Source organism: Pipra filicauda, unplaced genomic scaffold (genome assembly GCF_003945595.2).
Source record: "Pipra filicauda isolate LSUMZ 115617 unplaced genomic scaffold, ASM394559v2 scaffold12_size5214236_pilon, whole genome shotgun sequence".
Taxonomy (NCBI): Eukaryota; Metazoa; Chordata; class Aves; order Passeriformes; family Pipridae; genus Pipra; species Pipra filicauda.
In genome coordinates, this window is record NW_024103763.1 from 4,896,185 (window position 1) to 4,968,273 (window position 72,089).

At 39.7% G+C, this 72,089-nt stretch overlaps 2 protein-coding genes across 2 annotated transcripts in view; both read left to right on the forward strand.

Moving 5' to 3' along the window:
- Positions 1-25,437: 25,437 nt before the first annotated feature.
- VEGFD (vascular endothelial growth factor D) lies at positions 25,438-55,772 on the forward strand. The gene is made up of 7 exons (XM_027738182.2): positions 25,438-26,017; positions 42,823-43,033; positions 47,022-47,212; positions 49,587-49,735; positions 50,986-51,083; positions 53,458-53,653; positions 55,104-55,772. Exons 1-7 carry the CDS (start codon positions 25,928-25,930, stop codon positions 55,228-55,230), a joined length of 1,062 nt encoding a protein of 353 aa, XP_027593983.1. The 5' UTR covers positions 25,438-25,927; the 3' UTR covers positions 55,231-55,772.
- A 10,905-nt stretch (positions 55,773-66,677) lies between these two features.
- PIGA (phosphatidylinositol glycan anchor biosynthesis class A) overlaps positions 66,678-72,089 on the forward strand; it is an 8,765-nt gene continuing 3,353 nt past the window's right edge. Inside the window, exons 1-5 of the mRNA XM_027738171.2 lie at positions 66,678-67,258; positions 67,480-68,138; positions 68,674-68,806; positions 69,858-69,990; positions 71,177-71,383. Coding sequence (XP_027593972.1) covers positions 67,218-67,258; positions 67,480-68,138; positions 68,674-68,806; positions 69,858-69,990; positions 71,177-71,383 — 1,173 coding nt within the window. The 5' untranslated portion in view covers positions 66,678-67,217. The remainder of the gene's footprint in view (positions 67,259-67,479; positions 68,139-68,673; positions 68,807-69,857; positions 69,991-71,176; positions 71,384-72,089) is intronic.

Here is a 72,089-nt window from a genome sequence, read left to right on the forward strand (position 1 = left end):
AATGTTTGATTTGCAGAAAAACTCATGAGTTCTTCACTAGCTTTCTCTTTTCAAGTTAATATTTAATATGCCCTTTGTGTAAAATGCCTTGCAAAAATACTGTCTAAAGTTGACAAAGATATGATGAGACTGGTCTTACTGTCTTTTTCAGAAAAGGATTGGCTGACGAATAAGCAGGAATATTTGTATTTGTTGTTAAAACTAGTAAAACTAATACAGCTCTAGGTATATTCACTGTTCTTTTGAAGACAGTTCTCCTTAATCCTACTGTCCTTTAGTCAGCTTGCACTAGTGACATTAACAGGTTATTTTTCCACAATTAATTTACTAATAACATCACAAATTGTTCCCTTTTCAGGTTATAGATGTTCATACATTTGTTCACATACATGTAAAAATCAGAAACAATATTTTCAAAGATGGATTAATCTAACTTTAACTTTGGAGATTTTATGATAAGTAAGTCTCAAGTCAATTGTGCGTTCACCAGCTAGATTTACTGCACACTTCTGTCAATAGCTAAGAGTAGTTATATGTATATACAGCACATGATTCTATGAACTATAGTTCTATAGGAAACTGCATATAAACCATAGTAAACTACACATAAACTGACAGAGCATATATAAACTATAGGATACTATAGTATATATAGTAAAGTGTATATAAGCTATAGCAAACTACAGTGTTTGGAGATTACTTGGAAGAAACGTGTGTGTGTGTGTTCATCATAAAATGAAATGGTTGCACTTTCTACACATGGAATTTTTGTCTCGGTCCTCTTAATACTGGTCAAGTAACCTAATCTCAACAGTCACATACTTTTTGGACATCTTAGCAGGGAAACTATTAGTTGATTTGGCATGGAGACTAACCTTTCACCCCTTGGGGTGGTCCCTTCAGGACATAAGAGAAGGCACATAAGTGGATTAGTGTGTGGAGGCTTATGCTGCTGACAGTGATTTCTATGAGCATCACATTCTTACTGTTCTATCAGCAGTACAGCCCTGCATAAGTTAAACTATCCATCTATTTCACTCCTATTTTTGTTCTGTCCTGTTGCCTATTAAAATTAAGGGTTTCTTCTGCCTTTATATCCTTAGTGAATAGTAACATCACGTGAATATAACTAATGAAGAGCAGTACCCTAATGGTGTTTTAAGCACTAATGGCCAATGACTTGACTATTTCCTGGCAGTTAATGGCCATCTGGAGGAGATCTGGTCATTAACTGCCAGGAAATTATTGACTTGGAGGTTGCTATTGCTCTTAAAAATGAAGTCAATTTTTTTCTTTCTCACTCTCCTTACCATCATGCTTGCATTCCTTAAATACTGTCTTCAATGAGGATTTTTTTCTTGATTACAGAAGTTTTTTAAGCTGTCCAAAGTGTTTTCTGCACTTCAGAGAATCCCACAAATGTAATCCCTGCCTGAAACAGTCTATAATGTAAAGCTACTATTTTGCATTTGTATCTACATAGGAATAATCTTGAGCTGCTGTGAAATTATGTTTAGCTGAAGGGAGTTCTATGTGTTAAAAGAGGTTTTGATCTTCCAGATGCAACTGATAGATACCTGATAGACACCAAGATAGAACTGGGCAGAAAGAATATCTGTTGCAAGACAGAAACCAGAAAGCAACAGGAGAATGATAACAAAAAATACTCTTCTTAAGACAAAGAGCTCTCTTAAGAAAAGTAAAAATTAGCATCACTAAAACTAAGAGTGGCCTTGGCCATTTTTGCCTTCAACCCACATTACTTTCCGTATTTGTTGTATGTTTGGATACAATCCAGTGCACCATTTAAAAATTTATTTTTGTTTATTATGGTAGTCTTTTAGTGAAATCTGCATTTCTGAATTTCTCCATAAGAACTAGCTTTTCCAGGTTGTCTACAGCAAGCCTGAGTTTGTGCTGAGCCCACTGCCTATCATCACCCTTACTGGTTCTCTTACTCCCCCATTTGTCTGTGCTGACTTTTGTCCTAATGATCATACTTAAGTTCTCTGGGACTTGAAGTCTTTTGTTTTGTATTTGTACAGGTCATGGCAAAGCGGCATGAGGTTGATGCCCGAGGTACCTAGATGGTAAACTACTGCAAAACTGCTTGAGTAAAGTTAGGCCTGAGACTCAAAGGATTTAGGGAGAGAGCAGAGAGGAATTAGAAAGAGAGGATGGTTATAGAATGGCACCTTGGGGTTATGGTTCATTGATGCTGAGGGAAGGAGAAGAGGAGAAAGGGAAAGACTGAATGGATGAGACATACAACAGAAAAACAAAGGTAGGTGAAGGAAGGTGTTGGGTAAAATAAAGTTGATGCTGCAATATATGAATCAAAACAAAACAGATAATTATCAATGTATAGTTTACTAACAAACAGCAATTATTCTAGGAGGTGCATTGTATAGTTTACTAACAAACAGTAATTATTCTAGGAGGTGCATTGACTAAATCTGAGTGAGTCCTATAGAAGCAGATGTTTACAGAGTGGGTATGTCCAATATATGGTATTTTAAGAAGTAAAATTTGAGAAAATTTTGGCTGATCCCCATGCAAAGCACAGCTTATAGTGTTCCTGGAATTATGAATAACTGATTCTTCCAAACCAAACCATTATATGATTCTATGATTGTAATACAGATTCTGCATGCGAACTATTTGGTTTCTTTATTCTGTTAGGAAACTACTAGTAGAATAATAAAAAAAAAATATCCAAGGAAGAAGACTAATTCATTTTTTATAATGCCTTAAGACATGGTGTTTCATACCTTTGTTGCAAATTATACTTGGGTCAGGAAATTAAACACAGTACACTGTAGAAAATTTAAAAATGGAGTAAGCTTGAAGAAAAACATTAAATAAAAATACCTTTAAAATATAATTGTAAAATAGTTACAGATACATTTGAAGCCACATGTTGAAAAACTTATGACTGCTCTGTTATGCAGACCCCACTCTGTTTCAGTCTCTCCTTTATTTCACTTTTTTATATTTTAGTTCAGTTTGGCAATAAAATGGACATATTAAAAAAGGTTCATAAATCATTTCTAATTTGCAAAAGGGGAATTTGGTGTGGACATACATACTCTTGCCTTTCATACTTGTGCTAGAAACTCCAGTGTCTCCCTGTTGGAGCAGCTGTGATTTCAATAGGCTGCGTAGCTTATGTGTGGCAATGGTTTTTTTTTCTTATAATTAAAAACACATTTACAAATAAAACCCAGGAAAGGAAGGAAAGAATGTTAGAGGTGATAAAATTAAACTTTTGAATGGAAACTCTTTGAAGGGCACACAATATAGGAAATTCTTCATTTCAGAAAGGGAATTTATAACTTTAGTTCAGTCCTGATTTGCATGTTTTCTGTACTCAGAGTGCATTTGGTTACAATGTGAGACTGCTTGCTAAGGGCCAGTTCTTCAAATGGTTAGGTCCTTAATTAAGGAACTATCTAGTGGTGGTGACAGAGATTGTGTTGGTAAAATTACAGGAAGGAAAAGAACATCAAAGAGCTTCAATTTTTAACATTATTTAACATTTGCTTAGGAGGTGGACAGCTCACCATCTGCCTGGACCCAGCGTGCTCTGTGGCCTCTTCTGTTCTTCAGCAGACTCTCCAGTTTTGAAGGGTACTCCAAGACCAAGACAGCAAGACAAGCAATGGAAAGTCCATCTATCATCTCCATTCCAAAATAAATATTCTGAGAAGTCTGTATAAATTACAGGAGAAGGAAACAAACCTCTTTGTATGAAAGGGGACCTATAAGACTGCAGCCTAATCTGGTATTTTCACTCTTAAAAATATAAATCTGTCTTTTCTTGGTCTGTGCATAAAATTAAGTCTTAGGGTGTGTAATAAAATGTGGTAACTACAGGCCAGTCAATCTCACCTTAGTTCCTGGCAAGATCATAGAGTAGATTCTCGTGGAAGCTGTGATAAGACACATGGAAAAGGAGGTGACTGGTGACAGCCAACATGGCTTCACTAATGGCAAATCATGCCTGACAAACTTGATGACCTTCTATGCCAAGGCTACAGAAGTGGATACAGGGAAGAGCAACTGACATGATCTACCTGGAGCATTTGAGACTGCCCCACATGACATCCTTATCTCAAAACTGGAGACATGGATTTAATGGGTGGACCACTCAGTGGATAAGGAATTGGCTGGATGGCCGCATCCAACGAGAGCTGAGGTCAATGGCTTGATGTCCAAGTGAAAAGCGGTGATGATTGGTGTTCCTTAGGGACTGGTACTATTCAACATCTGTGCTGGAGACATGGACAGTGGGATTGGCCATTGTATGAACTGGAACAGGTTACCCAGAGATGTGCTGGAGTCTCCATCCTTGGAGATACTCAAAACCTGGCTGGATGTGGCCTTGAGCAGTGCTGTAGCTGCCCCTGTTTAGGCAGTCTTCAGAGATCCCTTCCAACCTCAAAGACTCTGTGTTCTATTCTGTCCTGTAAAGCAGATGTTCAATCTCATTCCTCTTCAGTTTTATTCATGGTTTCTTTGATGTTTTCCATTGTGAAACTTCCACTTAAATGTGTGTAGACTATGCTCAGATGTAAAATGCCCAGTAAAACTAAGATGGTATTTATGTGCCCAAATTTTAGAAGCCCATATCAGAGCATCTGTTGCAGAGTTGGTTTCCACAGATGCTCCTCACAATATGTTGAGAGCTTTTTAGGATTATTAGGTGTATTTTTGTTGTTTAAGAAAAGACGAATAAGCTTTGAAGTGTCTCTTTCTCTCCATCAGTTGGAAAGGCAGCCAAAGGTGACTATTTCAGATCATTCAAGCTATTGCAATACTTTGTATTGTTTCATTGAGTTTTTTTATCCAGAGCCTTCTTCCAAAGTTTCAACTATTATTTCTCCTTGTCATCAGCATCTGAACTTCATGGACTGAAAAAGCCAGGTGAGTGTAATATAATGTGCCATTTTGTTATTTCAGTGATGTACTAGCCCTGTATTACTTTTTAGTAATATCTTTTGAGGCTTTGGCACCCAGAACCTTTCTGAAATCTCTGGGTTTTGTGGGTACCTTTTTTTTTTTTTTTCCGTGGAAAAAGTAGACAGGCATTAAAGAGTTGTGTACATATTTTGAAATATAACAAACCCTACCTAAGAGCACTGGAATGCACTGCATACATTTATTGTATGACTGCAGTATTGGATTAAGTTTCACAGAGCATTACCACTGTTAATTTTAAACTCTATTTTCTTCACTTTCATCCAATGTATATTAATAAAGAGTGTGCTGCAGGCAAGGTCTACAAGCAGTTATCTACAATAAGTATGCTGTTATTTTGTTTTTGTGATTTCAGTAAAATTATCACTCCAGTATTTTGATGAAATATTTGATGAAAAAGACAATTCAAAGCAACTGTGGGATGATCAATCACATAACTTAGCTCTGGAATTTCTCACTGCCTGGTTAAAACATCTAGGCTGTCCTGTCCAGGCAGAACACACATGCTGAAAGACGATTTTTTTAACATGTCCTGTAACTGCTGTGCAGCCTGGCACCCACAGAGCTCCAGTTGGTTTGCTTATGGACATAAGTAGCTGAAGTCAGTCAGCAGAGACCTGGAAAAGTCATGTCTATAACCATGACATATGTATTTGAATAGTCTCTGTGAGCACAGAGGAAGACCGTACCCCTGCTTTACTGTTGTCCAGGTATTTCTGGTGAGTTCGAAATCTGTTTTTCATTGTTGCTGTGTATGGACAGAATACCATCTTGTGAAGCCTCCTGCAGTCTATGAGGAGTCCTATGAGGAAAATATATCGCAGAATAGCATGGGCATGAAATAACAATGCTTTGGGGGCTCCCTGAAAAGCTGCATGAGCTTTGAACAGTTTTTAGCCTTCTTCTATAACTCTTAAGAAGAAATTTGATTCTCTCTTAAGATAGTTCAACTTGTCTCAAGGATTTGTTCTTGCTTTTCCTTTGCATATTAGATTCAATAGGCCTTCAGAAAAGAACATGAGCTCAGCAGCAACCTTTCCAGGAATAATCCCTAAATTGTTAACTTTGAAGAGAAGAAAGCTCTACCAGAATTAGAAAGTGATCAAATGCAGCAGCATCAGCATTCCACTGAGGAAAAGGTGATAGAGAAATGTCTGTCAGCACTTAAACCTAGGCAGTCTTCTGCTGACCTCCCAACCCTGTTCATTACAGCCAAGTGGCCAAATAATGGGACGGTCCCTCCCAGTAACTACCTGGGCTTCTTTCATTCAGCTGCAGAGATGAAGGCAGCAGAGCCTTGGGGTTGTTATACAATACTGCAGGAAGTTCCAAAGAATTCTCATTGCTTTTCTTTTGGGGAGGGCTGATGTATACTTTGGAAAACATCAATGTCTAACTTAAACATGCTTACACTGTCTTTTTATTTGGTGGAGGGAAGGAAATAAAAGGCTTTTCTTATGTACATCTGGAATTGTCTCTTAACTAGAAGTATTTCCAAATAAGGGTAAGCCAAGTAAACACCCACTGGAAAAATTATTTTACTTTGTTGCTTTTCCTGGTGGATATTTTAATTGGTTTATTTATTCAAGTTCTAGTCATATCACTTGCATGGATGAGATTTCATAATCGGTATTGATTCCTATAAGGAATTTTTTTTTGTTATAAAACTGTGTCATGTAACACTTTGAGCAGTATTTGCCAGTGAATATCAGTCCAAGGGTGGTGATTCTTCTTGTTTTCCAGTAATCTCTAAAGACAAGCCTACCATTTTCAGTGAAGTGTAATATTGGTTAAAATTTTAATTTTTCTAAGTTTTCCTTAATTTGCTTTGCTGTCTGAATGGTGATAGCAACAAGTCATTTCCTCATACACACTATTACTTTGTCTCTTGTTTCAAATTCTCTGTTTTCTTCTGCAGATTTCATAGGTACATAAATACTTAGAGAATACAGAGAAAAATTTGTAGTGCGGGAGCTGTCAAACAGAAAGAAGATGCAACTTCTGCCCATGACTTCATTCCTTCATAACGGGCCTTAAATACTTCTACTCAGTGTACCTGAGGAAGTGTATTGATTATTAAGCTCAAACTGCTCTCCTCGGCCAGATTTCCCAGTTGTTTTGCTGTTTTTTCCTCTTTGCTACCTTGCCTTTCACAATTATTTTTTCTGTTTCCAGATTATGTTTGTACAGCTGCCATTATTACTTCAGCCAGAATGTTACAAATGTAGAAATCTTCCTCAACTACTACTCTATTTACCTAGGATATTCCCACTAACTTCAAAAGAACAAAGGAAACTGGTTTAGAATAGTGGTCCTAGACATCTTACAAACTAGACCCTAGCTTCTAAGTATGTAAACAACATTTTTCTTCCCTACTTGCTTCATCCTTAGCCACATGCTACCTGGGCTTCAAGCTGGACAAAGAAGTCAAGCAAACACCACTTTCTTACAGGTAAAAAGATTATTAGTTTTGTGGGAGGAAGAAAGTGGTAGAAGAGGAATGTACTGAACTGGGTGTGATACATAACATGGTAAAGTATTTCACCTTTATAGGTGAAAAACATGTTAATTTTGCAATGTTCTACATTCTCAGTGTTTGGTAACATATTGAAAAAGGCATTTACTTGTTCCCAAATTCTGCATTCAGGACAGAGCAGCACAGTGTTTGATGGGATCTGGGCTTCTGTTTTATGGGATTAGAATATCTCTACTGACCTAAAACACTCAAGAGCAGACCAAATTCCACTGATTTGAAATCAAAAGGAATTGGGAGACGTAATACCAACCTTGTAAGTGTGACTTTGAGGTGTTGGACTGGAGCATGGGAGGACACTTGTAATAATCTAAAGGTGACTTATTTGAAAAGAATTTGTTTCCTTGAAAGGGCAACCATGGATTAACTCTGGAGCTGACTTGAAAGGGCTTCATTGCTTTCTGCATAACGAAAGGTCAAAGCACACCAGCAAGAGGACTGAACTTCTTTCTCTCATTTATTAATGGACTGGATGAGAGAAGAAACTTTGTCTTCTTCATAGAAAAGTGTGCACTTTTATTTCTAGGAATAACATCTGGGTTCTCTAATGATTCAAAACACCTTCAAGTAAGAGTGTGGTCTTTTGATGCCTTTGGTGAATGAAAAGTACTTTATTCATGCTGATTAATCAGTCTAGCAGTTCCATTTAGTGTGAATTAAAAAAAAAAAAAGAGTGAAGTTGTCAGTTATATAGACTGACAGTCTATATAGTGAGGAGGCATTCCAAATGCCTTCATACATACCCATTGTATTAATGTGAGAACAGATGAGTGAGTAGATATTTGGGAGAAAGATTTAAACACAGACAGTTCAAACAGCACCATTTTTCATGTGATGTTTCAAGTGTGTTGTTTCACTGTTCCTTCATTATTTGGCTTCTGTAGATTTGTTAATTGTCAGACTGCAACTGGAAGATTAACTACAGATGCTAATGCTAATCAGATGGTTTTGTGTATAAATCTGCTACAGACAGACTTTGAAAGGGAAAGAGAGTAGGATTGCAGTGTGTATTTACTTCATTCTGAATTATCTAAAATATATGCAAACAATATCTTGTCTACATTGCTTTCAGGTAGTAAGGGAATACTTTACTATATAGAATGTATATTTGGTCTCAGTCAGTTCCCAGAAGGACATTGGTCACAAATACGCAAGTGATAATCCAAACTTACTGCAAATGGGAGGGATGGAGGCTCCATTTAGAGCCCTCTACTGAGGAAGACAGCAGTATGGACTCCACTCTTATTGTCCTTGTGAGAGTGGGTGTTACAGGTGCCCTAGATCCAAAAGGAAAATGTCACTCAGAATCTGCACTTCATCAGCATCAGGGAATTACATGGAACTGAATGGAAACAATAAATAAAGGGCAATACGCATCCATAGAGATGAGATTTCACGGAACTAGTTGTTTTTAAATTGCCTGGATGATTCCTTTAAACTGGCACATCTAAGAGTTAAATAGCTGGTCAGTGATTTTGTCTCATAAAAAACAGATGTTTCAGCACAGTGCTAGAGCAGCGGAAGGCAGTCTGGGTTTTGAAAGCAGTACATTCTGCATGGCTTGGAGAGAACCCAAGGCCACATCCTGCAGCCCGCACCCATCTGATAAGCCCTCCTCTTGGGAGCAGTTCCCCACACAGCCTGTTCTAGTCGCTGCAGTCAAGGGTTGCCCTCAAGATTTACAGAATCTCAGCGTTTCATAATTCTTTCACATTTGTAATACATTTCTTCCTGCTGGCTGCATAAAAGAGAATTCATTACTATCTATGGCAGTGGGTTTGATTTGCATCAGAAATCAATCTCATTTGCAGTACAAAATATAGTTGTTAGCTGCTTTCACATAAAAAAGGGCAGATGAGGAATAAGATAATGCCAGCCTTTACAAGCATGTAACACCTCTAAAGAACTCATCTTTACCGGCATAGGTTACAAATTACTTACATATTAGACGAACAATAAAGATGAGAAGCTGGGCCTAGTGAATCACCCCAAATTACAGATTAATGAATCATGCAGGTGTGTATGAATAAGCCTGCAGTTGAGTGGTCAGGACTGTATTCAATTGCTGTAATCAGCATGCTAGATCTTGGCTTTGAATTGCTAGAAGAATGGTCATGGCATGTGAAGTAATAGGAACATAGTGAGCAAATATTTTAAACTGGCAAAGAGTGAGAGTAACAGTGATCCATGAATGACCTCACAGTCATGAATGAGTTAGAACATGGTGGCTCTGATGTAGCAGACCACTTTAATCACAAATACATTTACTTATATCTTCTTGCATGATGACAGCTCCATGCACATTTGTAAATAGAGCTTGAGTTTCTAACCCAGCCCTCTGTGAATGCACGAATTCAAAGTGGAAGTAGCTGAGTAGTACTCCAGTTACCATAAAACAGGTCACTTTTAACCTGTTGTATTTGAGGTAAGTTCAATATCATGGGGATTTTGAATTTAATAACATTTAGATACACCTCATCTTTTAAAATAGTCACTCTGTGTTGCTTCCATCCCTGCACATTACCATATCTACAAGAGATAAATGCTTTAAAAATGCTGAGTAAAAGTTGGTGGAGAGTCTTACCTTAGCAAAACCTGAAACAGGTTGGATTTGGTTGACAATTTCTTCTGAGACTCTTTTGCATATTCTAGCTAAAACTATTGTCTGAAATGTCTTAAAAAGAATTGGCATCTCAATGTTCTTTATATTGCAGCTTCACAGCAAGGTGATTGCTTTTTGCTACCTTTGGTCTAATTTTTGTTAGTTTGATGGTGGACATGACGTATTGAAGGGAAGAATTTTGCATTCCATTTGCCATAAGCACTCTTTGGTGAACCATGTAATGTAAAATTCAGTTCCAGGACTTGAGTGACTTTACAGATAATTTCTTTAAATATTTAAAAGAACTGAACATGCTCCCATAAATTTTAAAAATTATGGTGACTGGACTTACCTACCTCTTTGCAGCAAAAATACAATAGTTTGCAGATAACTTACAATGATTTAAAATTGCAGATAACAAAAACACAAATAGAAGCCGAACCAGACAGGGTTGATTTATTGTCATTGTTCAACGGGAGAGAAAAGCAAAATCATCAATCAATACCATGAAAAACAAATAGGTTTTCACTATCAACAATGCTCTTCATCTGATAGGGAAGCTGGAAGATATTTCTTTAACCTGAAGTACCTTTCTAAGAATAAATCCTCTGGGAGGATGTGGTACTGTTCTGTAGGGTAATACCCTGACTTCAGTCACTCTGGAGAATGGGATCAGCCAACTATATTGAGCCAAAACCAACAGTCTGCAGTTTGGCTTCAGGTGCAGATTGTGTGGCATGTAAAGTCAATTTGTAAGGTAAGCATGAAAGAAGTTAGACCTACCATAAATAGATGTCCACAAATGAGGGACTGGATGAGGGATTTAGAGTCTGTAGTGCCATTTAGGAATCAGGCTTTGATTTAGGAGTTAACTGCAGAGGGAGATAAGTTATTTTGAAAGGTTAATTGAAAGGTTTCCCTATGTATTCCTAACCTTAAAAGTATGTGAGATAGGAAAAAAAAATTACTGAGATATATCCTTCATTTTTATTAATGATTAACTGCAGGCATAAAAAATGGATGAAAGGGGGAAAAATACGGATTTGGAAGGTATAGAATAAAAGAGATGACATTTTTGAGAATTTCAGAACTCAAGGACTACACCTCTCTCCCTACTGTCAGAGGTGATCACCAAGAACAAATGATTCCTTACACATAGCAGGAGAAAGGAATGTAGAAAATGTGGTCAAGTGTAATTTAATAGGATTTCCATCAGCTGATTAACTGTAGATATATTCCTGATACTAGCAGCTCCCAAAAGGCAGTAACTGTTGACTTGTTAAGTAGTTAATGAATGTGTGTGCATTATTAACATATGAATGGTTATTACTATGTTATTCATTGAGAATTTGACACACCAAAAATCATTTTAGTGCAAAGTTATAATTTGATAGCAATATTAACTCACCTGCATTGAAGAGCAAAGAATAGAAAAATGTGCAAAGGGCACTCAACTTAAGAATTTGATTAACATTTGAAAAGAAGCTACTTCTAAAGCCTTCTAACATTAAAAAAAAATAAGTTGTGGAGTATTGGAATATTCAGAATAACATCTCCAGTGAGACTACTATACATCTCAGATAGTAAACCATATCCTCTACTGAATGTAATTATTTCTCCCATCAGTAGTGCAGCATCGTTCAATATAGAACAAAAGCTGTTTCCTTACTGTTAAGGAATCCCCACTGCTGCCTGCATGGTTAAGATGTGTGACTGTAAAAAAAATGTGGTATTAATAATGGAAGGAAGCTTCCAAAAATGAAAGCAATATGTTATGCCAAAACAAAGAGATCGAATAAAATAGGGAGTAAACTGATGTAAAAGGAAATCCTTTGCTAGAGGTGAATGATAGAGGATAGCAACTAAGGCATAAAGGGGGTTATTAGAAGTTATTTAAAAAATTGACAGAATATCTAAAAGCCTAAGGGACCTGCAGAAAATTTTGGAAGACCTTATTTCTTCTTGAGGACAGAAAGACATGAATATTTCAATTTTCATGTAGCAACAACCCCAGATGGGATACTTTTTGAATTCCGCAAGTGGTAAGTTATTGGCTCCTGGCATAATAATTTAAAATGTTTCTAGGAAATTGACATTTTCCAGGCAGTATATGAGAAGCAGAGGAAAAATGCATCTGGAAAATGCTCTGATTCTATTACATGGCTGAATGACAACTGAAGGAGTTGCCTGCAACTGTGAAGACAGAATCCATCCACACCTGAGCTAGTCACCCTGGACTCACTGTAGGGTCAGTGGAGGCAAACAGGCTCACTAGAACACAGTCCTCATTTCAAAGCATGTGCATGCACTTGGTCTGATATACGTGTATACTTGTTTGCAAAAGTCTAAAGTTAGAGGAAATAAATCCAATCATAGGTATCAATCATTCCCTTAAATACTGAGTGATTTGGCTCAGTGCAAGGCATTTCAGTGGTTAAGTTAGGCTTCAGATTTTCAATGCACAAGACTGCTAGGCTCCCACAGCCAAAGCTGGAAAGACTGCATTGACATTTACCCTGATGTGATTGTTCAGAGCACATGTGAACATTTGTGCATGGTTATATATGCACAAAACCAAGAAGCAGCACATAACAGAGCTGCAGTTCTCTGGTAGGGCTGACACACACACACTGCTTTTGAAGGAGATGCTACATTTTCCTACGGTAGTGAGTCATTGTCCAAAATTACCTCGCTCACTCCAAGCGAGCTGTAAAGCAACATTAAGAATACTCCGAGTCTGTCACGCTGCCTTTTTTGTGTCTGTGAGGTTGGAAGTGAGGAGAAAAGACACCCTTCTATATCTGTTCTTATTGTCTGTCTCTCAGATGGCAACAGTACCTAAAGCTTACAGACTTTAACCACAGACCCTTCTGTGCCTGAACAGCTCACTGAACGTTTGTGAAACCCCTCAGCCCAGTTCAGTGTGGTCCTTCCTAGTTTCGCAAAACTCTGTACATTAAACTTCAGGTTTGGGTCTTACTGTATTCCAGCTCTGATACCTTTATTCATACCCAGCCTGGCAGTGTGTATTTTGGTAAATCTGTATTCAACTCTCCTTGAAGCTTCTGTTCAGCTCTGCAAAAAAGGCACTCTGGTGCACTCCAAGATGACAAGATTTGCGGCGAACGGCAAGATGACAAGATTTGCAAGTATGTGAGATGCTGCACTTAATAAAAACAACAGAAGTCTGTGGCTGAGCAGAACAACGTGCTGCTGTTTTGACAGCTTACTGCTTTCATTTCCTCTCCAGTGTCTGAGTACTGTTGACACTGCTGTGCTTTAAAAAAAATGCCCACAGAAGAGGTTTATATTACGAGATTATTATTTACATGCTCAATGTCATCTATCAGATCTGTTTTCCCACCTGCTGGAAATGATTTAGGACCCAATGCTCTCCACTCTTTTATCTCTGTGGGGCTGCATGCCAGCACACTGTTAGGGGAGCACAGGGGCCACCCATGGAGAGCAACCTGGGGGGAAAAGCTGTGACCCTGACAGTACATGTTCCAGCAGGGTGACCTAGATGTTGTATTGCAGCATCTGACTGCTTAGCCCTCCTATAATCTCTATATAGTAAATGGGTGAATAGGATGATCAGAACACAGGAACACAGTTTTCCCATATTCATATCTGCAGTCCTAATTCTCTTGCTAAGAAGTTTAGGGCAATCTTTAAGTTTGCCCAATACTTCCAACCAAAAGAACCTCACTATTTGTGCTACAGTTTAATTGGTGTGGTCTGTATGTCTCAGGATGGTGAGAATTATTGCTTAATCCTTAGTACTAGAAGAAGGGAAGCAGACTCAATGGAGATTAAATGTGGTAGCCAATAAAAGTCATACCCTATGAAAATATTACAATTAGAAATGAAAGACAGTCTTTCCAGATAGCTTTTCTTGATCTTTTACAAATGTTTAGACAGCCTAATCTAACGACATATTTAGAATAGCTATTTTCAGTGAGACCCTTGTGAACTGTGCTGTTAGTTAGCATTCTTGGCCCAGGTTAGCAATGGAAAACATTTCTTATCTGATTTGGCTGTATAAGTGAAAGACATGTAAAATGTATTTTGTCTTTTGAAACTTTTTTGATTTACAAAAATAACAGTGTTCGTAATGTATCAGAAAAATGGCCTGTGAACATTTACATAATTGTCTTTGATGCTACTCTGCAACTCTTTTGTAAGCATTTTATGTATAAATAACAATGTATTTTACATATATAATCTAGGTTTATATAGCTATTTTTCTCCATTGTTATAAACAGACTTCAGTAATGTCTGGGACTATAGACAAAGCTCTGCCATTTAACCATGAAACCAGAAACTGACAGTCCAGTAATAGATGATAGGAGATACATTTGTGTGTATTTTGCAATGATCTTTGATATCACAATATTGCTGTTTTCATCCATCCCTTTGAAAAGTGAGGAAAGGTAAAATGATCTCATATAAAGTCAGAAGTTCAATATTTTGGCAAACTGGTACTAGTGGTGTGTAACGTAGAATTCTTAGAAAGGATATGAGAAAACACATTCTCCAGTGAGTATATATATCCTTTATTAAAAGGACACTGTCGATATATCCAAATTGCAGATTACTTCATAAAAATTCTATATGTTGCTCGAAAAATGGTATTTAAGGCTTAAATGGAGACAGAGTGACAGAGAAGATCTTATGGGACAGTCGTGTGCAGACAATGAAATGTAAGTCAGAAGATTATTTGAATGACACTATCCACTTTTTGAAGAGGACTCCTCTCCTTTGTATCATCTTTTGAATTTAAAATATGTACGAGCCATTTCTTACACATAGTCCATGCAACAACAAAAGATTTTGGGCCTCTATATGTTTTGAGAAAAGTCTGGCTGCAGACATCTAGTTTTAAAGAAGAGGGAAAAGCGCTTTCTTTTTTGGTAGAAACACTGAGAAAGTGTGACTCAATGTATTCAAGAAAAAAAATTCTTGTAGGGATTTTGCACTGATTTTAAGAGAACATAAATATTTCTGAGCAAAAAAAAATTTTCAGAAGTGTTTAAAAAGAACATACAGCTCAGTTCCCATCATTTATTTTCTTATTTAAATGTCTGTTTTATTCAAAGATCCTGATGATGCCAAACAGAAACTTGAACTTCACCATAGTGTATTGACTGACAGTGACTGCTCAGTTTGAGAACAAAGTACCTCTGCCCTAAATGATTACAGTCTGAAAAACACCTACTGACAATATTTAACATGAGATTTGTTGACATTGTTACCATAAGCCATAACTGTGGGTTCATCACCTTTATGACACCTCCTTGCAGCCTTCAAAGTATAAATTTACAAACATACTCTCAGAATTTTAGATCAAAAAGCTCCTATATATTTCATAATGCTTGTGTTTTTTATTAATTGGTCAATTTTTTCTTGATTTTCATGATACATACCAATCCTTCAACCTCTGCGTTAATTGTGAAGTTGGAGCTATAAAGGGGACCTTTCTGTTGACATCAGCAGGATCAGTTTCACCTGGACTGATCATTCCTTTTAAATTTCTTTTGCAATTTTAAAAATTCAACTAGACCAGAAAAAAGTTCTTTTTCCTAAAAATCGGACAAAAGGACAACAATAATAGGCCAGTAGAAACACTTAGCATGCTAACTATTCTCCAGATGAGTTTGTCTCGTGTGTTGCCTATTTTTCCAGCCTTGGGGATCATCTGTGAGATTGAATTAAGGAGATAGTGTCTCTTTGGGGAAGCAGACATGCTCAGTCACTATGATTCTTCATGAATCTACATCCTGGTGGGATCTTCTTGTCCTCTGTCTCATCTGAGTTTTTGCTCTGTTCTACTTCCTCTAACGCTGAGTGCTCTTTATTGTAGCAACAATAAGGGTGGGTGGGGTGTTATGCATGCCAGAGAAATTTTCTGCCTGTGAAGTCCAGCTTGGCAGAAAGATTCCTAAGTAATTATCTATTGAAATGTGTTTACTGTATTTGCTTTTGTCCCTCAATAGCAAAAGGCAATTAAAAGGCCCTAGAAGATTCAGAACATTCCTAATTCCATACATTTTCTAAGCCTGGGTAGTCCCTTGGACTATTCATATAGTGCTGGATAAGAGAAGAACAGGCCTTCTCCCTGAGGTCAAGATACTTTTGACCAGATTGCTTCTGTGAGCAGGTTGTGAATCTGGGCTATGTGGCATTTGGCCAGACATCTCCTCTAAGCTCCATGTGATGGTCCTGTGGCTTTAAGTTGTAATTATCCCTTTCTTATGAACTTTTAAACATTATTATCCTTAATTACTTAATTATTAGATCATAATTATGTATGTACCATGCCTTAAGGCACGGCAGGAAGACACTTCTGCATGTTTGAAGATGCAAAGCTTGCTTGAAGACTATCGTAAAGCTCTGTGTGAGGGTAATCAGGGAATCCCCTTGCTACAGCCTTCGAAAGAGATCTGTGGAATGATCTATTGCCAGGGCCATATTTGGGTGTTGCTTTGGAGTGAGATAACTAGAGTGGTCCAAAACAGGACCATGGAGCAAAGTAACTGTGAGAGAAGTAACTGCGGAGAAGCAGAGATCCAATACTTACAACTCTGTCACTGTCTCTTTTATATTTAACAATCTAGAGGTGTCCTTAGTTTCCGGTCAATTATGAAAAAAATGATTAAAATCTGCTTATTGGATTAAAATCTGATTTTCAGTGTCTTTTATGGAGCCTGAAAAGAATTTACATCTCCAGCTCTTTAAAATCTTGCACCTGTCAGACAAGAACTGATCTTTTTACTGAAGAATTCTGTCAAAGTGAAACATTAGAACAGCAAGAGTTGAAGATTTAGGCACAAAGCATGTTTCGCAGGTTTTTTTCAGTGTTTTAAAACTTGTTAAAATTTTTATATTAACTACTACTGTTTTCTAACTTGTTACAGCAGTGCTCCACTCCCAGAGGGCTTTTAGCAAACTAAGGTTTAATTTCCTTTGGACTCATGTATACTTGTTTTCTTTGTGGGTTGTTTGTTGTGGTTTTGTTTTTTTGGGGTTTTTTTTGTTTTTTTTTTAATTTTTATTTCTTGCTTTAATAAGTAACTCCTATTTTGGTATCTAAATAGTATTCACTTCTTATATTGGATTTTTTTTCTATAAAATTTCTCCACTGCATTTAAAGAATAATGTATAATTGATATGAACTTAATAGTATCTCATTATTTTACTTGGTTGTTGTCTTTCTCCTCTTTTTTTAAACAGCACAGATTGGTTTGCTACTCTCTCACTGCCCTCCTGAACTAGAGGATTTTGTTATGAATACCCTGGTCAAAAGGTAGTGCTAGAGGCTTAAGTTCATGGTATATTCATCAAATACCAACAACACAGTAATTCCCAGATGGATAAGGAGGTCTCTCCAAGCTGTTCTGATGCTATAGAATAGTCTGGTTAAAACCTCATGGTTTATAAGGCCAAGCAAACTCTTCTACCCAACACCATCATGAGTGGTGGGTGATCCATCAGGTTTTCTGTGTTATCTGAACACAATTGTAGAATCTTACACTTGGGAGCAGATGTGGGGAACAGCAGGCAGTGGTCTCATCCATAAAAAAGTAACTTTGCATTGGGTGTGAGACCAGCAGGCTCAGAGATGAATGAATACCACGGCACTCTTTGAGCTGCTTCAGGATTTCTCCCATCCTTTGAGAAGCTTTGATGGCACCTGGTCTTGTGAACCCTGACATCAGCAATGGATGGGCATCAGAGATAAACAGATCCTTTCACGTAGGTGACTGATCAGATGATGACGGATCTGAAGTGTTGCTTTGATCTTGCATGCAGGCAGTCAGAGCTGGAGCAGCAATAACAACTGGGGGATGAAATCTCTGTAGAAGAGTCAGTTAGCCAAGCCATCTTTTATTTTGTCTTCAGGAGGAAATAGATGGTGAGGTTGACAAACTCTGTTTATGCTTATACATTATTGATAGCAACAGGATGTAATAAAAATAGGAAATGGGGGTTTTCTTGTGAAAACACAGAAATGCTTTTGTGATTTGTGTCAAAAAATCATCCTATTAGAGCTAGAGATGAACTTTATGATATACATTCTTTACAGTGTACATTTACTTCTCTAAACATTTGAGAGAGATCATTAATTCTCCCCTGCCGATGTCAGGGACCTGATTTATCCTTTTATTGGCCTAGTGTTTATGAATGTTAAAGCAGCGAAACCAAATGTAAATAATAAACATTTCATCTTCAAACTTTAATTTGCACCAGATGGATTTTATTTTTGTATTATTGAGCTGTTGTCACTCTAAAGTGACCTCAAATAGGTATAAGTTCTGAAATTAAGTTTCAAGGCTTTGCTGTGATTGTAAACTAGCGTGTGCACACTCTTGGGTTGTTCCGTGCAAGGATAATTATACCAAACCCTATATTTGTTCTCTGATCACCTGCTATATATGGATATATTGCTCCAAAGGATGTTGCTTCAGGGTGCTACAGAAGTAAGGAAATTACCTGTTGAAAATAAATGTATAAATCCTTCTATTACCATCCTCTTGCTGTCCTACCTCCTACAATGTGGTTTCAGCTTTTCTCACACTTGTAGCAAAATTTTCTCCCTCTGAACCTTTTAGCTTCTACTTCTCTGCCTGTTTTCTCTGATCTGTTAGTTGTCTTTATTTGTGAAAATGTCTATATGGGGAGTGGGAGTCTCAGTTTGGGAGAAATGCTGGGTGAAGGCAGTTGTTCCAAAGACTGCTGAAAGTTCCTCCAAAAAGCTGCTTTGTTTTCAGCAAAGACAGCAAGAGGCAGGGAGGGTGAAAACAGGTATCTTTAAGCTATCTTGTGTTTCTGGCTTGGCCTTGGAGTTCCTTGCTGTCTTTGAGGGGCAAGATGTTTTCACAATATACTCTTCTGGTCATACACACTGAGTCAAGAATCTGAGACTCAGGCACAGAAATTTTTTCCAGGCGGTTGTTTCTTTGTATTTCAAGGCCTCATCTCCCTGACAGGACAACAGAACTAGGAAGCAAGAAAGATCTGAGCCCTGGAACTTGGCCAGGCACTTGATCTTGAGGTATTCTGTATTGCTTTTAAGCAAGAACTTTTTAAAATCAGATTGGATATATTAAAATGTCCAGAAAAAGGCCAAAAGCTAATTCACAATTTAGGTAAATACATTTGACTGTGAGACTAGGTATTCGTATTTCCTGTTCTGATAGACTAAGTTATGCCTACAGTTCCACTAGTTGCTTATGTTGGCAAATTCTAGCCTGGTGTCCAAAGTGCAAAGATGAAACTAATCTTGCATTTTCTACTTCTGTCATGAAGTCTGCCTACCTCAAAGAAGTGTCATGATGACTTGGGTGAAACTCTCCAGGAGCACCTGAAGGTGATGCTATGGTAATGACTGCTTCAGAAAATATTTTTGCACAAATTCAGCTTTAACTGACCAGGCCTGTAACGTATATTGGTTTCTTGACCTTTGTGAGTGCAACAGTCACTAGAATAAATGAGTGTTTTCTCACGTAACAGATGCTATTTTCATCATTATAAGGCTGTGTCAGATCTCCCTGATGTCTTGTAGCTGCTCTTGTACCACCTTCCACCCTACAGTCACTTGGATTATGCTGCTGCAAGACTCTACTGGATGAGAAGAATATAAATATTTGAAGTACAACAATAGTTGTACTATTGCTGTTCCACATGGAACTTGCCCGAGACATTACCAGACACTGCAAGGTTAAGGAGGCTGATGTTACCTGCAGTCACATCTTTCTGTTAAGAAATTCTGGGCTTGATGTGCATAATGCAACAAGTGTCTATTCAGTTACACAAGTTGGTGCAAGTTGCAGATACCCTTAAGTCCCAGGATAATTTAGCAACAGTGCCACGTGTGCTGGAGAAAATGAGAACGTATTATTATTTTCTTCTTTACAAGAATCCATGAGTTCATCTGTTTTGCTCTCAACACATTCAGGATTCAGCCATTGAATGTTCATGTTGAATTCATCCTCTTGGTAACCGCTTCTTTCCTTGGCTTTGTGAACTGTGTCAGACACCTGACTTGAACAGGTAGTGATCCTCAGACATACCTAAACACCAGCCAGTGTTCCACAGTCAGTCTGGAGGCAAGGGCCTGGCTACTGTCAATGAGATAGGTGTGAAGGATAGCACCTGGTCAGAGCTCCCCCTTGCCCTCCTCCCCTTTCTTCCTTTTCTCCTATCCCCTTCCTCTGCACTTTTTTCTTTCCCTTTCTTCTCCTTAACTGTGAGACCTCTTTTATCCTTCTGTTCAGCTCGCCTCACTTCTCTGTAGAAAGAAGTGAGAACTTATAAAAGTCACAAGTGAAATAAAGGCTTGTAAATGCTATTACATGCCTCTGTAATTAAATTTTGATTATTGTTTCAGTTGTGCCCTCATTAGTAGTTTTGTAAACACAGATGGATGTGAAGACAAGCAGACACAGAGCTCCCATTATTGTAGATAAGTATGAATTACAGGAATCCAGAGGGAGGTCTTGCTCTCTGGATCAGAGGCCCTGTAGGTTAGACTTCTAAGAAGTTGGAGTTACACAAACAGACACAATGGAAGCACAGAAACAAAAGAAACATAAATTTCTTCGTACTTGGGCTAGCTAAAGCTGTTGCTCAGCACAGTAGCCATCCCTAGACTGATTTTCCATCTTTCCACGCATTAGACATTACAAATGTGAACTAGAGAAGAGTAACAAGGCAGCTGTGCTTTTCATGAGGTTGGGGTAGAACCTATTCAAAAATAGAGCAATTCAAAGGCGTTTTCATCTCTCAGAAGTTCAACCAGCAATGTTCGTTTGTGATTTTTATCTGCCTTTTGCTGACAGCGCTCCTCCATGAACAGCAATGTCCCTCCTCCGAGCGTGGCCACAGCATGGGCTGGCACAGAACTGAGCCGGTGGACGGACGCTGTGGTTCGTATTAGCTAAAGCTAAGAGTATGCCGGCCCAAGGGCGTCCTTGCAGCTTGTATAGACATTCCCTAGTGAACTTTCAGCCAGCTAGATGAAGGTATGGATAGCAGTTTAGCCACGGCAGCCTGGAGCGCAGTAGAGCCACAGCAACCAGCGGCATTTACCCGCTTCTCCGGCAGATTTTGCAGACTGCTCTGAGCTCTAGGTTTGCTGCAGCAAGTAGACAATTAAGTGATCTAATTTAAGGGTAGTTAAAGTGTAACCTGAGGAGATGAAGCAGCTTTCTGGCTGGCGTGAGGGCTGCCTCTGGAGCTGGCTGGGTGGAGCTGCCCACATTGTTCCTCCAGCCCAGCTACGGCAGTTTTCTTGTGCTCTGAATCTGAGATTCTGTAGATGGGATTTTGCATTTTTTTTCTAAACTTTATCAATCCAGTTTAGCTTTAGTGTGACATACAAGCATTTTGCTATTTGACAGAAATTTCTAATGCCAGTAGTCATTATATTAAACATTGCTTTATTTCAAAAAATGTTTAATAATTACTTGATAATTAAATTAAAATGTGTACTGAGTGACTTTAAATTGCCATATAACTGCAAGGTCATGAGTGTCTTATTAAATCTAAGTTAGATTCTTGTTTGCAATATTGGATAAACTGTCCCAATTTTTTTTTTCTAGGTAGCTTTCAAGAACTACAAAAGTTCCTCTGTGTGTGGATTACTTAGAGGGAATGTACAGATCTGCTTATAGAATCATCTCACAAGTACTTAATGACTTTGTTGGGAATAATGTTATTATCCTGAACATTGTGCCATGTTTAAACTTCTAATGGTGTGGAGTTTTCAAGTGTGATGAAAAAATACTTTATTTGAAGTAAAGCCAATGAAATGCCTTTATTGATCTCTAATTTTAACTTTGCGGTCTGAGACCGATCAATTTAACTGGAGTTTATTTAGGGCATATTGTCACAAACCTTCCGTGATCCAAGTAGTCTTATTGATTCATGGCTTAATCTTGTGTTAAAAGCATGAAACATCCTCCTTTCATGTTTTGTTACACTTTTCCAGACGAAGATGATTTTTGTTGGAGGTGTTCCCTTTCAGATTTGTCTGGCAAATATTGACGCTAGTCTGCCCCTATCTGCAGGTGCAGTTTGTTTTCAGATTATGGAAGGCATTTACCTGAAAGAATTTCAGCTTGAAGAATATGAGTTTCAGCATTGTCAAGAAATTCTGTTCCTTGGGTGTGTACACATCCAAGAAATGCATGAGTTAAATATGGTGCTGTTGTTTGAGTTGTAATCATCTGTACTGGCCTTTTTTCTCTTTTTATGCTGTGAAGTCCAAGTATAGAACTTGAAATGCACCATGGTAAGTAGTTCTGGTAGATAAGGTGCACTTGGTCTGCATATAATACTTTAAAAATTAGTGGAAAGTACGAAGAAATTCATACATCTACCAAGTTCTGGGTCACTTCTCTTCCATCACAAAAACAGAGTATGGAAATCAGTGATTCAGGGATTCGGTGCAATGTATGTGAGACTGTTACTTTGGAAGAAAGACTCATGCTTCAAATATTATTGAATGAATTATACATAACATTTGCAGATAAGTAGACTTAAACATTTGAGACATCAATGTTGATCAATATTTGAAACAGACTTATATAAACTAAATTTTTAAGCTCTTTTTGCAAAGAACTGAGTCATTGCCACAGTGTTAATCTATTACCTGCTCACCTGAAGGTAACATAAACGTTTGAAATCTCAGTTCATTACGCAGTATTTAGCCTTGTTGACATCAATGGAAATTATTATTCCACTACAAAAGTAATGTAAATAGTCCTCCAAATTTTATTTAAGTACTCTTTTATACAGTGCTAGATTTTAAAAGAAATACAAACCCAAGCCCTGCACAGAACTGAGCAGGTGGTTCTACAACAGCTAACTGAGATAAAAGAAGAAACTAGAATGTGTGTATTGTTAACTTGTGTTCATATGTTAAATGAAAACAGAGATGTCTGGCCAGACAGCGAGTCTGTTCACTGCTGTTGCAGGCAGTCTGCAATATAATCTCAACATACTTCTGAGTTTCAAGCTCCAGTGCAAAAGCATTTAAATTCTTCTTAAGCAGTAGGCAGGAAAAATCATAAGAAAGCTGTGTGAAAGGCAGGGCTGAGGTGATGTTGAAGGGAGCACTGATTCATATTGTGAGGTGGAGGAGAGAGAAGAGCTATAGGGGATGGGATGGGCACGGTGGTACGGATGGTGAAAATGCTGTTTCATTATCAGAGTTGCTCTGCTGTCCTAAAACTTTGCCTTTGCTTTCACTAACAACTTTGAGGCAGATTTAGAGTCCTCTGCAGTTAACAAAAGGTTTTTTTCCTTCTCTGCTAGTCTTTATGTCTGAGTCCTAAGGGAAAGACTAGCTATTTTTTGTTTTCTGCCTGCAGCATCTAACTTGCTCTCGTATAAATGAGTTTGATTCAATGCCTGAGGGTCAGTTCAGTCTTCCTGCCCAAAAGCCCACTGAAGCAAGAGGTGGAGTGACCTTTTCTGATGAATGGTTAGCTTTAAGAAAGATGCAGGTTTGGTCTTTCCAAATGTATTTGTAATTCAGAGCTGAATTTGGTAAGTGACAGTGATGAACTAAAACACATACAAAATATTACTGAGATATTTCCCTCCAACATTTCCAAAACAAACAGGCTTGATTTTCTAGTGCTAGGTTTCTCAGAGTCCTGTAGTTGTGGTTCCTTGGCATTTGGCACCAGCCCTGCCAGGGCAACAGAGCAGCTCATCCTTGAACTGTGCTGGAGACTGGCTGTGTAAGTGTCCCACTCACAGGCTTTTAAGGCATGAGGACACGTACTGCTTATTGACTTTTTTGTGAGTCGATTTCTGTGTTTCAAATGATCCCATAAATGAGAGGTAAGTATGGCCAGACACTTCCTCTAGTTAACTGCAGATCGATAGAAAGTTATTTCCATGCAATCCTAAGACCATAGTGGTTATTTTCCGTTTGGTCCCTTATCCTAAATCTGTGCATCCAAGGCTACGGCACATTAATTTCTTTTATCAGGCTTTCAGCTCCTGCAAGGAGATGGATATTAGTATTGCAAGGGAAACAGAGACATTAAATGAGGTCAAGGTGACTGTGCATAAGTATTAGATAACACATTAATTTAAAATTATGAATTAAATAGTTAAAGTATTTTAATGGTAAACTACCGTACAGACACAGGATGACTCCTGTAGCGTGGGGCCTGCAAAACTGTGTGAATATTGCTGGCAGCCTGGGTGCAGGAAAGGTCTGAGGGGGAGCAGCAGGTACACAGGCAGAGCAGCTTTTCCACATCCATTTCAAAGAGGTGAAATTCCTGCTGTCTTTGTACAAACCACTGTGGGATGAGTGGAGGAGAAAGCAAAAAAAAATGAGAAATGGACTGCTTTCACAAAACAAGTGGCAAAAGACAAAGCTAAAAAGTAATACAGTTACACGTGTTTCTAAAACATAATGACAGTTAAATGATAACAGCTGGAAAGACTGGATTAAAACAATTTTTTCTCTAATGTCAATTTGTAATGAATATTTAACCTATCATTAAACTAATGATAGGTACAGAAGCGTGACTTGTATTTAAGAGAAGACTTCTTGGACATCAGAAGGAGGAAACTAGGGCTCTGAAGTATTATGTACATGCCTGTTTTATGTTAACAGCTGTAGAGTCTGATTCTGCAAACACTAAGATATGTGAGACTGGAACTATTCTACTGAACACAATATATTATACGAATACAAAAATATAGATTTAACATGCATAATTATCAGAGCCTTTGTCTATGTTATAATTTTAAATATTAGATCTCAGTTTTTAAATCTCCCTTTTTGACTGTGGAAATACACAGAGAAAATGCATGCTCATCTTCAGGCAGAAATTATGATTTTGTTTTACTGCAATAAGAATAAATTTTGTCCCTTTATACCTGTAGCATCATGAGCTTTCTTTTAAAAAACGCAAAATCTTGTTTGTTGTCAAAGGTAGTTCTTAAATTTCCTTTTAAAAAATCTATTCAGAAAACTCTCTGACACATAAAACACGTTAAAAAAAAGTCTTTCTCTTTTCCTTACCTCCCTCTGTTGTTTTTTTTTTTTTTTTAAGAAGTAACTTAAAATATGTGTGTGGTGTAAGAACGTGTGCTGAAGTTTCATGTTTCAGGTAATCTTCTTTAAAATAATGGGAGTCTAGATTGCATCAGTTAGTTTAAAAGCTGCTATGCTATTGGTAGGAACAAAATGGGATTAGAGCCAAAATTTGCCTGTGTTACTGCCAAAGTCTGTATCAGATTTAAGACACATGCTTCTGCAAGCTTCCCTGAAGGTTGTGAAAAAAGTTTTAATACAGAGTTGGATTACAGCTCTCGGCTCAAAACACTGGCCATTACACACCATCTTAAAAGCCTGCCGTAACACGGAGCACAGGATCGAGCAGATTTCTTACATTTTCTGGACCACAGATGGATTTCGAATGCCTCTTTGTGTCTTAATGGAAGATATATTAACTTCATTAACTAGAATCCATACCTGATCCCTTGTGAGTGTGTATGTGTATACATACAGATATATATCTCTTTAAAACTTCATCATGATTTTATTTCAAGTGTATCTAAAATCTGCTCTAAGAAATGACATTTTCTAGATGGACTTACAATTGTTTTGAGCAATAAAGAGACAGATATTTACTCTTGGATGTTGAAATCCTTTGTGAGTTTATAAGAGAAATTCTGGAACCTTTTCTGTACTGGTGGTAGAGAAATGCATTTCGAAACAGACGCCTCTAGCTGTATGACAACGACTGCGTAGTAACCTGTGGATTTGAAACATCAGAATGTACAAACCGTGGGCAATTGTGAATATTTTCATAGTTTCTTTTCTACATCTGCTGCAAGGATCTGACTACGAGAACGGATCTGTGAAGGTAGGTGATCTTTATTTACTGTGCTTCTTAGTAATCCAGTTGTCAGAATTACCTACATTTAATGTGCAAGTGATAGATTTTTGCTCTTTTAATACCTGGTTGTTGAGGTTTTTTTGGTGATGGTTTAGTTGCAGAAATGTTTACCAGCCATAGAGGAAAATTAATCTATAAAGAAGTTAAATCCATATTCTCTGTTTAATATTTTGTTATTTTTTTAGTAGCTATTAAATACCTGTTGTAAACTTCATTCTTAAGTTAAAATTTTGATATCAGTCAGTTATGCAAAATAAAAGCAAAATCTGAAAAAAAAATAGTGAGTCAGAGCATTTAGAATACTTGTTAAATACACTTTTTTATTTTGGGTATTTATAATTGCAGGAATTGAATTTTTTTTGCATTGAAATTTTTCCTCTAAAGACACGTGTTCATCTGTTGTTCACTTGTTTCCCAGAAATCAGAGAAACATTTTTCTTTTGCTTAATTAGGAGATGTTATACAGGATTTTAAAATCAACAGCAACTAGAAATAATAGAGCACGTTGCCTGGAAATTAACCTTTCTTCTGAATATAATACATGCAACAAAATTTCAGCTGAAGCCTCACCTTGAGAGTAGGATTATTCAGATCTGACTTTCTGAGACAATGTGAGAATATCCAGGGCAATAATTTCGAAAAATCAGAACAAAAACTGGAACAAGTTCCTACATGTTCAGTCTGTCCAAAAATGATTAATTCAGTGTGTGGTCCAGAACAAATTATTTGTTTTTCACTAGCAGAGCAAAACAAGATAATATTTTTGTTTTCACTTCAGAAAACCTCCTGCTTGCAAGAGATGACCACACACTAGTCTGTGAAGTGCGCTGCATTCTGACCTGTGCTTTAGAAAAGAAATGCTAAGTTATGTGCCTAATTGCAGACTGCTGTTGCCAGCCCAGTAAGTCAGCAGTGGTGAGCTATGTGTGCCTCAGGATGACTGGTGACTAACCCCTTTGCCTGCTCACTGTTCACAAGCTTTTAATTTACAACCTCAGCAATGAGTTCTGTGAAGACATTAGGAGCAGAGTAATCAGTCTCGTACACATTACCTTTGAGAACTGCATGACAAATCACTGGTTTGTATATGTAGGAATCACTTCATTTAAACCAGAAACTGCTTTCTAATACAGAATACTAACCATTGTATAATTGGCAGAGGTGATAATTCTGTCCTCATGTGGGACACAGGTTTATTCAACATAATAGTAAACCCACTAGAAAGTCCTTTAATTAAATTTTGAAACCATATCCACTTTGCCTAGAGTAAATTCAGGAGCTTTTCTTGCTTGTTTAAACTGTTTTATAGATTATTCACTGTGATAGGACTGTCCAACCAACATATGTACATATGTGATGATTTTCACTGAAATTCGGGTACTGCTCTCAAGCAGCCAGCTTAGCCACAGGGCACTGTACTTAATAACAATTCACTGATAGTTTCCAAGACTATCCTAAAGGAATCTTGTAGATCACAATAAAGAGGGCTGTGTTTCACATGCATTGGCTGCTGATTGCCACAAGGAAAAGACTGGCTTTCTGTTTGTTCTGTCTTTTTGAGTGTAGATAGAGATATTTGGCTAAACTGTTGATTATATTTGTTTTAATGTTTTAAGAAGGATGTTTGATTTCTAGGTTGTTTTCTCATGTATGAACTATGGGCTTCTGTGTGCGTACATATGTTTATATACACCACAAAAAGTCCTTGATGTTACAGTGTTGGATGGTACACAAGGTTATGCCTATTCTTACCATTTGCACCTCAAATTGAATTTGCAGAACACAGAAATTACATATTGCATTCACCTGCCTTACCTTATTTTTGCAAAGTTCTTTAACTTCAAGAGCAGTATTGCCTGGATAAAAACCCCAAAGTCAGAGTACAGGTAATACACAACTAATGAGACCTAGGAAGGGTTAAGCACTAGCAACCTGCTCTCCCTTGTTATAGGAGTCCAAATAGCTGAGCTCAGCCCAGGATACCTGAAGTTTTAAACTTGTTGATGCTTTAAACCATATCAGGTGGTGTCAGTGTGGTATCATGCAATAGAGTTTTGGGGGGCTAAGGATTTAAATACTCTCTTATCCCCCTTCCTCAAATATCCTGATTAAAGATGTGAACGTTAAAAAACTTATGTACAAGCTGCCATGATTCAGCAAGTATCTCCATGGTGCTTGGCTTTTCCCAACCCTTCAGAAATGCCATCCTCTTCTGGGCACAGGAATTCCTTTTCCCCACCATGTGCATGAGTGTCTTGCCTGTTAGGCCCAGCTCCTCCTTCCTCTCTCCATTCCTGGCCTGTTCTACTCCAGCTTTTGACTTGTGTTCCCTCACCTCCAGGACTTAGGGTCTCAGTTTCCTCACTGGTCTTTCGTTTGTGCTCTCCAAGTGCCGCCCCCCTTCCCATTTGCAGCCTCATGGGTGAGGATGTCCTGCTTCTCGGAGAGCATCAGGAGTCCTGTCCAAGCTCCTCATAGACAGGCCTAATGGACTCTTTTGCTTTCCAGTCACGTTTGACCATGGTCCCTGCATCCCTCCTCCATCCCTAGCTTCTCACTTTGTCTCTGTGGTTGTAACTTCCTGTGTTTCCTTTTCCTGACCCATTTCTAGCTCTGGTCTCCAAGGATACTCTCAGCCTCCTTGGCCAGGTCTTGCCCTCTTACATTAGTGTTCATCTCCTTTCCCTTCCATAGGCAAATCCAGCAGCTTCCTTTCCCTAGTTGCTGGATGCCTGTGGCCTGAGGGAGAGGAAGGGCAGTTCTGTGCTCTCAGCCCCATGGGCTGGACCTCCAGCAGCCTGCAGCAATGTCCTGCTCTGCTGATGAATGGACTGGCGTCAGCACAGGACCCATATGCAGAAAAGCCCTGGCAGGCCTCTGCTGCTGCTCTTGGAGGCTTTTACATTTGGGTGAATTTTTTTCGGAGATAGCAGGAGACACTTCTGGGCCAAGAATGATACCTCAAGTGTCAAAACTTCACACCTGTGACCCACAGCAGGGAAACACCAGATGTTTGCAAAGAGGAGACTGACAGAAAATGTTTTTGAGTATATAAAAGAGGAGCTTCATCCTCAACTGTGGGCAAACTATTTTGACAGAGAAAGCAAAAAAATTTATTAAAGTCATTTTGAGGCAGGCATCTGGCATGGAAAGTTTCAGCCTGAACATTGAATGATGTGAGGCACAACTGGAGAACAGGCTCATGATGGGGAATAGTGGGCAGCCTCAAGCAGGGGCAGCACATCCATGCAGGTGTCCAGCAGGGCTCAGCTCTGGAACTGGGCTAAGGTAAAGGCTGGCAGTCATCACCCTCCCTTGCACGCAAGTGGCTTGGTTCAGTGTGCCAACCTGACATAAAAAGTCTTCATGGAACAGTTAGATTTCCACATGGGTTTTCTGAAGACTGAGCATTACTTTTTAATCTATTTTTTTTTCCATCGGGAAATGCTTTAAAAATTCTTTGTTGAAGTTTTTTCCCGAAAGTCTCTTACATTTTGGAATCCCTAGGCTAGAGAACCGCAAACTTCACTGTCTCTATTCCTGCTTCTCCACCACACATTTTTCTTCTCCTAGAGCAACGACAGACATAGGTGACTTTTTCCAGAATTTTAAAATTAGATGCAAAGAGCTATGTCCTATATTCATCAGAGCTGAGGCAAATTTTTTGCCAAGAAAAGCCAACGATCCCTCAGAGCTGCTTCTGCCTTCCAACACTAAAACCACCTCTCTAATGAGGCTTCAAGGTCTTGATCTCTGAGAATTTGAGTCTCGTTGCTCCTTGCCCTATTCTGCCCCTTTACATTATTAATGAAGTGTTGTGAGGCAGGCAAGAGCAAGGGACAACTGGTCATGCCCAAGTTAAACAGTCTCACAGTCTTTTCCTCTTTAGAGGTCTTCTCCCCATGGTGAATCCTCCTTTGGTTTGTTAGAGAGAAACCTACGGTGGATAGGCCTGAGGAGTGTCACTGAACTATAAATCTGCTTTCTGATCAAAAGACCGAGGGTTAGACAGGCTTAGCTGGGAGGTAAACATGGCTGCTCTCTGTTACGTGCACTGCTTTTTCACAGCTAAGTCTTTTTTACTTCTTCACTAAACATTGATAGAGCCTTGAGTGGTCGTTTTTGCTCAAACACATCTTCTTAGATTCAACAGTCTCATATTGTCACTGTAAGCTGGACAGAGGGGGAAGCCACTTTCCAAACACAGCTGGTACACAGTCCTTGTCCACTGGTGAGAGTGAAGCAGCACTTCCCCATCATCCTGAGGCCCTGGACCACCTAAGTGGAGGATGCTTTGCCCTTGGGAAGGCATGGAAATACTGGAGAGCCATCACACCATGAGCGGAAGGAATCAGGAAGCTCTTTACATCTCCCTTCCTAGAGCCAGCTGCAGTCTGTCTGTCTGTACAATCAAAACAGCTCTGTGAAGAAACCTGAGCAGTAGAGCTCGCTGTAAGCTTTTGTCTCTGTAATTACCACTGACAATGTTTCTCAGACAGATCGACACACCTCTCTAATAACTGCTTGCAAATGCTGCTCAGTTTCTAGAAAAGTTAGATTCTAACACATCTTCCATCTCATGGGATGTCTTCCATCAAGGCAGCTCCTGAAAGTACAGCAAACTGTTCAACTGCTAGAAAAAGCAACTGGAAATGCCATTGGAAACAATTTCTCTGTTTAAACTAGGCTTTTCATCCTCAAATCCAGCTTCCTTTCAAAGTTAGGAAACTCTTTTAAACAAATATTATGAAATTGTGGTTTTCAGAAGTGTTTTATTATCCCAGTTTTGTCACTGCTGCTTTTGATTCTCTGTGATTACCATCTCTGATAGGCATGATGAGCCAAAAATGTGTGAAAATGTACTTGCTGCATTCCTGCAGAAATGATTGTTTGTGCTTTTCCTTCAGAAATGGGAAGCTACCAGGGAGGTTGTGAGGGAAGTCACTCTGTTCTGACTTATCTGCTACTGCCTTGACAAGGTACACTGAAGGATAAGAGAACAATCCTGTATTGTTACCATGCCACACAACATCCCTCCTTGCTCTTATCAGTTTGGAAAGGGAACTACTAACACATTGCTACTTTATCAAGAGTAGTTCTTGTTCATGAGAAATAGAAAAAAAATCCCTTCCAGCTGCTGATCCAGTCCAGTCGATCTCAGCTAGGACTGTAATGTCTGAGAATTGAGCAGAGCTTGGAAAAGTACATCAGGCTGTGTAGATTAATCAGATGCAGCATTTGAGATATGAATTATAATAGTCAGATGTTTGAAATTAATACAGCAGTAATTAAAATTAGCCATCAGTTGTGGCTCTCATCTGAAAACCTTGTATAGTACTTTTTACAGTTATTGCTACAGTGGGATCTGTGTTTCTTTCTCTCAGGGCAGGTAAGTCCAGGTATAAAACTGGCCTTTGCTGTTTCTTGGGCTTGGCTTTGAGATGTAGTTCCAAAAAGACTGTATTGATCAGCTTTGCTGGGGGGAAAAAACAGCCCAAGATACTCTGCTGCAGGGAAGTAAATCTGATACAATAACTTTCCTACAGAAACCCTTATTCCTTAGAGATTTCTTATTCCTCTCACTACGTGCCATTCCCTTATCTACTTCTCTGTCTGCTTCTTACCTCCCAGCATGTTTTGCAGATCTTCATTCACCTTGTTGGGATTTGAGGAATGGAAACAAAATGCTGAGTGCCCCTACTACGGCTGCTGAGGTCTCATTTGCCCATGGGAAGAACAAGCAGAATTACTTTTTTTTTTAATGTCCCTGTGAAAAAGCAATATATGGGCTTCCATATCAATGAATAGCAGACCAATTGCGTAGGCTATTTTAGTTTGCTTACATTAGGAAAAATTCAGCTTCCTGAAGGACAGCTGCGTATTTTTTATATTTTCCTCCTAATGTGAGTTAACATGTGCAACCACTCAGCTGGTGGTAGGACGCCATCTAGGGTCCTTGCTGCTTCTGCAGAGTCCTACTGAGTACAACTGACATGCACTTGGACACGTGGGATTTGGCAATCCAATGTGGGCACCATATGGATGGGTTTGGAAAGGTGTGACTGCCTTCCTTATTATCAGGATGTCAGGATGGGTTGGTCTGAGCCATGCTTTCAGATGGGAGGCACGCTGTGTTAGTTTTGGTTGCAGCGTGATCACTATTTGAGTGCAGTTGGGGAGGGAATTCTATTTGAGTCATGTTGAATTGTGAGAAAGTTGCATCATGTTACTATATCACATGTCACTTTGCACGTAGAGAATGTGCCATACTAACAGGCAAAACTTTTCACTTTAATTAGCAGTGTGACTAAGAAACCATGTTAGGATACTTTCCTCAATTGCTAGGGAAATATTACTTAAGAAAAATTACAATTCCAGGAAAATGTGTGCATGTGATTGGGGTAACATAAGTTCATTCAGTATTGGCAATGGTTTTGCTTTGTGAAGTGACATTTTGAAACCCAGCTGTCCAATTGGCTAGTTACACTTCCAAAACTTTTACTGAAGTGTCTTGGGGCAAATCCAGAAACCAGTGAAAGAACTAACTGAAGGACCCTTCACCACATTAAAAAATATTTTCAAGTATTAAAAGAATACATAGTCATCTGATTTCATCCAGGTCTCTGTTACTGAGCCATTCCAAACTCACTGTCCAAACCACAGTGACTTCCAAAGAATGGACAAATATCAAAAGAAAGTGACTACAGCCTGGACGTGCTTTTTGTAAACACATATAATATGCTATTTTTGACATGTGTGCCCTGTCACAGTGTTAGACCAGCACTTAACCTCGTGTATAGTGAGGTGAGTGCTACATAATGTTTCTAGCTGTACTCTGTATTCAGCATCACAGCTGCCTCAACACATTGCTGCAATGCAAGACCATACAAACCAGGAAACAAGTAGAGGCTCAGAAAATGTACTGTAAGACTCCCAAGGCTGTCGGTAGCATTTAGGATGTATCAGCAAGTTGCCACACTGGATATTTATGACAAATCACCTGTGTTTTTTCACTTATCAAGCGAATCTGATTGGCGTGATCACTTTAGGAGGGACCTAAAGGTAAACTCTCAATGCAGATGATTAGGCTTGAAGAGGAAGAAACTCCATACCTTAGCACGCCTACTCTTTTCTTCCATCTACCAGTCCAGCTTTTCCATTAATGCCAACAAAATCATGCACACTGAATGTTGTTACCTTCAAAGTCACATTCAGCTGCTGTGAGGATGTTTCCCATGAGAGCCAAAAGACCTGACTGTGGGAAGAAGGATTTGTTTAATGAGATTTGTAATTGATACTCGGAATGTTTTCTGGCTGGGAAAAAACCTCCTCATTTTGGTGTAAAGATACAGCTGGCTAAAAGTATATAGTTGTAAGAAGTATTTTGATAAAATATTATCAGTTTCTGATTACTTTGGACATGAAAATTTATCTGAATTCCTTTGAGATTTATGCTTTCACAAAATCATGTACAATTTTTCAGTTACTTGTATTAAATATTTTGATTTATTCAAGACAGAATACAGCAACCAAAATGTCTCATCTCTGAGGATTTTGATAATGTAAGCATGCTACTAAAGTACAAGAACTCTGATTTGTTTGCTGTAGCACCACAAAAGATCTATTCTAGTTCAAAAGGCCATTCAAAATATAAAACAGCTGTTCTCTTGAAGCCATAGAGTAGTTAATGTGATTTATTTATGAACACATATCATCTTCAGCTAAAGTAGAAGCTGTTTTATCACACCTCGACCACGAACTTTAGGAAATGAGTAATTAAGTCTCCAGCCTTCAGTGGAAGTAGAACTGGAGCCCAGCAAGACAGACTCTCAAGAAGGGGAGTCTGGAGGAAACTTTTTACTACATTGAACATTAGAGGTGGAGCAGTGCAGAGCTTGCTTCTCTAGTTTTGGGTCTCAGTCAGATGGTGTACTGACAAGGTTTTAGCAAAAGCGGCTCTCAACCATCACATCTGTATCAGTGAGAAATGTGACAGCCCCAGGTCAATGTCTCCCTGTCAGCCGCCTGTCACCTCATACAACACCTGATCAAACTATTAGTTTTATCATTTTATGTCCTTCCCAAACCCACAAGTAACATATCTGTCAGTCTCGCTGTAAACTGTAGTGATCAAATGAATATTTAGACTGGACAAGGCAGTGCACTGAGAGAACTGAAACTTTTTTAGAAGAGATTTGAGTATTCGTTTACAACAGTCAGCATTTGAAGGTGGAATGAAGTGTTTCATGCTCCTGAAATTTCATCCATGCTTCTGATAATGATGACAAAGACTGTAATAGCCACTTAAAAATCTCATGACAAGCCCATCTGTTTCAGAGAACAATATTAGTAGGAAGTCAAAATATCTAATTGTTTTTTCTCTCTGTGGTCATGTTCACTATAATTAAAAATAGCTTATTTGTGCACTAATATTACACAATGATGCTTCCAGAGGGGATGCAGCCAGGGATGAGACTTCATATATCAGAAATTCATAGCTGACAGAGAATCAAAATTATGATTTTACTGTAGCTGTTGAAAAGTAAATGCTCTTTCTCTCCTCAGAAGTGAAATACAATGGTGATGATAAAGTTACTGGAAGCTAATATGTGTCAGACATGTGGCAGAGTTAGATGCCTCATGCTAGATGTTTATGGGGTGATGCAGTTGCTTGTTGATAAGGCAGTAAGTGACTCCTCCAAGCCTCATGTTTTCAAGCTGCAGAAGATTTTCTCACTATTTTATTATCCATTATGCAACACCCCAAGGATATAAGATGCTGTATTAGAGACAAAATTTGTTATGATAAAATTTGGCAATGGTTGAGCCCCTGCTATCTCCAAATTGTGGTCCATCACTCTGAGCAATATTCTCTGTGTTTTCTTGGGACTCCCTTTTGGGTGAATACCTTCCTCTGTTTTCTCTTGTCTTTTGGTTTGGTTGTAGGCACCAGTTTAGGTATTATCTCTTCATTTTGTGTTTGTACCTGACTCCATACTCATAGAAGACACAATAATGCTAAAATACTACTAATAATGATAAAATACCTCAAAGGAGTTCCTCTTACTGGAGACTCCACGTAAGCTTGCCATTCTCACCAGGAAAATGTAGAATCTTTGTGTTGGCCTCACAATGGCAGGAGCTGCTTTATTTTCCTGCCAAGAGAGAACAAAACTTTTCCATGGGAACTCCCTTTCAGTTTCCTGGCCACATCAGCTCACAGTCTGTGTGCTGTGATCCACAGCATGGCTGGGCAACCACCCCGTAGCTTTGTGACAGGGAATGGAGTGCATTCCCCTGCCCAGCAGCTGCCAGCGCTGGCCTTCAGCCAGTCCCAGCTCCTTCAGACCCTGGTGCAGTTGCACTTCCTGGATGGTTATATTTGTGTACCTCATAAATTGCTTGTGCTTTGGATAAGGAGAGGGGATTTCATCTCATTTGACTGCTCTCAGTTGAGTGGGATTCAGGTCCCCTGGCTACAGCTAAGCTGGCGATCTGGTGGTTCATCTTTCAGCATCAATGGAGAGGAAGAGGCAGTTTGGAGGCACAGTTTATTCAACAGGCTTTAGAGGGAGATGAATGTTCCCTCAGTGGATCTATTTTTCTCCATTAACTGCAAGAGGAGTTTTAGATAACTAGTTCATATTCAGTCAGGTGAATAGAATCATAGAATCAGATTATTTTTTATTTTTGATAATTGTGGGATGTTAGGGAGCTATAGGCACTCTATCTCTGGAAGATGAACCTGCAATTATAATCAGCTCATACACTGTTGTAAAAACACCTTGGGGAATGCATCATGGAAGAAAAGAAGGTTATTCTCAGGTGCAGCATACACAGAAGCAAAGTTCCTTGGTATTTTCATGTGGCAATGAATCATCTACCTAGTATTTAAACTGGTTTGAGTCTAGTTCTGAGATTAGCCTTCAGGCAGTTCTGGCACAAGGGGAATTCAGCTTTGGGTTGCATCAAGTCTGTCTTCCACACGATTTCTCTTGAACTGAATGCAGTTGCTACTGCTTCAAAAAGCACACAACACTGGCATGAAGGTTCAAAATGTCCTCGCATGCTGCCAGTACTCTGTGTTCAAGTGTCCTCACTTTGAGGTGAAACTTCCACCCCTCCAGATTAGTTAATTTTGAAAGATTTAGTCTGACCTTAGTTTAAGTCTTTGGCCAAGTTTGTGATACAATGGCACTAATAAAATCATCACTCTGTGTTATGCAGCTACAATCTGCTTTTACTGGCAAGATAAAACTGTTACCTTCTTTTTATTTCTAACCGCTGAGAGGATGGATCATAAAACAGTGCAAGGTCATTGAGAGGTTCCTTAGTCATTTGTCCTGGCCCTGGACACAGTGAAAATGTTGAAAATTTCCACCAGTATTTATGCAGCACTTGCCACGATAGTATCTGTGACCCTAACTCAGAAAAACATTCCTTATCAGAAGAGCTCTTACACATGTTCAGCTTTAAGCAGAGGTTTATGTCCTACTGTGGAGAAACACTGTGAGGCTGGGGCTTCAGGAAGGTAGTCGTCTGTGTAAAGCTTTCAGGATGTATGCTGGGTCTGTGAGTGTGCTTGAGTACAGAGTGAAATGCAAGCAGGACTTTCCTCAGATTGAGCAAAATACAGAGTTCAATCAAGCTTTATTTTTGCCTTCTCAGGCATACAAAATATTATTCACCATGCATCTGTTTTCTTAAATAAAAATACTGATAGCTTCTGATGGCCTTGAAAACAGAATCATAGAATCATAGAATGGTTAAAGTTGGAAAAGACCTCTAGGATCATCAAGTCCAACCATCAACCCAGCCACCACCATGTTCACCACTAAACCATATATCCAGGTGCCATATCCACATGCCTCTTGAACACTTCCAGGGATGCTCATTCCACCACTTACTTGGGCAGCCTCTTCCAATGCCTTATGAACCTTTCAGTGAAAAAATGTGTCCTAATATCCAGTCTAAACCTCTCTGGCACAACTTGAGGCCACTTCCTCTTGTCCTGTTGCTTGTTACTTGGGAGAAGAGACCAACCCTCACCTTGCTACAGCCTCACATGTATTTGTGCTATAGGTCCTGAAATAAATTTAGGACCTTAGCAGGCCATTTTTTTTACTATTATATTCTGTATTTTTCGCTGTTTCTCAAAATACCTCCAGGAGATCCTGAAACATATCGTTAATGCAAAGATCATTTGTGTCAGGCTGAAAAGAACAGCACATGCAAAAAAAAAAAGGGTTCTGAAAAGGTGGGTTCTGCTGGCTGTCTTGGACATCAGTTTGAGAAGCGTATTTTTTTCCTAAGCAAGAAACCTAGGAGGTTGTCAAGGATGGAGAAAAGGTGCCAACTGCTGAGCTGCAGGCCCTGATAGGAGATGGTCAACACTAATACTCAAGAAGGAGCCCAGTTTGAACAATACAGCCTATGTGTGGGATTGTGCAACTGTATGACGTGATGCATGAGCCAAATATTTGAATAGCATAAATCAACGGGGTAATGAACTCAGTGCCTGATTTGAGTCAGTGTCCAAGGTGGGAAAGGCCACTGAATGTATCACCACTTTTTCTCTTGTTCCTCTCCAGTGCTAACTACTTCTAGCATTTTTCTGGCATCCAGGATTGCTAGGAAGAAGAGAGATAGCCCCTTATGGTTTCTTTTGGAAGGACAAAAGTTGTAATTTTCCAAAAATCACAATGCTAACCCACGTTATCATTTCCTGATGATGTTGCTCATAGCACAAATAAAGGAAAACAGATATTCCTCTTTGAGTTGAAAAATAATTTTAGAACATATGAGAGGTCAGTGTTTTGAAAAACATACAACTTCATTTAATTATGAATATGATTTATCTCTGGGTATGGGATCCATTTTTAGGTAAGGTACTTACAAAAATTACATTAAGAGTACCAGCACATTGAGGAGATAAGAATGAAGTACTTAAATCTACTACTTTGATATTTGTTATGAAAGAGTTCTACTCAAACATTTCTCACAGACCATAGCCTTATGACTTTGGTGGACTACAAGGTGCACATCTACAGTACCAGAAGTTTAGGAAATTTGGAGTTTTCCAGTGATATGGCTGCACAGGTAATTTGTTCATTTTGGGAGCATGAAAATGACATTGTCTTGGCCCTTTCCCAATGACTCCTTCTTTAGTTTCTTTTTCTCTCAAGACTTAATGTATATTTTAAATTGACCAGAGATCATAATTTTGCTACTTATGTGTACCACACCAAATGCAGTGAAGTTCTGCTCCACATCTAGGTTGCAACCATTACAACCAACAACTCCCACAATGGTGACAGCTCACCCCAGCTGACTGTTAAATCTGTGTCAATGTAAAAGAAAGTTGAATGAGGACATGGAAGGGAAAAAAAATGAATGTTCCTCTGCACCAGGAGGCTGAGTAGCACAGCCTGAGGTAGTTTTCATTAGACTCTCACCTAGCAGAATATGGGGAAAGAAGTAAAAATAAACAACATGAAAGCACAGTGGGAGCAAAGAAGTACAAGATAATGAGAGCAGAGTGGAGAATGGGAGGGGAACCTGTAAGGAAGGACTGTAGTTAGCAGAGAAAGACTAAAAAAGGGAGGTAGGGGGTATCTGAAAAGTGGGAAATGGCATGTGCAGATGGCTACAGTCAGGAGAAGCAGACAGTTGGCACTGTTCCTCTTGCTTTTTGTGAGGAGCTGGATCTTTCAGAAATGTCAGTGAAATGTCAGTTTGACATCTGTCTTTTTCCCTGCTCTGTAGCTGAGTGGGGAGCTCCCCTGCTGTTCAAATGCTAATTTTAACTGCTGTCCACTTGATATCACTGTGAGAAGGGATAAAGTCCTAGATCATCACATGACAGGTAAGTCTAGGACTCTGTTGAATCTAACACCTTCCTCCAATTTCACATTTTGAAACATTTATTTACATTTCTGTCCAAAGCTGCACTCTTCTAAGTGGGTCTTTTCAGTCAGCCAGAGTATGTCTGTATCTAAACAGGGCTTGAGTTTAAACTGCACTATATAAAAGAAGCATCCACCTCTGCATGGTGCCAGCAGCCCTAAGACACTTCACCCATGGTATTATCTGAAACTGTAAGAGGTTCTGTGCTTTCCTTTGGTGCTGTGCTTTTCAGAACAGCATGACCAGAAATGGACACTCTGGAAAGATTTGATGACAACATGCTATTCGATGCTGCTGTGCTGCAGCAAGAGAGTGCCCAGCCAAAGCAGTTCAGTCTGTAGGGCTGTGTCCTGCTGGTGGAGCAGGACACACCTTCCACACTTTTCATTTTTTAAGCTATTAGTTTTGAATGCTTTTAAGTTGTGGACAACCACCTCTATGGTCAAAGTGTATCAGGATGAGGGATACCCTCCTGACTGCTGAACAGTCTGCTGGGTTTAGAAGAGTTTAGAAGAACATTTAGGATAAGAGCATTGTAGTAGTCTCAAATGAATCAAAAGGTGCTTTCCACTGTTCCTGTTTTGGCACTTAGCAAGATTGAAACAAAATGAGGTTCTTCTCTTCAGATGTTTCATACCCGAGATAGTTATGTTGAGATATGTTTGACCAAAGATCTACCATGCTGATCCATCTTGTGATCTGGCGAGTCTGGCCTTGCTGGACAGCCACTAAAAGACTTTCAATGTGATTTTAAATGAATCATGCTCTAAAAGTGTCTATATTTCTCTGTCTTTGCTACAGAGGGAGCTGAGAGCAACTAGCTCACAGCAAAATAGATGTCCCCACTGTAAAAACCTACAACTACTTGAGATTCAGACCTCCCTTAAAAGCCTTCAGCAGTGCCTTCAGCTCGCCCTCTTGTCCAGTGTCAGCAATGCTCAGAGGCACAGACCATACTTTATCTTAGCGCTGTTGTTGTTGTGGGAAAGGGCATCAGGAAATTCTATACTGGATAGGGAATCCTGTGAAGAAGTTATAAAGTCATCTGTAAAATCTGTTCCCCTGAGGAAGAAGTCAAATATAAGAAGAAGGAATACAATTATTCTAGTGGTGTCATGGTAGGAAACAGGCTATCCCATCAAACTGCAGAGCTTGAATAGGTATTAGGAAACATGAAGAGAGTAGGGGCAGCAGATTTACCTCAGGGTTGAATAGCCCAGGCAATGTTGAGGAGAGCTGGATCTGACAGAGAAATGATAACTTCCAGTTCTGAGGGCTCTGCGTGAGTTTTGGAAAATCATGATTTAGTTTATTAGGATACATTTCTGATGACTGCAGAGGCAATTCTGTAATGAGCACTTCTCCTTTCATTTCCTTTGACCATACTCTCCAATTTCCAGCATATGAAAACCAATAAGAGAAGGAACAACCTGAGTAGCTTTGTCAGTACCACTATGATGCATCAATATCAGAGATGGGTTTTTTTAATTGTCAGAATTCAAATCCTATTGGAGATGCATTTTTTTGGTATAATAATGACCTCTACTAATCACCTTTTTATACAATAATATTTGTGAAGGCATAAAGTTAGTTAATTTCAGTGCATTCTGTCCATACTAAGGAATTTGTAGAGCTTTCAAAATATAAAACCCCCTAAAACAGTACAAATTCTTGCTTTAGACAAAACCAGATCTCTTTGCTTATCATGAGGAGGCATGTCTATTTTTTCTGTACTCTTTCATCTTAGATTTAAAACTTCTTTTGTTGATATAAGAATCAGGTTTAGTGGTGAAAATGGTAGTGGTGCTGGCCTGACAGTTGGACTTGATGATCTTAGAGGTCTTTTCCAACCTTAACAATACTATGATTCTATGATTAATAAAATCCCTTGATATGTAAGTAAAAGAAATGGAAAAGCTAGTTGTTCCAAACTACTGACTCTTATAAGAAGTGCAGGGATATGTCTTCTAAGTTACAGAATACTTTCATCTCATTTTACAGGTTCTCTGCAAATTCAGTCTAGTAGAACATATTTTTTACCACAAACAGAGAGAAAAAAAAGTCAGTGGGTAATAGAGTTCAGTTTTGAAATCTTTGGTCCCATTACCATGCCAGCACTGGTCCTACACTTGCATGTTTTGCAAGATCAAGGAAACAGTTTGTGAATGGGAGTGAATATAAGCTGTGGTTCTTAGAAAAAATAAGTCTTGACACATTGACCTCGAGCTGAATTTCAGCTTTCCTGGATCAGCAAAATTCTGGGCATCTTGTTTGTAAAACTATCTTGAAATTCAGTTACTGTTGCTAAGTATTCACATTCCTTCTGAGCTATTAGTCCATAAGTACTGAGATGGGGTTTCCAGTTTTTACCACATACGAAATGCATGAGAAATCATTCACCTATGAAGCAGCCATCTCTATAATGAAACATGGCAGCTTGCTAGAGCACAGTATAATGTTCTGTATGGGCATAAAAGGAGAGCAAATAACTTATTCTGAGTTAACTACACAGGGAATTTTAGGTCAGTGGAAGGTAATTACCCAAAAACGAACTTGGCCCGTATGTACAGGCTAACATCTGTATCATTGCAAAATAAATGCCACAGATGTTTTAATAACAAGTAACATGCACTCAGTGCCTGGGTTTCAAATCTCATCTAAAAATCTTCCTCTTATAGGTCATGCTTTCCCCACCCCTTCCCCAGTCCTATACAGAGCACTCGCTTGCTACCAGTTCAGACTTCTGTCTGCTGTACATCTCATCGACAGCCTCCTGTACTGCAGCTCTGCTTTTAAGAGCTGGTATTTTATTATGACAGCTGGCACTGCAGCCCTTTATTTTCATGTCAAAAAATACAGCTCACTGTATGACCAGGGAGTACAGCTGAGAGAGCACCAGTCCAGTGCAACACAGACATTTACAAAGATAACCTTTTACTTGGGTTGGAGGCAATGTTTTCAGCAGATCTGGTGAGTCAGTGGAAATAAATTCTCAATGCCTTGATAAAGGCACAAACACAGATGTCAGAAAGCAGCAGCCAAAAGAAACCAGTATCGTTATGGGGTGCTGTGCTATATTAAGTGTTAAACAGGTATTTTTAAAGTGAATATCAACTTTAAACTGATGAGGTAGGTCTTTGTAAGAAGTCTTCTCCAGTAAGAGAAGATAGTGGTCACGGACATCATACAGGTGGAAAATGCAATGACTGTGCTAATGCTGCTGCACAGCCACAGCCTTGAGGCTGGACATGAGGCCGTGTTGGCTGACTTAGGCATGACCCAAACAGTAGTCAGAATGGGAGAAGGCAGATGCATCCTGCACTTTGCAGCATGTTGAATGCTATGTTTGCCTGCCACGTGGATGGGCCCTTGTACTTAATGCAGTTTCCAGATGTATCACCAGACCTGCAGTGGTGTCTCATGGCTGGAACCAGACTTCTGGCACCTTGAGGTGGCTTTTTGCAAGGGCACATGGATTGGGCTCACCAGCTGAACTCATTCGAGTTGCCTATAGGGGTGACCTGTGATTCACACTGGCATGACTGGCCAGCTCAGGCACAGCAGTGATGTGATCACTGTCTGCCAGGTTACCTGTGGACCCGGGACACAGTAAGGTCTGCATTTGTCAAATAGCTCTGAGGGCTGTGATGAAGTGGGTATCTCCCCTTCCCAATTTATACAGGCACAAATCCTGCAGATCAGTCTGGTGCTGCACACTGTCAAAGCCCTGGACATCTCTATGTGCTGCTGTTTTCCCAGGTACTCTCAGATGTCCTCAGTAATGTGCTGTCGTTTGGTACAAGTGCTCCATGCACTGGGGACAGGCTGTAAAGTTCCAGCTTTCTGACTTCGCCCTTTCCTTCCAGAGGACATCTCTGTCAGCATTGGAGCGATCAGAACAGCAGATTAGGAGAGCATCCAGCCTGGAAGAGCTGCTTCACATTACTCACTCTGAGGACTGGAAGCTGTGGAAATGCAGGCTAAAACTCAAGAGTCTGGCCAATTTAGACTCACGCTCTGCATCACATCGCTCGACCAGATTTGCTGCTGCTTTCTATGACATCGACACACTGAAAGGTAGGTGCAGGTTTGTGGATGAGTCTGGTCTCAGCTTCAAGTCCCCTGATTCTTGTGCAGCAAAGCGTTAAATACAAGGGGCTTCCTAGAATACACCCATACTGGAAACAACAGGGCATGAAAAAACGTCAGACAACAGTCTGAGTACACCTCCCTGTGCCATGCGGGGATCTGTCAGTCCAAAAAAGGAGAAGTCAGTGTGCAAAGACTGAGTCAGAATGATTGGCAAAGGGACCAGCCAGCAGCATTGTGCTATATCTCAGAATTTGCTTGCAAGCAGAAATGAATGAACTTTACTGCAGGCATAGAAATCCCTTTTTTATTAGGTGTGCTCTGATACAAGGCACTGCATCAGCAGAAGCATCTGGGTGGGAATTGAGAGAAAGAAGGTATTGTCCTAACCTCAATCTATTTGAGGAAGTTTCCCCAGAGAAAAGCAGATCTTGAAGCAACCAAACAGCAACTGAAAGTTGAGAATCAGAATCTACTCCCTCATCTGGAGCAAAAATGAATTTTATTCCTTATAGCTGAAAGACTCAAAAGACATTACATGTTCATGGATATAAAATAAAGGATCAGTTACTATATTTTGGTCTAGCAATTGGATATTCTACAGCAAAGCTACACTGTAGACTAATGAAGGACAGACAAAGCTAATCTTTTTTGTTGTCTTTACCCTGAAGTGATATGATCATATCGCTTTCCTTGTGGAAAATCAGATATTGCTGATCCTGTTCCAGTACCACTTTTACAACTTCAGCCACATTCACACACCATTATTCAGCTAAATTATGTCTGAGCGAAGGCCTTAAATTGCTTCTCTGAGCCACAGCACAGAAATGCATATACAAGTGCCAGTCTGAAGAGAGCTTTCACATCACAGGCATGTTTTAAAACTTCTCATAGAAATTTTGTACAGAAAACAAGTTAAATAAAATACACACCTTTGGAACAATTAAGATGGCTTTAATTAATGATAAACATTTTGTTTATATACCTTTATAATTCTAGTCAGCAACATTAAAAATCCATAGAGTTATTTGAAGTGGTAGCCAGTGTCAAATGCTGTAATTCTCTATTAAATTATAGAATTCTCTGTAACTCTCACTATTGATCATTTAGTGAGCACCAGCATTTCTGCAAAATTAAAGTATTCCTTTTGTCAAAACAGCATGACAAAAGAGGATGTTATCAGGTGTTACTGAGGCAGGACATATTGAAATGGGCATTTTTCACTGGCAGAATAATATAATTTAGTATTTATGATGTAAATATGTATGTATTTATTTATAATGTAAATAATGTTGAGGTAATAGAGTCACAATGCCATTTAGTGTGCTGTGACTAATTCGAGATTATCACAGAGCTGGAGCATCTCTCCTGTGAAGACAGACTAAGAGACTTGGGGCTGCTAAGCCTGGAGAAGAGAAGGCTAAGTGGAGACATAATTGTAGCCTTCCATAAAGGGGACTACAAGAGAGATAGAGAGGAACTTTTTCCAAGGACATGTAGTGACAGGACAAGGGGGAATGGCTTTAAGCTGAAAGAGAATAGGTTTAGATTAGATATTAGGAAGAAATTCTTTACTGTGAGGTGGTGAGGCACTGGAGCAGGTTGCCCAGAGAAGTTGTGGGTGCCCCATCCCTAGAAGTGCTCAAGGCCAGGCTGGATGGAGCTCGAAGCAACGTGGTCTAGTGGGAGGTGTGCCTGCCCATGACAGTAGGGTTGGAGCTAGAGGATCTTTAAGGTCCTTTCCAACCCAAACTGTTCTGTGGTTCTATGACTATAGTCATATAGATACAATTTTCTACTTGAAATAGCTATTAGGTTGCTTCCTATTTTCCCTTTGAAAGTCTAACTCTAGACATAGAGATGTCAGCTTTCTCATTTAAAGGCAAGTCACTGAAATTCAAGATTTTAAAAAAAAACCTATTGGGTCATCGTCTCCATTCTTCCATCCAAAGTGAAATTATCCCAGGGCAGAAATGACATTTTTTCTAATATCTTAGTACATTCAAGGTACTAAATCTCCTTTTAAAAAAACCCAAGCCTACAAACATGTATTTCTTTCCCACACCCTTCCCAGTCATTAAATAGTGACCTTTATGCCAAGGCCATCTGTTTTGTTTTAAGAGTTTTGATGAGAAGGCTGGATCGAGACTCATCATTGTTTCACTAGACCATCTTCCACAGCACCCTAAACTCCAGAAGGGCAAATTCAGGACTTTCTTCCTCCTTTCTAGTGCTTTAACAATGAATTCACTGAAAGTTTGCATCACTTTGTCTAACCACAGCCTCCTCTGAGCAGCTCAGCTAACTAAGAACTGCAGCACTTTCAAGCTAGAGTCCTTATCAGAGCCAAATTTTTCAGCAACTGCCCTGTGCTAGCTCACAGGAAAGATCAGGGTGACCACGATGCTTCTGAACAAGACACCCAATTCCTATAACAGCCCTTCTGCTAAAGAAGTGGTTAATAAAGTGAGGATGTGTTCTGTTGGAAAGGTCATCACTGCTTACACTCATTGAAGTGACATCTGAAGTGATTACATGCACATACCATAATGACTTTGGCAAACACTTTATTTTCTATTTTAAGGCTAGGATTAGATTGCTATTTTGATAGACTAACATTACTCTAGAAAATTTTATTCATTTCAATGATTCTTCTCTTAATTTATGTTGTAAAATCAGAATTCGGACCCCAGGCTCTTATTTCCTGTACTCTTTTCATGACTAGGAAAGAGAGTGAATCAATCCCAGGGGAAGGACTGTAGGAATAAACAAAATGATTTAAATACACACAGTCAGTTGAAGAAAAAGTTAAAAAAAAAAAGAAAAGGAAAGTCAGGTAGGAAAGGGAAAAAAATAAATGCTCATCTGAAGGCGAGGTATAATATGTAGGTTAAAATTATTTCAGATTTTTTCCCCAGAACTTCCCTGTAAACTTAGGCACTCTTTTCAAAATATTAGAAAGGTAGACTACAGTGGAAGAGAGAGCATTTTTTTTGATAGTGTAGAACTTGTCTTTGATCTTTCATAAGCCTGACGGACAAGGGCAGACAGGAAAAATGTTTTTCATAATTTTAAGGAGAACTTAAAGCATAAGCATTGATGACTCTTGGGTAATTTCATAACTTGGATCAGGTAAGCAAAAGCCAAAAAAAGCAGGGCCACTTCTTGACAAGACTCAGGATTGTATTATGTAAATGTCACTGTTTTCTCTGTCTGGTTTAATCAGTTAATGCATTATTTCTTCTTACAGTCAGAATGTGACAGATCAGTCAACTCTAGTCTACTAGTCTACAACAATTCAGTATTTGAAAGATGTCACAGTGTTTTGAATAGACAGATTATGCTTGAATTCATATTCCTGTTATTCAAACTTGAACCCCCTGACGGTACTGAGGTGTGAGATTGTTTGTCTTGGATTTCCTTAGGCAGTTTGGAAACACTGCTCACTGGCTGACATCCAGCAGGAGTATTAATACCCTCTGACCAGAATCTGCTGATCATTAAGGTGCTTTTGCACTCGGGCCCCTGCTCTACTGAGAGTCTGTGGTGGGATACATGCAGAGTGAGGATAAAATGACAAAAAGAAAGGTGACCCTGGCGTGAAGGGGAACAGGGTGGGGAGCAGTTTTTTCAGACAATGTGAAACTGGAGGACTCTCAGCTAGGGGAAATCAATGCAGCTGTACCTAACCCACCAGAATTAATAGAGATTTTGGTCATCTGCATTGAAATCTAAAGGTGGATAAATGCAACAATCTCTGCCAGTAAGCTGGTGTAAGTTACTGGGATAATTTTGAAATCAGACTCTCCTTAGATTGATCCAAGTAAATGCAAATTGATCCAAGTAAGTGCAAATTGATCCAAGTAAGTGCAAAAGGCCTGCCAGCACTTCATTTTTATTTAAATAATGCTTCTGCTTCACTAATCAAGAGGTTTAACTTTGACATAATTACTCATAAAAATGGTGTTTTCTCCAGTAATAGATGAGGAATGGCAAAAGACTCAATGTGTGCCAAGGGAAACCTGTGTGGAAGTTGCCAAAGAGCTGGGTACAACAACCAACAAATTTTTCAAGCCCCCCTGTGTGAATGTGTTCAGATGTGGAGGCTGCTGCAATGAGGAGAGTCTGAGCTGCATGAATACAAGTACAACTTACGTGTCGAAAACGGTAAATGAGACTATTCATGTGTTTTCTTTTTACCCTGGCTCTCCAAAAAGGGAGGGGAAGAAGGATGTTTGGTTTCTGAGATCCTGTTATGAAAGATCTGTCTGCACTATCATAACAAACAGAAGAATTAATTTTTTATCCATGCAGAGTGAATGCAGCATGTGTAATAGCATTTTACATTCATGTTGCATTCTTAGACATGAATTATATACGTGTAGAAATGGAAAATCAGGCCTTGAGAAAGTGACTGGAGGCTCATGTGATGTTAAGAAGTTTAATCCTTCTTTAATGTATTGTTACTTGGACCGGGGAGACCTTGAAAGTATTGGCTCGTGGGAATCCTCTGTATCAAAGGTTTAAGAGAGACCCCAAGAAATTTTGTTGTGTGGGGCCACTGCATTTCAACATTACTGTGCCAAGAAGGCTGGCTAATAATTTTGGATGTGCAATTTTGTGATCCAGAAAAGGACACATTTTCATCAAGAGAGACCAGATGCTCTTAATTAGAATGCCTCAGGATCTGAATGTCCCAAATAACAAGTCACTTAGGAAAAGAAAGGCTTAAACGAATCATCAATTACTAATCAGTTACAACATGCAATAACCCAGTTTTAATGGCCAATGCCAAAAAAGTGAGCACAGAGTAGCCAGAAAGCTTCTTTCTGTAGATTCCCACTAGAGGCTATGTACAGAGATATCTTGCTCCCGTGGGTGGCTGAGCAGAGCTCCAAGTTTAGTGCTCTCAGTCTGCTCTATGGATGAAACCATCTGTGTTGATCAGCAATCTGATCTAGTGGGTGGCATCTCTGCTCATGGAGGCCGGGGCAGGGGCGGGGGGAACTACATGATCTCTAAGGTCTCTTCCAACCCAAGCCTTTCTATGATTCTATGATTTATACCCACAGAAGAAGCACAGGAAACTTCATCTTGTGCATTCCTACTTGACTTGGCATAATAAATGAAGTTCTACTTACGAAAAAGGCTTTTCTTTAAATCAGAACAAAGATCAAGGGCAGTTGTTTTAAAAAGAAAATTGAAGCCTTCATGGGGAACAGATCCAATTCACTTCTGTATTTATTTCGTGTCTGTTGGAATGTAATTCCACTGTGTCTGGTTGTGCTGGAATATAGCTGGAGTAAAATAAATCAGGGCCTGTCCTTCTTGCGTCAATGCTCATTAATTGCTTTCATTCCACACCAGAAGGAGAAAGCTCTTATGAGCTGTTGGCCACACACAAAAGACATCCCATCAGCTCAGAGAGCTAGGTCAGGCTAAAAAGTATTTATTTATTTATGTGTTTTTTGAGCAGCAGTTCATAAGTTTGTTGAAAAACTGCAGTTCTGCAGAGTGTAACATTCCTTTAGCATCCTTCAAAATAAGCATTCCCTCAAAAGCCCCCAACTAAGTTCCACTTTTGGATACACCACCGTCAGTCCAGATTTACTCACCTAATGGAATTATTCCCATATTCCCATAGTAGTAAGAGCATTTTTTCTTTCCTTGGTGTATAATATGCACTGAAGGATATTAATGCCACCTGAAGTTAGATACTAAAAATCCTAAGTTTAAATGTCTAAGCACTCTGGCGTAGGAATACTCAGTCCCTGCATGTGGATGCAGCATTAAGCCAAGACATGCTGGCACACCAAGATGTACCCAGTGTTTTAGTTTCCATGGGAAGGAAGCTGGTCTGGGAGGCAGAGGGGGTGTGGATCATTTCAACAGCTCCTACACGTAGCTGCCCAAGGAATCAGAGCCTCCACAGGGCTACTCAAACATTACCCTTAACAGTTTGGAGGCACTGAAGACAGGCTGCTTTGTTTCTTAAGCTCCTGCTATAGTCAACAGAGAGATGTTTCTGGGATGATTCCCTGCAGAAATCCAGCTGAAGCAGAATGAACTTTCCTCTATTTACACCTGTTTTTTCCCTCTCTCAGGAGGCTGTGGGGGTTCAGTTAGGCCCCTAAAGATGCATACTGTGATTATACCTAAGGACAGTTAAATAGCTGTCTTCATAAGTGGTCGAGATTCAACTGATGATATAACAAAGTTCCCAACACCTACCTCTTCCATTTGTCCCTAGCATCCAGAAGAGGTTTTTGAGTTTGTTTGCAAACAATTTTGAGTGGTCTTGGGTATTTAATAGCTGTTAATACAGTACTAGGACCACCATTTTGGCAAGTTCCTACTTTGGTGGGCATTGGTTATTCTTCAAAACTCTCAGTGCACTTCTGCTCATTTATACTTATGGTAACTATCTCTAGAAAAGAGCAAGGGTGGCAAAAATGTCAAAGAATAAGACATTTTTATTTAAAACTTAAAATATTAACTGCATAATGGAAACTGAAAAATAAATATTATTTCATCCACCTAGCTCTTTGAGATCTCGGTTCCCTTGACAAGTGTTCCTGAGCCTGTACCCATCAAAATTGCCAATCACACAGGCTGTAAATGTACATCAAATACCCAGCACCACCAGTATACCATCATACGAAGATCTGTCCAGTACCCAGAAGAAGATGGGTAAGTTCCCTCATTTGCAAACTTCTACATGTGTTCAAGTTATTTTGTTATAATGGTCCATTCTCTTTCTGTTATCCCAACAGTTTTTCCAAATAACTTGATTATCACTCGGGGTTAGAAAGTTTTACTAAATCTGGTGAATTATAAGTGAATGGACACCAGAATCCAAAAAACTGCAGGCTAGTTCAGCAGCATTTGGAGTCACTAAGACATTTAGGTGCTTTAGCAGGGACTCAAAGTGCACATATTAGCACTATGCTCCACTGGAGCTTTTTGGGTGTGTGTGCAGACTTTTTCAACTTGACACAGCAACTCTATTCATGCATTATTTAGCCAGGGCACACTGAATTATGTGCTCAAGCTAAAGCCCTTGGCCATACCTTATGGCACGCCAGCTCACAATCAATGTGAATCATGGCTTTTCACTTTTTGGTGCAGTCCTGGTTTGCATCTGTCAGGCTCATGGGCTGGAGAAAAGTGACCTCACATCTAACTCCAAAATAACTTTATACTTCTGCTCCTGGTCAGAATAGGTTACATCAATTTAACAAAGACTCTAGAAACACAAATAGCCTGAACGACTCATTGGAAGACAGCTTGGATGTCTCTGTCAAGCCCTGTGTATGGGCTTGTCCCATAATTACCCTTCAGTTGGACATCTGGGCTGGGCAGAGGTGCCATTTCAGCAAAGCCACTCCGGCCCTCCCTCCTGTTGGCCACTCTAAAGTCTCTTCCTAGACAAATACAGAAATACCTCAGCTTTCCTTCACTTTGTGAGTTGCTGTCCCAGAGAAAATGGCCTCAGAGTCAAACTGGCCTTCTCTGATGTTGAAATAGTCCATTAAGCATAGTCAAAGTCCATTAAGCTGCACCTTCTGGCAGAATGGCAAAATTGAATATACAGTTACATGGCACAAATACTACAAGACAAAGACTACCCTGGGTGGGATAATGCTGTTTTATGGAAAAGTGGAGCTGCACAATTGTAGCCATTTCTTAAGGCTGTAATTTGAAATACGTGCTTTACTTGCTTCTTGTAGTTGCTGGGAGCCAGACAGCTCAACCCTATCAGCAGAACCACCCAGTCTCAAGTTTTTCTCTTTGCAGCAGCAATGCACACAGATGCCAAGCCTTCATGTAGTACAAGTGGCAGACCCAGCAAAGTAGCAGGCTCTTTTTGCCAAATGACTACACCGATGCACCTATCATTTTTGGTTTTAATTTTTATCTCAATTTTGTTTTTCTCCTAGATGCCCCTTTACCAACAAATTTTGCCATAATGGATGGATCTGGGATAGTGACAAATGTGAATGTGTTATAGACACACAGCACTCCAACAGACGTGAAGGTAAAGACAAAATGACAAACAGACACTTTTGCATACTATCTCCAAGCTGCTTGTGTCTCATTTTGGCTTTTTTCTCACTTTGTTTTCCATAGAGAGACACAGTTTTTATTCCACATCCCCAAATATACTTGGATTACAGTGTGGAAACTCAGCTGAAAATAAACACTCGTGTGTTTACCCCCATCTCATGCTTTTTGCTTGGATGTTTTGCTCTTTCTATATTAGCAACCTGACTAAGACATAGGAAAGTATTTAAAGAGTTTGTGAAGTAGGCACCCTGAATACATTTTTATTTTACAGGGGCCTTAAATTGTAAGATGGGCATTAGTGAAAACTTTTTAACTGTAGAAAAAAAATGCCCTGGAATATATTGCATGGAGCAGGTGCTGAATATTTATTGTGGGAAATTCTTAAGAAGGGAATTAATAAGGAATAAGATAGGTAAAATCAGCTGTGCCTGTTAGCTATAGTCAGTGCCAAAAATTATATGAACTTTCAAAGTATTTGAGTATTTTTATGATAATATTAAGTTATTTAGGAGGCTTTGAAACTGATATGTCCTATGTACTCAGGAGTACGTGTGTATACACCTCCAGGTCTGGGGAAGGAAATAGAACAGGGTAAAATTTGTAGAAGGGAAACTGCTGCCCTTCATCCTCTGCTTCTCCTGTAAATTTTTAATCTGTCAAAGAAATTTGCAGGAAATATTCTGGGTGGTAACTGCATAAATCTAAAGATACTGACTAGCAAAAAATATTAAGAGAAGCTAAATTTTCTCCAAGTCCTGTTTAAGGATTTTAGAAACTGTTTTTCTCAGGAAATTGTACTGGTCAAAATAACACAGTCATAGCACTAGAGCAGACAAACACAGAAGGAAACCCTGCCTTTGTGGTTTAAGCTACACGCACCAAGCAAAAGAATCCAAGGCTTTGGATAAGAATAAGGCAAGTTGGCGAGCAATTTCTAGACTTGCAAACTAAAATAAAACTAAATAACCTCATAAACTGGTCTGCTGATTAAGAAATCCTAATGTTAATAAGCAAGAAATCAGTTGCAGAGTGGTTTCTGTTGGATTTTTTCTTACTCTGGACCAGATTCTCTGACCATCAGGTTAGGCAGTTAAAATCAAGTCAGACTTTTCATTCAAGAAAGGATTAGTACTCTGTATTTCAGATTAAGTCCAAATGACTGTGAATAGCAAGAGTTCTCTTAACTTAGCCTTTTGTAAGGTCAGCTTGGAGCATTAAAATTTGTGGCTCATTGAATTATAGCTTTCGTTGAACTAGACTCAATACTTCCTCAGAAAAAATATGATTCTCTGAAGTACATTGTGTTTGGCAAGTGTCTGGGACAAAATAACTTAAAGTCTGTCTTTGAGGTTGAAACAAAGTGAGATCGAAATATTCTGCACCACTTCAAACAGGCTGAGCTTTATCACCTCAAGGAAAGAGTTTGTCTTCCAAGAATTTTAGGCAGATTCTTTCCTGCCTTCCAGTAGGCCTTGGGTTTTATTCTGTCTGCATATTGGTTTTCCAGCACTAAGTAAACAATAATGAAGGTTTCTTTCAAGTAGTGTGCCACTGAGATCAGGTGGCAGAGGTCACAGATGCAGGTTACATTCCACAGGTTACATCCAAAAGCTAATTGTAAAACTACAGGAAATTACCTTCCCAGTGACATGTTATATGCCATGACCTTTAACCGGGGATGTGCTGCTTGCATTTTAATAAAGCTTTCACAAAATGTGTTTCCTTTTTGCTAGGATTAGCTTCATATTGTACTCCACATGTGTATTTTGAGGGAAGATAGATGAGGTATTCGACAGTGTGTTCCCTTGGCTGGGGTTTTGTTTCTGAAACAAAGTATTTTCTTTTATTTTTGCACACTGACAAGTGTGCACGTGCTCCTTGCTGAAGGGCTAGGCCAGCTTACATCTTACTAGACATAGCATTACTCCTTAAAAATTTCTGCAGTGTATGTGTAGTGGTGTGTCTGTAGGGGGTCTGGTAGTTTGCATGGATGTGTCTTTTTGCCATGGGTATAGACTAAATCCTTTTAGAGATTTTCTTTTTAAAACTTGCTGTCAGTAAAGATTTATGCATTCCAAAACATAACACTAGACTCTTGTAATATACATCCTCAAAAATTTTTGTGTTGGGTTCAACTTATGAGAAATAGCAGAGTAAAATAATCATCTCAATTCTCTCAAGTCCTTTTCTGCACTGTACGTTACAACAGAAATTCTGAAGTCTAGAATCTATCAGAGAGTACATGTGTGAGTCCCAGTGATTAGAGAACAGAGAGAGCTGGTCTTTTCAAACTCAGGATTTAGTCATGTAAAGCTTACTGCTAAAAGATGTATGTGCTATTGCAGGACTCCCTTCTCTTGCTGAGCTGGCTATGTGTGGACAACATATGGAATTTGACGAAGAAAATTGTGAATGCATCTGTAGACATAAGTGTCCCACAGATTTCTTTCAAAGTAAAGAGAACTGCAGCTGCTATTTGTGTAGGGAGAGCCAGGAGAGCTGTGCTCTAAAACACAAGATATTTCATGCTGAAACCTGCAGGTAAGTGATCCTTGTCATTCAGTGTCTACACTGCAAGATCTGGGTTAGCTTGCCTAGATGTTAGAAGTGCAGGTGCTGAATTGGTAAGGAGGTCCAGCTGGGATAAAATACCTTGCTGAAGTTAGGGAGATAATAACAATGGAGATTATATTTATAATACTTACCTCAGGAATCTGAAGTTTATTTAATTGTGTTTTAAAGAAATCTGGACAAGGCTGATATTCAACTATCAATAGTTATTACTTTTCTTTCCCCTAATCTTAAGGGAATGATGATTAAAACTACATACCTGAAATTAGTTTTTGCAGTGAGATACTGAGTCTTGCATTTGTAGGTAGGCAGAGCCCATCCTGTATTCTCTGTGACAGCTGAATGCAATCTCATGGATGTTTAGGGACACAGGCTCCCTAAGTTGGCACACAGAGCACACAGCACATTCCTTATTCCTCAGACCAAGTGATTTGCTAGACCTAAAGCAATTTTGAGCACATACAAATCCACGCAATCAGCTCTGACTCCACTGAGAAGCAGTAAAGTTTTTCTGGGGCTACTATACTTCATGCATTTCCCTAATTTTTTTGTATAATTAGTTTTGAGGTTTCCATGCCAAGACTCAGATAAAAAATACACTCTTAAAATACCTGTTTCCATGCATTAGTTTATTTTTAACATTTCTCAGAAAGCCTTGGTCCCATGTAGAGACCCACAAGCCTGCAGTATCTCAGTCTCAAAGTTTATGTAAGGAAAGTCCACATCCAGTGTCCCTGGGTACCTTGGCAGAGCTGCAGCTCCCTGAGTGGTCACCCATAGGATCAACTCTCAGAGACCTCATAGGTTCATCCATGGAGAAGACTCTGTGGAAGAAGCAACCTTTGCATCTTCAGGTTCAGCTTTGAAAATAAGGACAAACAAAATAGTTGACGAGTACAAAAATAGCCAAAACAATCAGCAGAGCTGAAAGTGAGCATGAAAAACTTGGTCGTTTATGTGCTTCAGACAGGTGGAAGGGGAGCAATGTAATCATTTGTTTACATGAATTTGGCTTCTAGAAATTACTTTAATCTGGACACAGGACTTTAATGCCAGACATCTATGCCCAGTATTCCTGGAGGAGCAAAGCTGAAGCATCAGGTGGAGATAAGGTACTTTGCAGAGTTTGATGGCAGCACTGTCCAGTGCTGACACCTGGGACTTGACTGCTCTCAAGAAATGAAAGCATCACTTAGGTCATAATGTGGACAAATGGACAACTACAAGACGTTGCTGTAGACAATAATTGTCAGCCAGCAAATTCTTGTCTTCCTGCGCTGTAGGATGTCAACACTTTCCCAAATGGTGTCTAGGGAGCATTGCAGTGTTCAATGATGAAAAAGTTGAGGAATGTGACAGTGAAGAATTATCATATTACAATGCTTCTCTCTCTTTGCTTTCTTTCTCCTTTATCAAACAGTTGTGAAGACAGATGTCCATCCCAACCCAGAACATGCCCAACCGCCAAGCCAGTGTGTTCCAAGCATTGTCGTTGTCCGAAGGAGAAGAGAGGTTCTCATGGGTCCCAAAGCAGAGAAACTCCTTGACTGAGCTTCCCCTATTCTTCAAGAATTCACTGCTTTGCAAAGTAGCTGTCACTGACTTTCAAACCATAGTAAACATGAACATCTTCCACATTAATAGCAGAAGAATTAATCTAGTCTGCATTTATTTATTAGAGTAATCACTAACTGCAAGTGAATCCTCTGGGACACTGGCAATTGTTCTCTAAGAGGTAACAGCCAGTGAATTGCTGGCTGCATGGAAGAAAGATTGGAAAGTGCCAGTTCGATGTTACATTATGGAAGATGAAGCTGGTATATTGGAAAGAGAGACACAGTCTCCAGCCAGTCTTTCAGAAATTGAGACTTGATAATCTTAGCCTCTGAATCCTTAGCCAATGCAGCTCCTGGGTAAAACTTTCTTCAGAAATTCAGTGTACAGATTTGGCCTCTAATAGGTCCAGCACTGAGTTATTTGATCTACTGTCCAGCTTCGATTATCATTTTGTGTCTATTGTACAACTACTGTCAGATGTGCCATATTTAAGTGTATATAAGAAAATAAATACATCAGTTATTCAAATGGATTTGATTTTTCTCTGTTATTTTAAAACACTGCCCAACAAAAAGAAAATAAGCAAAACCCCAAAGCCATCTCAAGTACAGCCTTCTTACGTTTGTTCCACCGGGACTGGCTTCTGCCCAAATCCAGGTCGAAACAAGGTCACTTGATCCAATAGTTTCACTTAAAAAAAAAAAATCCTTTTCCCACGTCTCTCTGACAGCCATGTATGATTTATTTATTTGCTCCTGGTGTAGTGTGTTAATCTCCCTAAGGGGATAAGAGCCACACTAGTGCTAACTCTTCAGTGAATTTTGGAAAAGCACAGTTCACGAAAAGATGGTTTTCCTTCTAGCTTACGGTGCTATGAAAATATCTCCTTTGCACTGAAATTCCTCACACCAGTGTGAGGCCTGAGTAACAATGCTTTAACCAGGGCAGCATTACTTTCTGAGCCACTGAAGTCTGGTGTGAGCCTGTCCAGATAAAATATTTTGAGCAATAATCCTAAACTGGAAGCGGTAATTTTGATGACTGAATAATTTTCTCCCTTTGCAGAATTCTCCAACTCTACACTGCACTGTGAACAAAGGGAATAGAGTAAATGAAACAACCTACAGGGATGGAATGCCTGACACAACACAGGGAGTAGGAAATGGCTTTTTGATGTGCAACTGAGATTTTTTTTTTTTTTATTTATATAGGAAAAATAGATTGCTTTAAAATAAAATTAGAGCCAAATCCCGTAAAATTGATTGGATTGTTGGAGAAAGCACCAAACAATTTAACATATTTTTTGTCTCACTAAGGAATTCAGGATTTGATTCTGAATGAGTGTTCTGAGTGCTTCCTAAGCCGTCTGGGATCTAGATCTGCACAAAAACATCTGCAGGCTGTTTTTGTTACCTGTTCTGTGAACTGGGATCCTCTGACCAAGCAACATAGTCTGACCAGGGTGGGGGCCCTGCAGCAGGGTTACCTACTGGCCTGGCCTGGGCTCGCCTGCTTCTGGGTTTTCCTCCAGAGTGAAGGACACGTGCCCCCAGTGTGCACTCTGCATGGACAGGAGGGGCAATGTGACCCCAGTGCAATACTAGGTGAAGCAGCATGGCAGCAGAAGCACACCCTTACATTTCTCCTGTTCCTCCAAGAGGATCTAAATTCAAACATATGTGCATGGTTGGTGAATTCCCTGAGCTACACAGGGGTCCATAAAAGGAATTAACTGCCCCATCACTTCTCTTCTAGCTGAGCTGGGGCCACACTGACCAAATGGCTGGACTGCCAGTAGGCTACACCATTAGCACGTTCTTCAGAAAGCCAGGGAGCTGCAGAGGCAAACCTGACACTTAACATGTAGCACCAGAGATATATAGACTAAAAATACACCCTTGTGCAAAACCATACAAAAGTATTTGTAAAGCAAAATTCTTTGGAAAGAAATTAAGCTTTTACATTTCCTAGCTTAAACTGAAGTTTAGCAGCTGAAACCCTGTATTAATTACTCCTCAGTCTCATCAGTGTTGATCTGTAGAGGCTTCCTCAGTTTTCTGTCCTGACCATTGAATATATTAACTTCCTTTTTCAAAACTGAACTGCTCCTACCTGAGAGAAAATTAAGTCTGCTTCAACTCCAGAAGGCTGTTACATAAAGCAGTCACTGAGGGGCTGAAAACCAATATTCAAAAGCTTTTCTGACAGAGAAGGAGAGGGATCTGGACACGAACCACCTAACCCAGGAGAGTGCAATAGCCATTAGGATACCTAGGCTGGAAAGGTACCATCACTGGCCACCACTGTAAGCCCTGCTCTAAGGTTTTCACACATCCCCATTCCACTGAAAAACAGACCTGTGCCTGGAGGTCCAACGCAGGGCTGAAGATTGCAATGGGATGGAGTGAGATGAGATCTTGCCATGTCCACAGGCTTCTTTCAGTCTGAGCCTCTGGGTGAATTTAACCTTAAGCCTCAAAATTTTGCTGTTAAATCCTGTGGATTACTTCATTAAACACCTAGGCAAATATTTTTGGTAGTGTCGTGGTTTAAACCCAGCTGGTAACTAAGTACTATACACCTCTCAGTCACCCCACCACCACCCTAGTGGGGAGATTTGGAAAGAAATGGTAAACCTCATGGGTTGAGGTAAGAACAGTTTAATAACTGAAACAAAATAAAGCATAATAATAATACTGCTGCTGCTACTAATACTAGTAGTAATGGAAAGGAGAGAGAGGAATAAAACTCAAGAAACACAAGTAATGTACAATAACAATACAATATAAAACAGACCCACTGACCAATGCCCAGTCCATCCCCGAGCAGCAATCAGCACCCTGTCCCCACTCCCAACTCCCCTAGTTTATATACTGGGCACGACATCCTATGGTATGGAATATCCCTTTGACCCATTCAGGTCAGCCATCCTGGCTATGCTTCCTCCAATTTCTCATGCTCACTGACAAAGCATGGGAAATTGAAAAGTCCTTGATTTAGAGTAAGCACTACTTAGCAACAGCCTAAATATCAGTGTGTTATCAGCATTATTCTCATATTAAATACAAAACACAGTACTGTACCAGCTACTAAGCAGAATATTAACTCTATCCCAGCCAAAACCAGGACAGATAAAAACATGCTCAAACAAGAGAAAATGTGTGATTACCAAAAACACACCTGAAGGTTAACATAAAATTCAGTGTTATTTTCACATATAACCCCCTACATTTTCTTCTACTTGTCAGGGATTTCCATTTTTCAGAAGTCATGTGCCAGAAAGCTTGTGGATTCAGAATAGGTCTTAGGCTTACTGTGAAGATGAAAAAGGAAACTGTTTGTGGTAGCAGTCACTAACAAGAGTGATCTAAGCAGCCAAAACACTTAGATTTTTACCAAGTTTATGACTTTCATGCTCCTTAGGGGTTCTTGTCCCCATGAATGTACTTCTTTATGTTCCAAATATGATTGTCAACTCTGGTATAACCTACAGGCATCTCACAGTGTATCTCCTTTACAATGAATTCCCACCCTAGCAGATCATCTGCTCCTAAGGCCCTGTGACAATCTTTGCTTTGTAGGGCACTGCTCTTTTCCACTCCTCTCCCGTATCATTTGAAAATTACCAAAGCTAGAGTATATTTGTAACTGCATATTTGTAACATTTACTGAAATACTACATGGAAAAGCTCAAGAGTTTAAGCACAATGTTGTGAATGCCAGTGCCACGTGATGGTCTTCACTGCCACAGCCCCAAGAAGATCTGGATGTCACTTAACACCATGGCATGGCCATAAATCCTTTATGTGGAAAACCAGGACTAAAAGGAGGCTCTGGGTGGAGACGGAAACACAAACAGACAATTTGATGAGGATTTATAAAAGCTCATAATGGTATTTTATTTACGAAATTCTGGATTCCTTGTTAAAAATACTCAACAAACTTTAAAATAGAAATGCTTTATGTTATCTTTCATATTGATACAACAGAATTTAATAAAGTATTTAATATAACAATGCAGAAGACTTAGATGAGGTATGCAAAATTCATAGCAGATCTGTTTTTTGACTGATGTCATTAGCTCCTATGACTAAATGACTTTCTCAGGGGGAAGGTTATTGAGCAGTGGAACACTCACTTTGAAGTTGGAAAGGCCTTTTATAACTGCATTAGCATGACTTGCTTTTTAAGCATAAGGACAGGATTTACAGATTTCACAACCAGAAGAATAATGCTAAAACTTCCTGGTTTGGTACGTCTTAGTTTCCATATAGTGAGGGATGACTTTAATGTGATATTTGTATTATTTGTTTAATAGAAATGAGGGTACTTAAATAATAACTGTTAATTCTAAATAAACACACATGAAGTTTATAAAACCATCAGTTTTTATGAGTAGCTAGCTTTCACTTGCAAGAGCTTTTTGTAGGAAGGGGGCAAGGAAAAAACTGGATCAGAATATGCATATTACATTTGGAGGGGTCAGGAAATATTCACCTACTTGCAAAAACTGCACTTGACTTCCACAAGGACAGCGATATGTGTGATCTTACCAAATGCTGGTGACACTGATGAAATTCAAGCACATCTTGAAAGTACTGCTATCATTCACTTCAAAAGCCATCACAGGTCATGTACTGTGACATTGCTTATAGCAAGCATTATTCATAGGAAGGTTGACAGCACATATAAATCGTGTCATACCCATATACACTGCAAACACATAAATCTAAATGTATCCTTTAGGCATCAACTCCAGCTGACTTGCAAAGGCCCTTTCTCTATTCCAGCCAAAAAAAAAAGTGAATCTGCTTGGGTTTATTTTTGTTTTCTTGTACCACTGTAAGCCAGGATTTATGCTATTTAAAGCAAGAGTTATTTTGCTTTATAGTAGTGTAAAAAAAAGGAAAGGAAAATCTTGAAAACCCAAAACAAAATTGTGGTTTTGTTCAGCTGCCAGTTTCCTTTCTATTTTTAAATAACTGGTAAATTCATTTCAACTTTAAAATATCAAATATCACCTTCTAATTCTGGACTTGTGGAGTGAATTGGTCTTTCTGGAACTACAAGGTGGTTACCAGGTCAAGTGAATTTACGTTCCATTTATTACAGTCTATGTCAAAAAAACCCCAAAGTTTGTTTGTCAGGGGTTACAAGTGATGTACTGCCATTCATTTTATTTATCAAACTCCTACCTCAGCAGTTACTCACAAACCTCAATAAAAACTTTTAACTCAGGGGTAAAAAGTCTGTTTTAGATTAAGATAAAAGGAAACTGCTCCTTTAGCCAATAAAGCCAAATGAGTACACAAAATGATGTGGCAGGGCTTGATCTGCATTTTTACTTCTATGCCATTAACACCCTTCTTTGTTTCCACTTTTATCATACTACTCAATGTGAAAGGTCCTTCCAAGTTGAGAGCATTGAGGATTCATAACTTAGCGTGAACTGCTTCCTTTCTTAAACATCTAAAGCTACCTTTAAAATGTTTATGGCTGAATAGTCAATTACTTAATTCTAGTCTGCACTAGTATATGCTATTTATTTAAAATTACAACAGTAGTTATACAAAAAATATCCAGTTATTGAGTGTGATTACAAATTAAGCATCAAGAAAATAGGAAGCACTTCACCTAGTCTTTTGCTCCATGTTTTTATGCTAAGTGCTATTTTAATTGGTGAAGACTGTATCTCTAATGTGTGGCTTAGTATCACAGGTCCAGCTGAAACTGTGATGCAAGATACACAGACTAACCCATAAGTTTCTGTGGGGTGACTCACTGGCAAAGCATTTATCCAAAACTTTCCCTTGACCCCAGATCTGACTGTCTACACACAGTCATGTACTTTTGTTTCTTGGGAAAGCATTTCTTACTCCCTATGAACGGACTAACCATTCAGAATATATTTAAACACTCAAATACAGTTGCGTAGTGATTACTTATCTTCAGTCCTCAGAATAAAATCACCAATACACGTGATGAAACACAAGAGAAAAGTTAACACACCCACAAGAACTATGCAACAGTTCTTAACGATATTGTCTCCACAATAAATGGCAGTATTGTCCTGTGGCTCAGTTACAAAGGCATTATAATGAAAATCACTTGAAAGTCATCTGGTCTCTCTATCTGCCATTTACCTGTGCATCCCATTTTAAAACTACACAGCTAAGAATGCCCATGCCTTTCTACCTGTTCCCTGGAGTCCAATCACCTTATCACCTTGCCCTGCTCCACATTAATTAAATTAACCTCAGAGGAGTACTTTCCAACCTGCAAAAGGCTTGAAATCTGTGGCTTCCCTTTCAAACCTCAAGGGTTTGTGTGCTTGTAAGTCTCTCTGAGTCTTCTCAGTTCTAACAGTCAAATAAAAATTACTGCTTTCTCCACAGACCTCATCTTGTTTTTATCTGTAGTCATGGCTACAATAATCCTATCAACTTAAAGAAATCTTTGTTTCATTTAATGGATTTTAAAGTATAATTAATTATTCTTGCTTTACAGATTGAATTTGGATACAAACTATCAAAATATTGGATAGTTCATGCTTAGTTTTCATAAGAAACTCGGTTTTCTTTAAATTACAAACTATACAATGCAGGCAGGTACTACACTAATGCTCTGAGAATATTTTGCATTGCCACCAGGACAAACACATTTTAAGTTTCCAACAGCTCCATCTACTGTTGTCACTGCACCTTTTTTCCACCTCCACCAAGAAGTCATTATACTTGTGGAACTTTCAGTTAAACCCATTTTGTTAGCATTTTAGTGCTGAAACCCATCTGACAGTTCTGGAGCTTCCGTTTGCATTGACTCACAGAATGTAGAACTCTACAAAACAGATTCCCAGGAGTTTTTAAAAGAGTTTGTCAAGTACAGTCTTAGAGGTACAAAGAGATCTCTAGGACAGGCCTTCTCTTCTAATACAGCTGATGCCTGAGTGCTGAAGTACTTTGATGTGGTCTCAAGACTGCAGAAACAGAAATTTAGATCTCCAGCTAAACAGACAGTAAAATCTAGTAAAGCTGAGGGGAAAAAAAAAAGTAAAACCAAGTCTAGTGTGGTCAATATGCTGTGGCTTCATAATTGACACCAGGTATATCTTACTATACCTGATTTGATACAAATCAGACACAAGCAGAATTTTTTTTCTGTTAAGTTAGTCAGATGGCTTGTTAGAGAGTTGATACTGTTTGTATGCTGGCTGCAGGACAGATATCCCCCAGGTCTGCCAGTACAAAAGCAACCAGTCCTCCTGATGGACTTAAAATGTCGGGGAGAGCACAGCCATCACTTTGCATTGTGTGCCCAGGAATCTTTTTCAGCCCCATTTGAGGAATATTCAGGCTGGATCACCGCCTCATCTGAGAAGGCAGAAGACAGACACCATCCAGGCTTTGTTTGCAACGACTGCTCCAGCTAGGGACCAGGAAGGACTCTGGAACCAAGTGCTCAGGAACCAATGGCTCCTGCATGGAAGTGGTAAATGACTTATGCACAGCTGGTGTAAAGGAGGATTATTCTCAGCAACTGTCAATGCACTGTGAGCAGCTGTCCTGTCCTGGTAAGGTCAGAGATGTAACCTGTTTGTAAGCCCAGAGGAGCGGAAGCTAATCCTTCTATGTACTCTTTAGCTGCTCCCAAGCCCTCATGCTCTTCCCTACCTTCACTGTCCTGATTTGAGAGGGAAGAGAATGCTCTGGGCTCTGGGAGGAGCATTTTAGTACACAGAGGATGACTGAGTGATTCAGACTTTGGGGCGTGTGTGAGAGGCACAGATTACATACAGATGTGAGATCTAACAGGGACAGCCTTGCCAATCAACTGCTCCCTTCTATTAGCAAATTCATCTGCTACAGATGAACTCCAACCTGCTTGGAAGGGAGATGTGTCTTTAAAATGGAAAAACAACCCTTTTTTCTGGCATTGAAGAGAGAAATTTGGCTTAAAGAAAAGAATCCCTTTTTCCAGTTTGTGTTTAATGGTAATTTCCTTCATGGACTACACTGCAGTTTGTTAAGCTTTCAACTTGAAACCTCTATTTTAGAAGTACATTAACATGTCATTTCAGCCAGCTTCTATGGAATTCCATGAACAGGGGAGAAAGTCTGTAAGAAAATCCAGGTACTCAAATGAGAAAATCATGATTTCTCTTGCCTGCTTTGTGAGTGGTATTGCAGCCAGGTAATAGGAGGGGCTGTACCCAGTGGAAACCAGGCAAAACCAACCTTTTTAAGGTACTAGAGAAACCTGTTAGATTCTGCTATTTCCTAGCACCAGAAAACAACCACTGAGGTAGACACTTGGGCCCTCACTCCTTCTAAGCAGGAATCTTAGGAGAAGTGACAGGCTCTCCAGCCTTACCCTATAAAAGTAAACCAAATGGAAGGACAGTTTGTCCTTTCTCTTCAGCAAAAAGATTTAAAATACTGCTTTCCTCCTTGTTTTAGAGCATATTTATTCCAGCAGGATCAAAACCTGCAAACACTGTGGTTTTTAAAACAAGGTGTTGGGTTGTCTCTGGCTCTCTCTTGTTTGCTATCACTAATCAGTCTATGCTGCATCTATAGGCCACAATTCTCAATTCAGCAGTACTATTTTTCACTGATCTTCATTTGGGGCTTCCAACAGTTTCTGCTTTCCTGAATCATGGAAAGAAAATGTCCAAGAAAAAAACACTGCTATCTGGTTGTGCATGCCACTATTCCATGTCACAAGATTTCTTTTTCAGGAGCACTACAGCTCCCTTGCCATGGCATCAGGCTCTAGAACAGCACTGCTTCACAGCTCTGTTGTGAACTATGTTGTGAACAGCTGATGGCTTGTTTCTGCCAATTACTAATGTTTTGTATAATAAATATGCATGCTTTAGGCTTATTAAGGGTAAATAAATACACCAGCTTATAACACACGGCAAAGCCTCTTCACCAAATAGTGACAGGTTTAGCTCCATACAGACATGCAATAGGAGCAACATCATCCACCACACTGGGGGCTGAGAGCAGCAAATTCAGCCTGAGAGGAGGCTGAGCGGGAGGTGATAACACAGAGTACCAGCAAAAAGTTTCCATACAATTTTGAGAACAGTGAAGTGGTCTCCTTGAGGAACAATGGCATGTGCTACCAGAACAAAGCCACAGGAGTCTCTTTAAGTGTCCTCCATCTTCTCTCTCCATTAACTCAATTTATGAGGATGCTTTAGAGAGCATTCAAGGACCAGGCTTGGAAGCAGCAATTACTGTGCTGTCACTGGTTTAACATCTTTACTCTCTACTTTACATATTCCACAGCCTCACTCTGACCTTGTACGTGCTTTAAATGAGGGAGTGAATACATTGACTGCAAGCATTTAGAAAGTAAGAAAATTTGATTCCTTCTTCAGCTGTTGGTGCCTTCGATATCAGTTCCACCTCAGATCAGGGCAGGACAGACTCTGGATCTGTCCAGGATCTGTGACAATTTTCTTACTAAACAACACAACACCACAGACAGTGAAAAATCTGTTACCCCATCTTTCTGAACCAACCATGGAGAGAAAATTTAGCAGCACCTTTGCTAACTTTGCAGTGGAAAAGATTCCTATCCATTAAGGTTTCTCCTAGGCTCCTTGGTAGACCAACTTTTCAAGGTCCCTTGAACATAACAACCAGAGAAGGCTGCTGATATAGGGAGACTGATTGGAGCACTGACAGGTATGACATTAGGCACAACTGGACATGTTTAATGAAGAACACAGGTGTCAGACCACCAGAGCCAACATGCCAGGCAGGGGCATGAAGGCTTGGCCACAATACTTTACCTGATCTCCTACAGAAAGACATGTGGAGCCTATGGCCACCTGCTGGGAAAGTGCCAAGTTCCCTCCAAAATTCAGACAAATATAGAGGGACGAAAAATTACAACTGCTGTGGCATAAAAGGAGGTTTATAAGATTAAGTGGACCTGTCCTATTGCAGGTTTTGTAGGTCAGTGCCAGCATTCTGGCTTTGCACAGTAGTGGGTCAGCATTAGCTTATGGAACACATCAAATCCCACTTCTTTCACTGAAGAAAGGGGCTGCTTTGTCATTTACCATTTATGATTTCTCTTTGGATTTTTAAGCTTGCATACCAAAAATTACATCTTCTTTAGAGAGTGCAGAAAAAGAACTAGTCTAAAAAACCCCAACATTTACCTAATAGTTAAAACCATAAGCATTGTTTTTCTGACATCTAAAATTGGTGACTGGGACAGCTTGATTCTTCAGGCAGCCTGACAGAAGGGAGGTCACCACCATCATTTACCAGGGCTTACATCATGGTGTGCTGCAGCTGAGAACCGCCTTCTCCTGGCACTACTTGGATGATATTTTTGGGGTTTTCTTCATAGATGTAATTTAAGGCCACTACTTTACACTCAGGATACAGTTTCTTCTAAGAACTAGGATCCCTAAGGCTCCTTGCTTCTCAGTCTCTTCTTCTTTCACACCCTGCTGCTGCTGGTGAGAAGCTTCCCCTCTTCTGGCCTCACATGCAGCTTCTCACCCCGAAATTCAGGTTCTTGCCACGCCAGAGCAGCATCCGATGATGAAATCAGACTTGCTAATACTGGTCCCGCCTTTCTGAACACGTGAGAAAAATTCAAACAACAAGCAATGTTTTTCTTATTCAACACACTAGTGTCTTTCATGTCTTTCAGTCCTTAGAATGAACTGCCTGATTTCCTCCTCGGTTCTTTGTGGGATTGATTCAAAGAAACCTCTGCCAATCTGAAAAGCACTTTTATTACGGCCCGGGAATGCAAAGGGGCAGGTGTTCTCCCCAGTGCACTCCACTGAGCTAAGAAATACCATAGCTTTTTATACAGTTTGAAAGTAGCAAGTTTAAAATTATCTTTACACACACTCTTTTGCAGTCTGCCTTATCTAAATAGACATTTAGTTTTACCTCCTATTCTTACCATTATAGAGTAGTTACATAAAGTTTTATCATTTCAAGCAGTTTCAGGTTCCCCACCCCTCTCTACGTGCTAAAAAGCCTTCCCTATTCTCTAAGCTATTTTATCTCAATTGCCCACAGTTTGGGCAGAAACTTTTAAGCAGTTTTACATTTTGCAAAGTCACACTTACATCGCTAAATAGCTAAATTTTATTTCATTTTCTATTTCAGGATCAATGCTTCCAAACCACGTCTGTCCAAGCTTCAACCTAACCAGGAATCCAGCCAGCACACCAGCCGAGGTCAGCTTGTACTGTCACTCATGACACATATATTTGCATAGGAGTGATGACAGAATTGAATCTGACAAAATTTGTAACAGAAATCTTGGCAAGAGGAAGGACCTGCCAAACATAATTGTGGGACTACACAGGAGAGGCATGAGCAACCCCAGCCTGGTGAGATCACACCCTTCCTGGCAGTCAGAAGCAGTCAGGCTGGTGCTGGAGCTGCAAAAGGCTGATGGCAAAGCTCCTCCAGAAGACCAGGAATACACAGCCAAACGATGCCAGCCCGGGGTGTCAGAGCACAAGTCACGAAACTCAGGTGCTTTCCCAGCGTTTAAGCTCCTGGACCGCCTGTAAAAATCATATTTGTTTACTTAGAGACAGCAAGCGTCCAGCACCTGTGGCAGAAGAATCGAGAACGCTTCGGGGGATCCAGCTGCGATCGAGCCAAACAGAAGCACTCCAGGAGAGCTCCTCCACTGAGGGCAGGGCAAAGCCATTGGAATTGTGAGGCAATCCCTTCCGTTTACAGCACGCTCACCTCTTTCCATCACTCCGGACTACACTTTTTTGACAACTGTCCAGGGTCGTGCCCGGAGGGCGGGACCCCGGGATGCGGGACTGACGCGCGGCGCCCCCGCCCCCGGCACGTGCCCTCTCCCCGATTGGCGCTCCGTTTCCCGCGTGACGCAGCGCAGGGCGGTGATTGGCTGCGGCGCGGCTCGGTGCGGGCGCGCGCGGTTGCCGCGGTGACTGGGCAATGGCGAGATGGCGCCGGGCAGCGCGCAGGGAGCGCCCGCCGCCGGCAGGTACGTGCGCGGTCCCCCCGCCCTCACCGCCCCCGCGCTCCCCCGGGGCGGCCGCCGGGGTGACCGGACTCCTCAAGGGGCCGCGGCGCCGCCCTCCGGTGTGTGCGGCCTGCGCGGGCCTCGCGGCCGCGCCCGGCGGTGCCGCCGGTAGTTCGGGGGCCGGGGTCGTCGGGGGCGGCCGCCGGCGAGTGATGGCGCCTTGTGGTTCCTTCCCCCGGCAGGAGCGGGCCCGGGACGGCGGGCAGAGGCCCCGCGGCGCACAGCGTGTGCATGGTGTCGGACTTCTTCTACCCCAACATGGGGGGCGTGGAGAGCCACGTGTACCAGCTGTCGCAGTGCCTCATCGAGCGCGGCCACAAGGTCCTGGTGGTCACCCACGCCTACGGCCACAGGAAGGGCGTCCGCTATCTCACCAGCGGGCTCAAAGTCTACTACCTGCCCCTAAAGGTGATGTACAACCAGTCCACGGCCACCACCTTGTTCCACAGCCTGCCCTTGCTCAGGTACATCTTCGTGCGGGAGAGGGTGACCATCGTGCACGCCCACAGCTCCTTCTCCGCCATGGCCCACGACGCGCTGTTCCACGCCAAGACCATGGGGCTGCACACCGTCTTCACGGACCACTCCCTCTTCGGGTTCGCTGATGTCAGCTCGGTGCTGACCAACAAGCTGCTGACGGTGTCCCTGTGCGACACCAACCACATCATCTGCGTGTCCTACACGAGTAAGGAGAACACGGTGCTGCGAGCGGCTCTGGACCCTCGGATAGTCTCTGTCATCCCCAACGCTGTCGATCCCACCGACTTTACTCCAGACCCGTCAAGGAGGGATGACAGTACAGTAACAATTGTTGTTGTCAGCAGACTTGTTTACAGAAAAGGTAATGGGGGTTAAAATGTGAGTTTATTTGGGTTCTTTTTTTTAGGAAGGTCTTGGTTAGGTACCACTTATACTGTGTCTGTGGCATGGATGGAATTTTCAGTGGGAGTGGAGAGGTGGCCGTTCTGATCTTTTGTGTCTGTGCACTCAAGAAGAAGAAATGTACGTTTTGGTTTGTGTGTGTTGGTTCAGAGTTTTGTTTCTTCTGTAATATTGAAGATACTGAAAATTGCAATTTATAAAATGGTAGGTGTGGCTTATGTTGGACATATGATTTAGGTCCTAATCTGTTTTGTAGAAGTGTTTTAATAGTTTTTTATTTAATGAAGTGACAGCAACTTAAGTGATTTTTCTTATTTGTCTCTTAAGAGATCAAAAACTGTGGGGTTTTTTCATAATTTTATATACAACAGTGTAACTGTCTTCAAGAGACTTTTTTTCCCCTACTCTTGAATAGAGTTATTGTGGTGGGATACATCATGAGAAGTTCTGAAATCAAGTACAATAACTGCTTGCCCTTAATTTTCTACTCTTAGGTATAGATTTGCTTAGTGGTATAATTCCTGAGCTCTGTCAGAAATATCCAGAGTTACATTTCTTAGTTGGAGGAGAAGGACCAAAACGAATCGTGCTGGAAGAAGTCCGGGAAAGATACCAGCTCCATGACAGGTTTGTTTTGTGAATGTCTATGACCTTTCAATGTACTTCAGGGGTGGGGAACTGCCTGCACCCTCTCCCCAAAAAACCTGAAAATTTGAGGCTGGCGAAGATGAAATTTATTGAAGGCAAAGAAAATAGACCAGACACTCGCTGAAGACTTTGAGAGTGGGACTGTGATCCTGCAAGATGATTAATAAAAATAGACTCTAAATGAACCTTCACTCAAGTCATAGAAAAGTTGACTTAGATATAAATTTGTCATATTCCTCTCTGCAACCATGATACTTGGATCACATATTACTGTGTGGCCAAAGGTGTTAGCTCATTTGTGTCACTGCTGCTGTGATGGTGACTGCTAGTAATTTTTTTTATTTCACTATGAAACCCTTGGCATAGAGCTTATCTAATGCTCTTGTGGTATTACAAACATGTACCGTGTTACCAAAATGTTTCCATGATACATATGCATTTATGTATTTTTTTCATGATCAAAGCCAGGTTTATGTTCTTAATTTTTCATTTTCTTTTCTATTTTTTTTTGTTGCCTGTTTTGTAGTTCCGTCAATGATTCCCCTCATAAAATTATTTTTCAGTATCATTCTCCTTTTACTCTTTGCTGTTTTTTGGTATCTCTTAAAAATAATAGGTTCTGATCATAAATACTTTTCCCCCTCAGACTCTGATTGCTCAGACCTCACAGCGAAAATTTAAACAATGCATTTGACAAATCTTAGTTATTAACTGAAGGAAACTATTTTCTCTTGCAGAACTGGAAAGCTCAGTAGCAATGTTTTGAAGGCAGTTGTCCTTATAACAGCAACTTCTCCCCTCAACTTTATTTTCAGAAATATCTTTCAGTTTGACAATAAAAAGCAGTCTTCTGTTTCTCCATTGCTGGAAAAATTTAGAGAAAATGGAACCAAGGTGCCTTGATTCATCCTCTCACTGTACAAGTGTGACCCATTGATACCTTTTTCAGAATATAGTAATAGTGCTGTACAGCACTATTACAGTCCAGATTTAGTGTTTATCTCTATTATTTCTGTCCTCTTATATGCAGGGTACGTCTTCTTGGAGCCTTGGAACACCAGGATGTTAGAAATGTGCTAGTCCAGGGACACATTTTTCTCAACACTTCCCTCACTGAGGCCTTTTGTATGGCTATTGTGGAAGCAGCAAGCTGTGGTTTACAGGTAAAAAAAAATCTCAGTGTCTAGAGAGCATTTATCCATTTTAAACAAAGGTCACAATCAAATAATATGTGGTTGTTACATTTGGTTTCATCTGAGACTGTCTTTAAAAACGTGGACAAATATTATCCCCATTTACAGATCACCTGGAAGCTGAGACAGAACGGTTAATTGAAACTGCTTAAGCTTTGAGAAGTCTTCTCTCAGTTCCCCTAACTAGCCAGACTGCCTCTCCAAAATGCTATTTTGTATGTACTCCTTTACAGAGTTTTGGGGTGGTTGATGTTCACAAATGTTTACTTTGACATTGCTTTGAGAGGAGCTGCAGAAAAATTGCCTGACTATGTAGGGATTCAAGAGAAGAGTTGGAGAGAGAGAGAACTGTAAAGTCCTTTCTGGCTAATTTACAACTCAGATTAACAACTTAAAAGAAGTCGAATCAATAGCCATAAAGAACTTAAATTTTCACATTAAAATATGAAGAAACTTTATTAAAAAGACAGACTGATATGAGTATCTGATTTACAGGAAGCATAGAAAATATGAGTGACTTTATTTTTTTTTTACTTCAGTATCTTTTGATGGCAGTTACAACCTAGTTGTGGTAGTTATTCCCTTGTCATCTGTTTTCCTCTTTAGAGGTGAGGAAGTTCTGCAGTTTCTTTTTGTTACCTGCTTTTAGAGATGATTGCACAATGTGAGTCTTAGTAATTTCTGATTTCCTTCTAAAAATAATAATTCAGATTAAAATTACTGAACTGATAAATAAATTCTTGTAAATGTTCAGTAGCCTAGAGGGCATAGACTGAAAGTGCATGTGGTAAAACTGTCCTCTCCAAATAGAGGTAACATATTTTATGAGGGACTTTGGAGGAAGAGTCCAAAACCTGGTTACACGGATTTAGTTTTGTACTGTTACAAACACCTTCAGGAAAGATGTCTCATAAGCACTCATTAGACCAAGTCTTCTGGTTTATCATGCCACCAAAGAATCACTCTGGACATTGTTAAAGATTATCTGCTATGCCAGGTCTTTTCTGGGGCCTACACCTGGAGTTCACGTACCGATCAAATTCCCAAAGCGTGATATTTTTCTTCTCAAGTGCTGCATCTAAACACTATTAGCAGTGCCACCACACAATTTTATTGCTGTCCTGCATATGTACTGTTTCTTTTGCTTGTTTCCAAGGTGGTGAGTACGAGAGTGGGCGGGATTCCTGAGGTGCTTCCAGAAAATCTCATTATTTTATGTGAGCCCTCCGTGAAATCTTTGTGTGATGGATTAGAAAAAGCTATTGCCCAACTCAGATCAGGAACACTTCCATCTCCAGAAACTGTTCATAATAAAGTAAAGACATTTTATACATGGAGGAACGTTGCAGAGAGAACTGAGAAAGTATGTATAACTACTTCTTTTAAATTCTCATAAAATACATTTCTGAAACAGCTGCTGCTTTGAAATATTACAATGTACATTCTCTGTGTAATCTTCCAGTGTAATTTTTAAACAGGTTTCCTGACAAACATATATGGTTTTAAAAGGTTCAGAAGATGCTTTTTGTTTTCCCCAAATACTTCCCTAGATACGTGGGGTTTTTTCTATTTGTATTTTTTAATATGCCGCAACTGCTGACAAATATTGTGAAGAACAGCCTAGTTCTTTAGTTAGATTTCTACTCATGTATTTATTCAAGTCTTCACATGGAGTAACTTTTCTGGCATAACTGGAAAATGTGCTGTATAAGATGTATGAAAATGTAAAGACAGGTCATGACTAAGTTTTGTCTGCCACGTGCTAACAAGGGGTTTAAAATTATGAGAGGTAGTTTAATGCCAGAAGGCTGAACTATAGCTGAATTTACATAAGCTGTCATTGTAATGAAAATTAATTTTCATAGTTTTGAAATGGTATTTCAGAATTAGAACCACACTTCAGCATAAAACTTCTGCTGTTAGCAAAGAATGGTAACTGCAGTAATGTTACAAAAACCTGTGGAGATGTGTCACTTTTGACTTCAGCTCCTGTGTTTTAGGAAGGAGAGAACAGATGAACCACATGCTTCTTACTTACACTGTAGTGCACTTATATATCTCTTGTAAGC

What these genes read in the sequence shown, in the direction of transcription:
- VEGFD (XM_027738182.2), top strand. Translation starts at nt 25,928, where the DNA reads ATGTACAAACCGTGGGCAATTGTGAATATTTTCATAGTTTCTTTTCTA. An exon ending in ACGAGAACGGATCTGTGAAG is followed by an intron (nt 26,018 to 42,822) that starts GTAGGTGATCTT and finishes CTTTCCTTCCAG; the next exon opens with AGGACATCTCTGTCAGCATT. An exon ending in TTTCATGCTGAAACCTGCAG is followed by an intron (nt 53,654 to 55,103) that starts GTAAGTGATCCT and finishes TTTATCAAACAG; the next exon opens with TTGTGAAGACAGATGTCCAT.